This window comes from Anastrepha obliqua, chromosome 2 (genome assembly GCF_027943255.1).
Source record: "Anastrepha obliqua isolate idAnaObli1 chromosome 2, idAnaObli1_1.0, whole genome shotgun sequence".
NCBI lineage: Eukaryota > Metazoa > Arthropoda > Insecta > Diptera > Tephritidae > Anastrepha > Anastrepha obliqua.
In genome coordinates, this window is record NC_072893.1 from 58,511,384 (window position 1) to 58,583,472 (window position 72,089).

At 35.1% G+C, this 72,089-nt stretch overlaps 5 protein-coding genes across 12 annotated transcripts in view; 2 read left to right on the forward strand and 3 right to left on the reverse strand.

Moving 5' to 3' along the window:
• Positions 1-3,896, forward strand: part of LOC129239467 (endoplasmic reticulum chaperone BiP) — a 4,825-nt gene extending 929 nt beyond the window's left edge. The window contains exons 1-3 of one of the 2 annotated variants that reach the window (XM_054874971.1): positions 816-928; positions 1,155-1,321; positions 1,435-3,896. In XM_054874971.1, coding sequence (XP_054730946.1) covers positions 1,194-1,321; positions 1,435-3,277 — 1,971 coding nt within the window. In that variant the 5' untranslated portion in view covers positions 816-928; positions 1,155-1,193 and the 3' untranslated portion in view covers positions 3,278-3,896. Of the gene's footprint in view, positions 1-815; positions 929-1,154; positions 1,322-1,434 lie in introns of those variants that run through there. The other variant, XM_054874970.1, reaches the window with a different exon arrangement.
• Positions 3,897-26,396: 22,500 nt separating this feature from the next.
• On the reverse strand, positions 26,397-45,915 carry LOC129237098 (casein kinase II subunit beta). 6 transcript variants are annotated; one of them, XM_054871522.1, is made up of 7 exons: positions 45,693-45,716; positions 44,944-45,019; positions 44,469-44,571; positions 44,221-44,412; positions 43,967-44,156; positions 40,992-41,073; positions 26,397-27,028 (listed from the first exon to the last, which is right to left on the reverse strand). In XM_054871522.1, the coding sequence occupies exons 2-7, from the start codon at positions 45,013-45,015 to the stop codon at positions 26,948-26,950; spliced, it is 720 nt and encodes a 239-aa protein (XP_054727497.1). In that variant the 5' UTR covers positions 45,016-45,019; positions 45,693-45,716; the 3' UTR covers positions 26,397-26,947. The 6 variants fall into 6 exon arrangements, with proteins under 6 accessions (XP_054727497.1, XP_054727493.1, XP_054727495.1 ...); XM_054871518.1 differs by lacking the exon at positions 45,693-45,716 and adding an exon at positions 45,407-45,686; XM_054871520.1 differs by lacking the exon at positions 45,693-45,716 and adding an exon at positions 45,124-45,315.
• A 3,331-nt stretch (positions 45,916-49,246) lies between these two features.
• LOC129237099 (uncharacterized) lies at positions 49,247-51,705 on the forward strand. Its single transcript, XM_054871525.1, has 4 exons — positions 49,247-50,071; positions 50,135-50,851; positions 50,907-51,374; positions 51,435-51,705. The coding sequence occupies exons 1-4, from the start codon at positions 49,583-49,585 to the stop codon at positions 51,573-51,575; spliced, it is 1,815 nt and encodes a 604-aa protein (XP_054727500.1). The 5' UTR covers positions 49,247-49,582; the 3' UTR covers positions 51,576-51,705.
• Positions 51,706-53,182: 1,477 nt separating this feature from the next.
• On the reverse strand, positions 53,183-56,459 carry LOC129237100 (testis-expressed protein 10). The gene is made up of 2 exons (XM_054871526.1): positions 55,223-56,459; positions 53,183-54,690 (listed from the first exon to the last, which is right to left on the reverse strand). Exons 1-2 carry the CDS (start codon positions 56,394-56,396, stop codon positions 53,918-53,920), a joined length of 1,947 nt encoding a protein of 648 aa, XP_054727501.1. The 5' UTR covers positions 56,397-56,459; the 3' UTR covers positions 53,183-53,917.
• A 9,527-nt stretch (positions 56,460-65,986) lies between these two features.
• LOC129237101 (serine/arginine repetitive matrix protein 2) overlaps positions 65,987-72,089 on the reverse strand; it is an 11,922-nt gene continuing 5,819 nt past the window's right edge. The window contains exons 4-7 of one of the 2 annotated variants that reach the window (XM_054871528.1): positions 71,173-71,292; positions 69,788-71,079; positions 69,604-69,729; positions 65,987-67,842 (exon numbers count right to left, since the gene is read on the reverse strand). In XM_054871528.1, the coding sequence (XP_054727503.1) occupies positions 66,889-67,842; positions 69,604-69,729; positions 69,788-71,079; positions 71,173-71,292 (2,492 nt within the window). In that variant the 3' untranslated portion in view covers positions 65,987-66,888. Of the gene's footprint in view, positions 67,843-69,603; positions 69,730-69,787; positions 71,293-72,089 lie in introns of both variants that reach the window. The other variant, XM_054871527.1, reaches the window with a different exon arrangement.

Here is a 72,089-nt window from a genome sequence, read left to right on the forward strand (position 1 = left end):
TAAGCTAAGCGTGTATTGGCCATGCATTCATATCTGTATAGATTACAATTGAGCGAAGAGACTGCTCCGCTCAACCACAACTTGTACACGTCATATATTTGATTTCGGCTTTAACGGAATCGCTAAGGCAAAGTACACGTCAGTTTATGCTTTAAAACATTTTCCAATAGTATTTGGGTCAGCTACATTGTTTACACAATTTTTGAATTACTTTCACTAATAACTTCCACAAGAGCAAATTAGTAAGCTAACAATAGTGCAAAATAGGATAACCTGTGAAAAACAAGTAAAACGTTTTAATAACACTTGTATTTCGATTTCAAATAAATTTTTCCTGAAATTATAATTATTAAATATGAAATAAACATACTATTATATCCATATTTAATATGAATGTACACATTTGTAAATGCACTTTTTCTTTTGCATATCTTGGAGGGTTTGAGACTGTAGCAGTGGTTTAAGGGTTTTTTCAGCTATGGGTTACGGACTACAAGCTCTAAAAGCTCTCTTTCGCTTTTACCTCCACACGTTGTTCGTTTGTGTGCGCTCTAACCGGCTCCCGGCTTTCTTCCTACATCAAATTCCATTGGAAAGTGTACACGTAACAAGAAATTGTTGGTAAAAACTTTTCTATCATTTTAGGTCTTGTTCTGTGTATAAAACGCCATATTACAATAAAGCGGTCAACGTGTATGTGGTTACTGAGTTTATAGAATGTAAATGTGTGAGAGATTTCCTGAAGTATTTGGAATTAGGGGCCGCATATTTACGCAAACATACATATATTGGGGCGCATACGTATGTATGTACATATACATATAACTATATGCACACGCAAGACACTTCGCATTTTGATTATCAATGCCAGTCAGAATTTATTAGTGAAGAGTAGTTGACGTGTTCTTTGCTTTTTTATAATTTTGTGGTGGGTGTTTAAGCATATTCAATATGGAAGTGAAATTTTAAACTCAACTTATATTATTTTTACAGTTATTTAATAATTTACATGAATACATAAAGTAGTACAATACATATATAAAATTATCGAAACGGTGTGACGTAAGCAATTTTTTTATTGTTTCTGTACCGTTCCTGAACAATTGCATATACATATTTAATACATAAACTTTTTTTTTTTTGTTATTTTTCAGTTAATTTTATAAGTATAGTATAAAGAAGTTGCATTCGAAATGAAAGTTTGCTTATTGCTACTGGCCGTTGTGGCCTTTGTCAGTCTCTCACATGGTGAAGAGAAAAAGGAAAAGGAGAAAGACATTGGTACAGTGATTGGTATCGATTTGGGCACAACATACTCTTGGTAAGTTGGAGCATACATTTAATTTTTATCGATATGCATATACATGTACATATGTATAATTTATAAATATTTGTATATAATTTATCCTACAATTTTTATTCGTTCCCTTACAGTGTTGGTGTCTATAAGAATGGTCGTGTAGAAATCATTGCCAACGATCAAGGTAACCGCATCACGCCCTCATATGTTGCATTTACTGCTGATGGTGAGCGATTGATCGGTGATGCTGCAAAGAATCAATTGACAACTAATCCCGAGAATACAGTGTTCGATGCAAAGCGTCTCATTGGTCGTGAATGGTCGGACACAAATGTGCAGCATGATGTAAAGTTCTTCCCATTCAAGGTTGTTGAAAAGAATTCAAAACCACATATCAGCGTAGCCACATCTCAGGGTAACAAAGTGTTTGCGCCTGAGGAGATTTCTGCTATGGTTTTGGGTAAAATGAAAGAAACCGCAGAGGCATACCTTGGTAAGAAGGTCACTCATGCAGTGGTTACGGTTCCAGCTTATTTCAATGATGCTCAGCGTCAAGCCACAAAAGATGCTGGTGTTATTGCCGGTCTGAATGTAATGCGTATTATCAATGAACCCACTGCGGCCGCTATTGCCTACGGCTTGGATAAGAAGGAAGGAGAGAAAAATGTGTTGGTATTTGATTTGGGCGGTGGTACTTTTGATGTTTCGCTTCTAACCATCGACAATGGCGTATTCGAGGTGGTTGCCACCAATGGTGACACTCACTTGGGTGGTGAAGATTTCGATCAACGTGTAATGGACCACTTCATCAAATTGTACAAAAAGAAGAAGGGCAAGGACATTCGCAAAGATAACCGTGCTGTACAGAAATTGCGCCGTGAAGTTGAAAAGGCGAAACGTGCTTTGTCTGGCTCACACCAAGTTCGTATTGAAATTGAGTCATTCTTTGAGGGAGAAGATTTCTCTGAAACACTAACCCGTGCCAAGTTCGAAGAACTAAATATGGACTTGTTCCGTTCAACACTGAAGCCAGTAACAAAGGTTTTGGAAGATGCCGACATGAATAAGAAGGATGTGCATGAAATTGTTTTGGTCGGTGGATCTACTCGTATCCCTAAGGTGCAACAACTTGTTAAAGACTTCTTTGGAGGCAAGGAACCATCACGGGGCATTAACCCTGATGAAGCTGTTGCTTACGGTGCTGCCGTCCAAGCTGGTGTACTTTCTGGTGAGCAAGATACTGATGCTATTGTGTTACTTGATGTCAATCCATTGACTATGGGTATTGAAACTGTTGGCGGTGTGATGACAAAACTTATCCCTCGTAATACTGTTATCCCAACAAAGAAATCGCAAATCTTCTCTACTGCGTCCGATAATCAACACACAGTTACCATTCAAGTATATGAAGGTGAACGCCCAATGACCAAGGATAACCATCTGCTTGGTAAATTCGATTTAACTGGCATCCCACCAGCTCCTCGTGGTATTCCACAAATTGAAGTATCTTTCGAAATTGATGCCAACGGTATTCTCCAAGTTAGCGCCGAAGATAAGGGTACTGGCAATAAGGAGAAGATTGTCATTACTAATGATCAAAATCGTCTGACTCCTGAAGATATTGATCGTATGATTCGTGATGCCGAAAAGTTCGCGGATGAAGACAAGAAATTGAAAGAGAAGGTCGAAACTCGCAATGAGCTGGAATCATATGCTTACAGTTTAAAGAACCAAATTGGCGATAAAGACAAATTGGGTGGTAAATTGAGTGATGACGAAAAGACCAAAATGGAAAGTGCCATCGATGATACCATTAAATGGATGGAACAGAATTCCGATGCTGATCCAGAGGAATACAAAAAACAAAAGAAAGATTTGGAAGCTATTGTGCAACCCATTATTGCCAAACTATACCAAGGAACTGGTGGAGTACCACCAACCGAAGAGGGTGATGATGATGTGAAGGATGAACTGTAAGAGGAGGGCGGGATAATTTATTAGTACATAATATGGTTACTTTTAATTTCATTTAGTTTTTAAAACTGATGTAGAAAAATTCAGACTGATACACTCTTAAACAAAATAAGTTTAATAAATTTTGAAGAAAATTCAAAGAAAGACAGAAAAACCTTAAAGTCGAGAAATAAATGACTTACCTACACAAATGTAAATTTTTTGAGATCAGTCAGCTTTACATATATATGTAAACCTTTTGCCCAAATTTCATAATTTTCCGTTGTACAGAAAATCATTTAGCAGCATTTTACTTACCTTTTTATGCTATTTATTAATTTTTTTTTTCGGTTTCCACTTTGTATTTAAATTTTTCGAATGTGTTTCACATTCCAGTTAGTCTGTCCAGAATGCAGGTCAATACTAATTACTTTTGTACTCGATGTAAAACCCATCACTTAAGTAAGTTTTGCAATTGTACATTTCTCATTCACACTCATGAATTGTATCGCATGGAATAAGTGATTTAATTTTTTACTAAATGCAAAATAATTGAAGAGGAGCGAGACTCTTCGATTTTACGAAGAGTTTTATCACATAAAATAATTAAATATAATAAAAATAAAACAAGAAAATAAATGTATCATTTTTGTTTTAATCGTCGCTAGTTTATACAGCTCTAACTGCTAACTCTAGGCTGCATTGTCGTGGTAACATTATTTCTCCAGCGTCAGGGGTTTCTCTCCCGAGTATTATTTGCTTATTGTTGTAGAAACCCAGCTAAGCACTTCCTGAGTTCGAGTTCTACGAAGCGATGTCGGCGAAAATATTTAATGATAGGAGTCCTGATGCTTATTTTTATGCCAAAGATAATTTGCGTTTTTAAGAGGTTGGCCAACACGCCTCGAACAATGTCGACATCAATTTACAAGAAAACTGCAGTGAATATTTTTTTAATTTGAAAATACCATTAATCGGCAAGAGCTTTTTAATTCTAAAAAACATGTGAAACAGTTTTATATAGGATTTTAAATTTGCGCTTAAAATTTAGAGATGAGAATTTAACTGGTTGCCTAAGCTTACTTCAGAAAATACTAAACGGCAGAACAAACGCCATAATTCCTTTTTTTATCAACCTTTTTCCAAAAGAAGAAAAACAAATTAGCAACGATACATGATGACATGAGTTCCTTACTCGCTTTATTCTCCGACCATGTTTTAAGTCGTTAACGAAATACACGCATTTACCCAAGTGAGCACCGCGCATTTTTGAAAATTTTACTTGCATCGTACATTAATTTCTGCTGGAGTCTAGAGGGCGGATGGGTAAACAAGGCTGAATCGATGCCTTTCAACATTTCGAGCATTTCTGAACACATACGCATATATCTGTCCCGATTCCTTTATGCCTGTTGCATACGAACCTTGTACAGAAATGCGTAATGGATATAACAAGATGCCTTAATACTCTGCAGATAAAGACAAAATACTGCTCCAAGAGTACTTTTTCATGTTGTATTAATATAAACATTGAAAATAAAACGCTGTTAAGCTATTAGTAGAAAATTTGAGGAAAATGAATTTGTTAACTAAATGACTAATTTTTCATTTAATTAAATTTCTTTACATTTTTGCTGTTATTGTTAAATGCCATATGTATTTTATAAAGTTTTTGTTTCTATTGGAATATTGGATATACATATACAAGGTGGCGCAAAAGTAACCTTGCGATGTTTTTTGGCTGTAATTAAAAAAAAAAAAAATGAAAAACTTTGATTATTCTTGTGGATTATTTTTATTTGGTCTTTTAATTTTTTTTACATCAAGTCGAGAATATGATGTCATATAAATGGCCGCCGCCAAAGTTGATTGCCATTTGAGCCCTTTTTATGGCATTTTCCATCACTTTGGCCAAAACTTCCGGCGATAGGTCCTCACATTCTTGACAGATATTGTCTTTAAGAGCTGCGAGAGTCTGAGGCTTGTTGACATAAATCCGCGACTTCAAAAAGCCCCACAAAAAGAAGTCTGGAGCGGCCAAATCAGGCGATCTTGCTGGCCAGTGCAAATCGCCAAAACGGAAGATTAGGCGCCCGGGAAATCCATCCTTCAGCATATCGGTTGTCGCACGTGCAGTGTGTGCCGTTGCACCGTCCTGTTGGAACCACATGTTTTCCAATCCCAATTCATCAAGTTGTGGCAAAAAGAACTCGTTGATCATTGCTCTGTAGCGCTCACCATTCACAGTAACCGTTTGGCCTGCGACGTCTTCGAAGAAAAAAGGTCCGATGACTCCTCCAGCGAAAACAGCACACCATAAAGTGACTTTGAGCGGATGTAATGGCTCTTCGTGCTTTTGCTTATTTACGTACCCGCTAAGATGGAAATTGGCCTCACCACTCATGATTATTTTTGATGAAAAATCATCTTCCTCTTGGTGGTGACTAAGGATGGCTTGAGCGTATGTTAGACGCGATTGGCGGTCAGCAGCTAACAGCTGATGCACTGTCTGGACTTTGTACGGAAACATCTTCAAATCTTGTACCAAAATTCGCTGTAAAGACCGTCGACTGATACCCATTTGCGTGGCACGTCGTCTGGTCGATGTCGACGGCGCGTCCATGACATCCTCGGCTACAGCAGCAATATTCTCTGCAGAACGGCTACTCCGGGGTCTGCCACGCCTGGCAGCATCTCGTGTTGTGCCAGTCTCTTCGAGGCGAGCGGCTAAACGTCGCAGTGTTTCACCAGTAGGCGTTGGGCGGCGAGGAAATCTGCGACGAAATTCACGTTGTGCCAAAGTCACCGACCGATTATTGGTCAAATAAATAGTCAGCAATATTCCGCGTTCTGTGTATTTCGCATGTGTTTACTACACAAATGTCAAAACAGAACTGACATTAGGGGTCAATCGCAAAATTTATAGCATTTTCTGATAGGAGGATTACTTTAGCGCCACCTGTTATTTGTAAAGTGAAGACTCTGAACTATTTTTTTTATGATTTTGCTTTAAAAATTGTTTTAATTCGTTAAACGTATATTCGGTTGCGTATGCATTTTTGGATGCACAAAAGTACGAAACAACCATTTTCCTATCCTGCGTTATATGTAGGATTGTTCGTAAACGCAGTCAAACTTACCACAGAGTTCGTTATAAAAAAGGTTACAAATACCACCAATGCACATTGAACAGGTATTAGCAGCACATCGGAAATAGCATTTAAAAAATAGATTGACAGTTAACTAATTTAAAGAAAATTTTACAATTTAGAGACCACATAAATAGGAGAAAATCAAAGCTGCAACCCTGGTGCTGCTACCTACTTAATGTGCTTTGAATACAACCCTGCGCTATAAATACGAAAAATTTGCTTTCATTGAATTCAAAGTGGATTTATATAAAATGATCTTTTTTTCTTGCGATTTTGTAGCTCAATGTCAAAGTGACCGGCTTCTTTGTTGTTTCGTTTGTTTGTTTACATTCCCATTGAAATTTTCACATTCAAACCCCCAAATTGCAAAAGCAAAATACATGTGAATGTATAGATTCGCCTTAACTGAATTCATGTGGACTCGAAAAACGTGCTGCCAAACTCAAATGCCAAATTTTTAGCTTAGAAAACAAACCAATTTTAGCTTAGAAAACGATTTTTTGGCACCTATTTTCCTTATTACTTACGTCGAGAAAGAAATGAATTCCATTGACGGTGCGGTAATAATATTTTGCAATGAAGAGAAACAGCAAAATTGAAGAGTACTACAAATGCACCGGAAAACATTGGGAGATGCTTTCAGTACTTTGTAAGGAAAATTTTCGCTCCCAAGCTATTAATCTCCACTGCCAAACTTTTCAAAAAACTTTCCACTTCGTCTTTTTGGCGTTTGGTGTAGCCCTGTCCAAACTAAGGATTTTGTTGTAGCGATTCTGGTACCAATTCCTTTCGCATACAAGTAAATTTCTTGAAAAAAAACAACATTTTTACTAAGTTTAATACTCACATTTTACTCGTTTACCGTATTTTAGTAAATAGATGAGATACAAGTTTTTATACCTTCTGAATTTTATTTCAAAACTTCTCTGACGGCCAAATTCTGAAAAATCAAGCCTGTTGTTCTTACTTGTTTATTAATACATGCGAAGGCATACGCCTTCGAGTATTTAACTCTCATTACGATAAGTGTTATTAAAATACACTTACCAAAATTTCCACACTAAAGTAAATTCCTCCGCAAATTTGAAAAGGCGTTTCAGGGTGCTTGAAAGTACAATGACGAAGCGGCAGCGCATGTTTCTCAAAATGGGTTTTTCAAAGTCGGTGACTAACATTACACGAAAACGGCTAAACCGATTAAACTCAAATTTTTACACGAGCTTCTTAAATATATTTTTTAGTAATTTATCGAAGATTTTTTCTCACTGATAAATATTTTTTTTTTTATAACAAATTAAAGCCGAATTTTTGGTTTAGTTTGTTAAAAAAAATTAATTTTGCTTCTTCCTTCGATTAATTACTAGGTTTAACATTACTTTAACAAAATCAGTTTAGGTTTTTAATTTCAAAGGATCCAGTGGTCACCGCAAAAGTCTTTTTCGAGAGGAGCTCCCGGAAATCAGCAGTAGCTCCTTTCCAAATAAATATTTTCACTAATACTAAGTCTTAAAATATTTTTACTAATACCAAGTCTTAAAATAGTTAAAAGATAACATAATATGTACACTAATTTTTAGATCAATAAATTTAAAAGTTTTCTCAGAAAAAATTCTGGAAAATTCGCTTTTTTCGGACTTCTAACTGTTTATAACCCCGTGCGTCAAGTCATTTGCCAAAAGTTACTGTCTTCGAAAAATCAAAGCCAGTGACAGGGACGAAGACAATGAGATAGTCGTGAATAAATAAATAAATAAATAATTGGCGCGTACACTTCTGTTAGGTGTTTGGCCGAGCTCCTCCTCCTATTTGTGGTGTGCGTCTTGGTGTTGTTCCACAAATGGAGGGACCTACAGTTTCAAGCCGACTCCGAACGGCAGATATTTTTATGAGGAGCTTTTCCATGGCAGAAATACACTCGGAGGTTTGCCATTGCCTGCCGAGGGGCGACCGCTATTAGAAAAATGTTTTTATTAATTTTGCTTTCACCGAGATTCGAACCAACGACCTCTCAGTGAATTCCGAATGGTGATCACGCACCAACCCATTCGGCTACGGCGGCCCCCAAGTGATTGCTTGTCAAATATATACGAGGCATATTTTTTTATTATTAGCAACTTATCGCTTTACCCATTTGTTCCTTTTGTTGCATTTTTTATCCATTAATAGAATAACTAGTAAACCTCAACCAATTTTCTTTTCTTATATCTATAACAGTGGCGGATCCACGGGGGGGTTTTCGGGTCCGGACCCCCCCATTGGAATCATGCTCTAAAATTTTATGTTTCAATTCTGTATGAGTCAAGTTAAAAAAAACAATATTTTTTTATATGCATTAGCAGTTTATTAGATTTTTCTTCCAGTTTTAATTTATTTTATAATAAAAACAATTATAATACGACGGACGCAATTCAAAATTTTGAATAATTACACAGGCCTGTGTAATTTCATTTTTGTCCAATTTCTAAAACGGCTAGGAGTGTCTCTTGAAGTTTTTTTTGTGCTGAAAACGAATTTGATCTTGAAAATGCTCCAGCACGTCAGGACTTTTGGCAATTTGTGGTTAAATAGTCAAGAAATGCCGATTTTGGACATCTTTATGAATTTTTTTTGAGTAAGGTAAATTTTTTTTTTATTTTCCACAACGGAATCGCAAAGTAATACTCTGTAGCTTTAAAATCCATTTTTTAAAAGACTTCTAGGATGAATGAAAAAAAAGTTATACTATTTTGAATTTAAGACTTTTAGACATGCAAATTCATTTTCTTAACGCCCTCTTTAATGGCGTTTTTTTTTTTTTTGATATTTTTTTAATAAAAGACTGGTTTGAATATTGTTTTTGTCGTATTATAGAAATTTAATAAACAACATATTAAAAATAGACTATTCTTTGATTATTATCAGTTAAATGGCTGAAACTTGAATTTTTCATAGTGATTCTATTCATTTGAGCACCAACTGTACACTGACTGTTCTTGGATACAAATTTTTAACTTTACCTGAATTGCAAGTTGGCTCCAACACATGTTATAATATATTGTATCTTAAATAGGCGTAATTATTTATGAAGGTGTCCCACGATGTATAAAAACCGCCAATTATTCTTGTAATTTTGAATCAAAGTCCTTTACTATTTTTAGAATTTTTTTTACAAGATATCTAGAGCTATTAGTTTTTTCATCGGCTAGTCACGACATGCAGCGCGAATAATGCCATATTTTATTCACGAAATTGATTTTTAATAAAAACACCCTTCTAAAATACCCCGGACCCCCCTCTTTATGAAATCCTGGATCCGCCACTGATCTATAATATCCAAATTTCGCAGCTTCATTGATCGTTTCATCTAAAATAGAAGTGAAAACTGATGACTGAAAAACGTGATTGACAATATGGCAGCCACATAACGTTCTCTGGCGGTCTTTACAACATTTGCTGTATTAAATTTACTTTCAATTACTCCATTTTTTTTCGTTTTATTTGTGTATTCAGCAGATTGTTTAGCTGGAGTTTTCCTAGTAGGGAAGGGGCCCATTCACAATAGTATGGGCTTTTACTTTACATTTTTTTTTTGCTTTACAACACTACTACTGATTATTTCAACTCGAAGGGATTATTTTGGGTTGTTGCTTTTCACGTTATTGAATAACCTAACTTATGCTCTTTTGCAGGTTGGATGTTAAAGACTACAGCTATAATACAAGATACCATTGACTTAAAACTTTATTAAACAAAAAAACAAACAAAGAACAAAGCAATATAAAAGGTTTGCTTTACCTCTTGACAAATACGCTACCTTAACAAGAAACTGCGTTACTAACTCTGGAAATTTTACGTAAAAGTGGGTATATATATAATTGGGAATGCATCCTGACGTACCGCTTAAATGAGGATATCATAGAGCATTTTTTTTTTTGGGCAATGCGCAAAGGTGCACTTTTTGGCAATCCGAGGCCGATGCATTCCAAATATACACATAGTAGAAAAAGTCTGCGTTCACCTATGCAAATATTCTTTGCATTAGAAAAAGTTCAAAACAATAAATATTTCAGAAGTTTTTTTTAATGAGTTTTATTTATTTCACTTAACCGTAACTATCACACATATTTCGCTACCAATAACAAAATCAAATTTAAAATGAGATCACATAAAATTAAAAAGGCCATTCAAACTATACGGAAAAAGTTTGCGTTCACTTCAATAATAATAAAATAAAAGGCTTAAGATCATAGAAATGTTTTAAAATTAATAGCTAGTTGGATATCCACGCCTTTTTATGACTTCTAGAAGGCGTCTTTTCATTGATCCAACTAGTTTGGCTGTTATTTCTGGACTTATGGCTTCCCATTCCTCTTTAAGCGCGTTCTTAAGCTTTTCCTTGCTAGTTATTGTACGCTCTCGTTTTTTTTTTCTAGAACGTCCCATAAGTGCTCAATTGGGTTAAGGTCAGGTGATTGTGGGGGTGTGCGAAGTTGTTTTGGAACATTATACAACAACCACAACCTAACAATCTCTGCTGTGTGTTTCGGGTCGTTGTCCTGTTGGAAAACAAATCTTTCACCGAGTCCCAGTTTGATTGCACTTTCTCTCGAATTCGTTTTTAAAATATCGAGATAATCATGTCTGTTCATTATCGACTGAATAAACTGTATATTTCCAACGCCCGAACTAGCCATACACCCCCATATCACACTATTCCAAAACACAGGTGGCTTGTTTACGTATTCCTTGGCGAAAGCCATCCGCTTAAGTCGATTTACTCGCGATATGAAGGGTTTTTTTCGGGCCACTCTGCCGTGAAATCCGATTCTTTTGAACATTTTTCTTACTGTATCTGGATGTACTTTCTTTTGGTATTTTACTTCTATGTCTTTTGAAATTTGGCTTGCTGTTACTCGTGAATTAGACTTCACAAGACTAGTTATGTTGCGTTCTTCTCTTTCCGTCAGTTTTTTTGGACGCCCAGAACGAGGCTTAGACTCCAAACAATTGGTTTGCTTGAAGTTGTTTATCACTCTTTGGACCGAGAAGTATTGCCTCCCAACAATTTTCGCGATTTCACGATAGCTCTTCCTATTTTGCCACAAACTTACAATGATTTTCCTTTCACCAATATCTATTTCTTTTCGCCTTTGGTCCATAGTAACAAAAAATGTATTTCTAATATCAATTTTTCCCTCTTTAGATTTGTTCTTAACCGCGTCAACTACATGAATGATTTAAAATTAAATTTAACGTAATTGCCATGCAAATAATCGTCACTATTCGAAATGAACGCAGACTTTTTCTGCTCAGCCTATTCAAGTAACTGTACTACAATCCCGTTATCTGAACACGACGCAGCTCAAACTCCAAAAAAGTTTGTTCATACCCTCTACGAATAATTTTCTTTGAAATAAGTGAAAAGAAATAACTTAGAGTTTTAAGATAAACACGTTAAATTATTTTAATACTTTATAACAGTGGGTGAACGCAGACTTTTTCTACCATGTGTACATACGTTGCGGAAGTAAAGGGTATTTCAAAAGACGCGCCAAAAAAGAATCTGTCAAACAATCGGTTCATAAATGCCTAATTGTTGAGAATGTCGAGATATCGATGTCGTTGGTTGTAGGTTGTTCAGCAACACTTTGCGCTACACTAGCAATATTCTCAATCAAACGTCCAATTTTTGGTTTGCAAATCTATCTGCTATTTTCCATCCTCGATAGAACCAGAACCAGATTTTTGAAATTTCTCCACCAACCTTTGAAGTATCGACTCATTCGGAAGAAATCACGATTTTTGCCATATGTTGTTTTTAAAGATCGATTGTTTTAATAATAAGTTTCAATAATTTTAACATATTTTTTATCGTGTAAAATCGTACATCTGAGTAAAATCATACATCTACTTGACAACTGTTAAGGATGGCATAGAAAAAAAAATACTACCAAGGAATTATTCACTACTGACATATAGGCGTCACTTTTGAAAGATCCTCTACTTACTAGGTGGCTTTAAAAATACATAAGAAACTGAGTGATTTCGCTTAAGTGAAACGTCAGTGGAAAATTAAAAAAGCTCTCTTTCGGATGATGAGGTAATTTTGAAAGAACTTACGTTTTGGTACAAAGAGAAGAATTAGATAGTCCACGATAATGCACGAGGATGCAATCGAGTAAATTGACATATTATGTTTCCAAGAGGCCTACCTTCACATGGGTGGATGAAGTGTTCAGAGGAGGCTTTTTCCAAGTACATGAGAAAAATTGGAACTACTAATTCACAAGTTTTAAGGAGTTAGGGAGGTTAGTCAGAATTTAAAAAAAAAAAAATGGATTTTTTGCATTTTCTCAAAGTATAATATTTTTAAAATTTTATACTTGTTACGTTTTTAACTCGTTTAAGGGGTTAGGGTTGTCAGAATTTTCAAAAAGTCGGATTTTGTTCTACATTTTCCTAAAGTATGAATATTGTGTGAAAATTTGAAGTGAATCCGACACTTTTCGAGTTATTCAACAATTAACAAAGGGCGCTCGGGCGCTCCGGTTCGATAACAAAAATTTAAATGCGTTTTTCTCAAAACTATATTATGTTTTTTGAAGTGATGATCGCTGTAACTTAAAAACTTGAAAAACATAAAAATCTCGTACTTAATCGAAGGATTTTTTTTTTTTTTTAAATTTCGATTTTTTTTAACAATAAATTGTCGTTTTTTTTCTCGAAAATCTGAAAAATATTTCCGTCGATCAGGCACAAGATTATTTATTAATAAAACTAATTTCTCTTGTCCGATTGATTTTAGATGAATCTCCAAGGACTTGTTATGATCACCGCAAGGGGCTTCTGGAGAAAAGGGCTCCACACAAACAGCGATAACTTTTACAATTATTAATTTTTTTGTTTTTGAAATTTGGTAAAGTCAAGTCGAAACATGATGTATTACTGCTACGTTTTTACTTTTGTAAAATAAAGCAATTGACTAGCAAAAACAGCAATTAAAAATCATCATTTTTTCGGGGCTCTGACTACCCCTAACCCCTTAACTGTACAACTATTCGGCACTGCGACACCTACTTGAAAAAGCTCATTGCATGTTCGGAGCACGTAAATGCCAACGCCAACATCAAAAAGCTTTTCATTTTTACAAACAAGAATATACTAATTAAATAGAAAATTTACTCAAAATCAATTCGAAATAAAAAGAATTAAAAGGCTCCTTAAATATAATAATAATGAACTTAAATAAATACAGGTAGTTTGTCAAGCAATTAGTAAGAAAATAGTAAAAAAATTGTAAGAAAAATTGTGGCTTGGGGGTCAACACTTCAAACTTACGTACAGTTCTCTTTTATGACCCTATTTTGCTTCGGTAACATTAGAGCGAAACTTCGGAACTTCGCGATTTGATTTAAATTTAAAAATTAATTCACAAAGTATATGTAATTCTTGGATTAAGTTAAACCAACTTTTGTTTTGAAATCACACTTGGCAATTTCTGCTAATAATTTCTATTCGTTTATGCGATCCATAGATCCACAAAATGTGTTATATATATTCTTAAATTTTTTAAATTTATTTTATTTTTGAAATCATTAGCAGTTTGCTTCAATTTTTACTAAAAGCGGTTTAGTTTTTTCTACTTTCTACACCCTTCTTAAATGCAGCCTGACACTCCCTTACAAAGAGTGTCAAAACTCTAATATCACAACTGGGCAATCCTTCAATAATTGAAACATGCTGAAAATAAATGTCACTGCTTCCTGACACACTATGAAAAAAACGGGTTTTTTTGTAACATTGATATTGAAAACCACTTCAGGACACTTGAGCGGATACAATAATCCGCCTTTCTTTGCAGGTATTAATAATTTTTGACAACTTGATTATTTTTTAGCAACTTCCGTCTCATTATATGCCAGAGTTCCAAAAAATGCATTAATTTTTTAAGGGGTTAGGTGGGTTTGAAAATTTCAAAAAATCGATTTTTTTTTGTCTTATTAAATAGTATAATATGTTTAAAATATTCTCCTAAAATTTCAAATTGATCCGAGTAAAATTCTACGAGATAGACCCTTCAGAAGTTCCGCCCATCAGGCCATGTCAGTGCAGCGTTTCGCAGGTATACGCGTTTATCTCAAAACTCGATTTTTTAAGTCGGTGGACACGATTTCTCGAAAAGTTATGAAGCGATTTTGTTCAAATTTTGCACACATCTTTGGAATAACATTATCAAATTATTGAACGAAGGATTTTTTTTTTATTTTTATTACAACTAATTTTTTCGAGCCAACACATGACGAAAATTTGACCAAAAAATGTGTTTTTTTGTTCAAAGTCTGTCAAAAATTCAAATTAAATTTTGTTTTTTTTTTTCCTTCGTCCAGTAACGAGATTTATCCATGTACTAACGAAATATTTTTGGTTTTTTGATTTTAAACGAACCAATAATGAGTTATGCTGTCCACGGCAAGAGCATTTTTTTTGTGAGACGTTAAGGGAGATGAGGTACCAACGGCTGAGTTTTCGGAATTTTTAAATAAAAATTTCACAGAGTACTGTTTAAATATGTATCTTTGATATGCTGAATTGTTTAAATAAAATATATGATTGTATATATTAAAAAAAAATTGTAAAAATACCCTTTTTTTGAACCTCTGTAACCCACCTAACCCCTTAATGTAAAAACAAATAAGTACTTTAATTTTTCAAACTTATTTCCAATAAAAATGTCAATGCGATAATTTTGAAAATTTAATGCTTCATAAAATTGTAATGCCTTAAATCTGGAAAACATAAAGTTAATGAAATTTTTTTCTTTATCGTTAATTTGAAAATAATTTATTTCATATAACAAATATTAAAAAACATTAACTAATTTATTTTGTAGTAAAAATTCTTTGTTTCAATTGGTGTTTTTGGGGCCTCTTTGTACCCATTCAGGGCCAACTTACGTGTCGCAATAACATGTTGCTAAGTCTGGTCAGAACAAGACAGGACCTTGAAAAAGTGTTATCGGCCAAAGTTGTTTTTGTAAGCACCCTTCCAGGTATATTTTTGATTGATTGTACCAGTAGGGAAAATGGTGCCTTTTCAGTCAACACTTACAAGTTTTTTTTTACCAAACCAAATCTTTTTTCTTTTTTTCTTTTTTAACTTTTGTCTTTAAATTTTTTTTACCAAACGAAATATATTTTTTACAAATATTTTTTTTACTGTTTTTTTTTAAATTTGGTGCAACATCTAATTTTTTTTCTATGAAGTGTAGTAAAGATGACTAGGAAAGCGATTTAAATCGGTTTTAAGATGAAGAGGATGAGGATGATGATTTAGAGACGAACGGGACCAAATCATTAACTTGCTTGAAAAGATTCGACTACCAAAAATTTTGACTCTGAAAATTTAAACGATTGTATTCCAGAAATCGATGTAGACCCCGACCCGGTTTGCAATAATTTAGAAGTCGAGCAAAGCGAGATCGAAGGTGAAATGAAGACAGATAATGCTGTTCAAGCATTTACCATTTTTCATCAATAGCCTGAAGAAAACTTAGTTTCAGCAGGATATACCTTGCCTCTTCAAAAGCTGAGAGAGCCCTGTCGATCGTATCGTGTATCGTGGGAAAAAATCCAAACAAGCATTTTCCAATTTTTAAATCAAGTCAACCAAGAGTAGCATATATGTATGTACGTACTAATTTCGATTTTCTATGCATATACAAGTATGCATGCAAGTCGTTTTTAAGTCAATTAAATTCTACAATTTTTTTTTTTTATTTTAACAAATATAAAATTTAGTTTTTAAAATTACTCAAAATTACAGAAATACTATTTAAGAATCAAGTTCTCCTTTATTGCACTTTTATTCTTACAATTATTGCTGCATCGTTTTTTAGCTTTAATTTTACAGGCGACAGCAAACATTCTTTCAGAAATAATTATGTTGGGGAATTGGAAAGTCGTTTTTATGACTGGCTCACCACTGCGAAAGTTGAAATCATCATAAAAATTGTTTCTCAAAACATGTTTTTATATAGTAGATAAGGCTTTTCCTATCTGCTTTATTTCTGTATAACCTGTTACAGGTGGACAAAGTAGAACTAGATTTTTAAGAATCTACGCGTACTGAAATATTTAATGCATCAAAAATAAATTCCGCCATAAGTAGTCTATATTCATCTTTAATAAGAGTTCTATCAACTTCTATCTGATTCGGACTTCGATAGATTAGATAAGTGTGTGAATACGTGTGAAATGGGGGCAGAATCCTGCTGCCGAGTTCCCGGCGACGTGGCAGCCGAAGTTAATCTCACAATTTTGCTTCGGCTAGCCGAACCTGGCAATTCACCTCGGTTACGCCAGCCAATCAGTAGATTCTTTCAAAATCGCTGAGAGCGCTAACGATCTGCTGTTGGTCACACCTGTTCATTTCTGTAAATCACGCTTGCTAGTAAATATTTGCGCTCTCAATGTAAAGTAAACTGCCGAAAAAAATTCGCTTATAAATACATACTTTACTTTAAGTGTAATACAAAGGAAAGAAAACTTAATGAAGCTGAAGAGGTAAATGTATTTATGCATCTCTTTATTATAGAAAAGAAAATTAATAAATCCCATTTATTCATCCTCCTCCGTTACAATGCGCTTATGACCACGTTTTTGCCAAAGCATGCCAAAAATATGTTTCTCGATACAGCCTTCAAAGCACGCAGCGAATCACTTTGAAACTCTTCTCCGTGCGAGCTTTTAAATCGCATGGGAGTCACGGGAGTTAAGTTATATGAAAAAGCCGGTTGCGGAAAAATGCGACCAGAATTTTTGTCGAAAATTCACGAAGATTCAATGCCGTGTGTGATGGCGGATTATTGTGATGCAAGAAGCAGGAGTAGTCTTTGATAAATCCCGGCTTTTCTTGCAAACGACGTAAAAGACGCAAATAATATTCCTTGTTGACAGTTTGGTTCGGCGGTAGAAACTCATAATGCACAACACCACGATAGTTGAACAAAATTTGCAGCATACCCTTGACTTTTGAACGACTTTGACGAGATTGAATAACAACTCTCTTAGCGAACCGGTAAAAAAGTGCATCGGGTTGAAGTTAAAGAGCCTACCATGAGAAGAGAAATACGAGAGTGCTTACTTCAAATGCTCTTGCCTCGCCTTTGGCACGATTGCACTAAATTGGTTGGTTGTTGCCGGATCATTTGCATAGATCCAAGTGACGAATGGTAGGTTCCGGCATCTGTGAGAGTATTTCTGGCAATGACTAATAGTTGAATAAGCAAAAGACGGCGTGGTAGGGGAATTCACTCGTGAATAACAATAACAATGAGAAAGAATACAACAGTATAATGCAAGCAGGTCGCAGTCCACGAAAAAAACCACTCCTGACACCAAAACATAAAGCAAACTGATTGAAATTTGCAAGAAAACGTACAAGCTGCTTAGCTGACATGTGACGTAATATTTTATGGACTGACGTGTCTAAATAGTTTTGTGTGGCGGTCTGGGTTCACGACAATATGTTAGACGTCCACCTGGTACCGAAAATCGGCCACAATGCACTCTAAAAACCATTAAACATGGAGCTCAAATAGAATGAAGTGGGAATGTTTCTCATATTATGGCGCAGTGTGTACAGTAACCGCAGTGTGTACAGTAACCGAGTCACAATCAACAACTTTGGAAAATTGTTAAAGATGCATGGCTGAAATCCCAAAGTAGCGATATGAGCATTTTTGAACTCAATACCCCATCGTTGTGCTGCCGTAATCGAGAAATTCTACTAAATATTAATTATAACTTTGTATCGGCAAACTTTGTCAATGCAGTTTTTCTTTCATTTTCTTTATAATCTTGGTCAGAGTCCGTTACTTATATGAGCATTGCTATTTTAATGTTAACCTCAAATTTCTATCTTTTGTTATAAAAAGTTTTCCTTTTCGTTATAGAATTGATTTAAATATGTGTTCAGTTAAGGGGTTAGGGGTAGTCAAAATTTTCCAAAAATTGGATTTTTTTTTATTGATTTTCTTAAAGTATAATATTTTAAAAATATTGTGTGAAAATTTGAAGTGAGTCTGACAAATACCCCTTGGGGGAGCCTGTTATCCCTAGAGGGCGCGTCCCCAGGTGGTGGATAGGGGAACACCTCCCAGATATGGAAGGTAGGAGAGTTGGTCTCCCGCGAACCACACAGGCCGAAGACGTAAACTTCGTTAAAAAAACTCCCTTAACCCAAGGTGTGATGCGACCCGTGCCTATTGGGTGGGTTTGGCAGCCGGGGGACTAAACAAGGCTGTCTTTGAACGGAGCCCTCCTGATATCAGGCCGCCTCAGGTTGTAACGGTGGCCTTGCCATGGTATGGGGCGCTGCCATGGTCGACCGGTTATTTCCCCTAATTCCTCTTTGGTCACCGCGCATGGCGACATGCGCAGCCCCTTGGGCGGGGCAGGTGACCGTACGAACCAGAACAATGAAACCAACAAAAAAACAAAAATCGGATGGCGGCGAGAAACAGACGGACAAAGTGACGGAAGGACAAACGGACGCACTGACAGCACAAGACAGACAAACGGACACACAAACTAAGCGACAGGACAAACAATCGGTTACCCATGACAAACTGGGGATCGGATCCTCCACGGAGGATGAGCTCCTGGCCTCTAGCCAGGAAGCAGTTGAGGGTAAAGCTGTGGGCCACAGTACGCCAACAACAATAAATGAACCTACAACATCCGCTAAAGCCATGGGGCAAAAGCGCGCCAATAAAGGCCCATCAAGGTACAAGCTCTACCAGAGGTCTCTCGCTATCCTTGGCAGGATTCATAAGAACGAGACCGAAGGTAAAGCTCATCCCAAAGATGAGGCTGACAGGGCAAGGTGTCAAAAGGTGGTGGACGAATATCTGGTATTCCAAACCGCCCGAAAGACAGAGGCCAAAAAACGTAACCGTTCGCAAGACGAAAACAAAAGGGCAACAAAGAAGCACAAGATCTCAGATCAGGGTGCGGTTGTCCCCAAACTTACGAAACCATTCAGTGAGGTGGCAAGGGACCATCTTCAAATGGCACTGGTGGACGAAACTTCCAACCGCGGCAAACCTGTGCTGGAAAAATGGTCGGAGATTGAGGCTCGGTTGTCTCGCATAATCGTCGACCATGTCATGGCGAACCCGGAGGGTCAATCGCCAGGTTTCGACTCGGTGGAAGTGGTTCGCGGTTGCCGGGTAATCAAATGCGATGACCAGTACTCATTGCATTTCCTGACAAAAGCGATTGGTGAAATCCAGAACAGCTGGGATGGCTTGAGGCTCAAGCTCATTCCAGCTAGCGAGATACCACGAAGGCCGAGGGCTCGCATCTGGATACCAAACATGGAGTTTGAAGCCAATCAGTTAATTCCCTATCTCCAGGCTCACAACCGCGCAGTGCCGATGGCCGATTGGTCGATCATCAAAGCGGAGGCTCCGCAAAGGCACAGCGTGTCGTTCCTCCTTCAAATTACAGAAGAGAGCCTTGAACCACTGCAAAAAGTGGAAAATAAACTTCGGTTTGGCATACGGAAGGCCCAGCTGAAGATATTCCGTTCAGCGAATCCGGAGGAGGAGCAGGATGAGGTTGACGGCACCAGCGAACTGCTGACTGGCATGCAGTTAAATGACGCCGAACCTGCGGAAGCAAACCAATAAAAAATGGTTTTAAAGGTTGTCCAAATTAACCTGCAGCATTCGCAAACTGCAACGGACAACCTAACCGTTCTCCTAGGGGAGGAGAACGTTGACATAGCCTTAATCCAGGAACCCTGGGTGCGGAGCAACGAGGTGAAGGGGTTCCCTGGAAGAAACTACAATCTGTACTATAAGCGTATTCAAGGTAATCCTAGATCATGTATTGTAGCCAAAAAACACTTAAACATATTTTTAATCCCATCATACAGTTCACAGGATGTGACGGCCGTTGAGGTGGAAGCTGCTGACGGTGTCAGCATCACACTTGCATCCATCTATATGGCACATGATCGGCCAGCACCGCCCGAGGAGGCTTGTGGGCTTGTGCTTGAAGGAACCAGAAACAAAACCCTGCTACTCGGATGCGACGCCAATGCGAGGCATGCGTTGTGGGGAAGCTCTGAGACAAACGACCGAGGTGAGTCTTTATATAATTTTATTATTAATACTAACTTATCGGTATGTAACAGGGGTAACACACCCACTTTCACCTTTCCTAGTACGGAGTACTTTAGAGGATGGGAGGAAGTGATTGATGTTACTCTAATGTCTGAAAATAGCTCAGTTAGGGTAGATAATTGGAGGGTATCCAATAAAAGGTCCTTCTCTGATCATAGTTGGATACTCTACGATTTGGATCTTAAGGTAGATCCACCCCTACCGTATCGAAATCCGTTGAGAACCAACTGGAAGAGGTTCAAAAATGCAGTAAACAATAGGTTAGGAGAGATTCCTATCCCTCAAATCACTCTCACGGAAAACCTTGAGAGTAGGGTCATAACACTGGAAAAGGCATTTAGTAGGGCCTACAAAACGTCCTGCCCCATAAAATTTAGCAAAAAAACTCACCCTCCTTGGTGGAGCAGTGAGCTCTTAGAACTAAGGGAAAAATCTAGATCAACGTTTAACCTCAGCTACTCGACGGGAAATTGGGAATTGTACAGAGAAAGTCGGAGACAGTACAAAAAGGCAATCAGGGCCGCCAAAAAAGAGAGCTGGAGGGAATTTTGCTCGTCAATCGAATCCACCAGGGATTCTGCTAGGCTCAGCCGCGTTCTTTCCAAAGACCACTCAATGGCTTCTTGGGTCAAGAAACCTGATGGAACTTGGACTGCTACAGCAGAGGAATCGCTAGAGCTTCTGCTAAACACGCATTTTCCGGGATGCAGCGCTTACGAAAGTGAGAGGGGAAATATTAGGCGGAGCCAATATAATCCACAGCATCTTGCAAATGAAATTATTACCAAAGAAAAAGTTGCATGGGCAATCAAATCTTTCTCACCCTTTAAATCTCCGGGGCCAGATGGGATCATTCCAAAGATGTTACAGGAAACCTTGGACTGTATCCTACCATGGCTAGAGGAAATTTTTAAAGCGTGTTTAAACTTAGGCCATATTCCAGATAGCTGGAAACTAGTCAAGGTCGTATTCATACCAAAAGTAGGTAGAAGAGGACATGAATCAGCGAAGGACTTCAGGCCAATCAGTCTTTCGTCTTTCCTGTTAAAAACCTTTGAAAGACTTTTGGATATGCACCTCAGAAGCTCTTTGGAGAGCTCTGGTATATCAACTGCACAACACGCATACCTTAAAGGCAAATCTACGGAGACAGCGCTTCACGAGGTAATCCGAACTATAGAGGGCTCTCTAGAGAGCAAACATTATACCATGGCGGCATTCTTGGATATAGAAGGCGCCTTTAACAATGTTAGCACAGATGCCATCCAACGGGCGTTGATAGACCTGGAGGTGGACAGTTGCGTTAGTAACTGGGTCATCTCCATGCTAGAAACCAGGATCATCAAAGCTAATATGGGCAATATCAACATAACCAAGAAGGTCCACGGGGGCACTCCACAAGGGGGAGTATTATCTCCACTTCTTTGGCTATGTGTGATCAGCAAAATCTTAATAAAACTTAACGGAGGTGGGGTAAAAGTGGTGGCGTACGCTGATGATGTGGTGCTAATGGTGTCAGGACTGTGTCCAAATACGATCAGTGGGATCATCCAAAGGGCGTTAGACGAGCTTAACTCTTGGGCCACAGGATGTGGGCTAAGTTTAAACCCGCGTAAAACAGAACTTATGCTTTTCACCACCAGATACAAGGTACCAACTTTCACCCTACCAAACATCAACGGACAAACTCTGTCACTATCAACCAGTGCAAAGTACTTAGGAGTAATTCTGGACTCCAAACTTAGCTGGAAGTTAAACGTCGAAGAACGGGTAAGGAAAGCAGAAATTGCTTTATATGCCTGCAAACGTATGCTTGGAAGAAGATGGGGTCTTCAACCTAAGCATACATTATGGCTGTATAAGGCGGTTATACGGCCAATTTTAACGTATGGCTCGGTAGTTTGGTGGAAAGCTCTGGAGAGAGAGTACAATACCAAATTACTCGGCAGAATACAAAGATCAGCCTGTGCAATAACGGTCGGTGCAATCAGATCATGTCCTAGAGAGGCTCTTAATGCACTGACACACGTTATTCCAATAGACCTACATATAAAGAAGACGGCAACCATGAGTGCATTTAGGTTAAATGAAGCGGGTCGCTGGAAAGAAAAAACTTATGGTCACGCTGGTCTATTATTGCGACAAACTCAGTTAACCTCGGTGAGGACTGACTACATCGTCCCGATGGTAACGTTCAATAGGAATTTTGCCACACTATTTCCATCTAAAAAAGAATGGAATAAGGGATTCTCTCTAAACACCTTCGATACCACAGTCTATACAGATGGCAGTAAAATGGATTGTGGTGTCGGAGCTGGTATATATTCTCAGAGACTTGGAATTGAAAAATCTGTGCGTCTCCCTAATACCAGTAGCGTCTTCCAAGCGGAAGTACTAGCAATTGGGGAAGCCTGTAGGTTACTAATCGCAGATTTCTCTTTCAAGGGCAATATCGCTATTCTTTCGGATAGCCAAGCTGCAATCCAGGCGCTGGATGCGACTATAACAACCTCTAAAGTGGTGGAGCAAAGTAGGAATAGCCTCACCAACTTGAGTGAAAACCATAGAGTAACCTTAATTTGGGTCCCGGGACACCGGAACATAGAAGGTAACGAAAAAGCTGATGAACTGGCAAGAGGGGGATCTGCCATGAATAGCGCTCTTGCAGTACCAGTACTCACCCCACTAGGTGCGGTCAAGAATGCAATTTCCCTAAAATACCTTCGAATTGCAGAGTGTAGATGGAGAGACCAGACGAAATGCAAAATCAGCAGAACGTTATGGCCCACCTACAACCTCAAGCAATCGTCGACATTAATAAACATGAAACGACGGGACACCTGTAGACTTACGGCAGTCATAACTGGCTTCTGGTCTATCGGAGAACAAGCCGCCAAAATGGGCATCCCTCACAACACATACTGTCATAGTTGTAAACAACCGGAGAAAAAAGAAACAATCTTCCATTTTCTCTGTGAATGCCCTGCCCTATGGAAGGACAGAATGTCAACCCTGGGCAAACCGCTGTTCGAGAGTCTCGAGCAGCTGTCTGGCTTAGACGTCAACAACCTAATAAGGTTCCTAAACCGCACAGACTGGATATAGTCCTGCTGCAAATAACTGTTAAACAATTTGGTAACGAGGATGTGGCAACAAAATGGTGCGGAAGCGCTAGTTGGATTCTGGATGAATCACCACTCTAACCAACCAACCAACCTGACAAATACTTTTCGAGTTATTCAACAATTAACAAAGGACGCTCGGGCGCTCCGGAAACGATAGCAAAACTTTATATGCAATTTTCTCAAAACTATGTTTTTTGAACTGGTGATCACTGTCACTTAAAAACCGCTTTGTAGATTTCAATAAAATTTATACTGCTTTTGAAAAACATAAAAAACTCGTTCCTTATCGAGATTCCTAAATTTAGATTTTTTTAAACATTTAATTTTTTTTTTGAAAATCTGAAAAATATTTCCTGAGGCCGCCATATTTGAAAAAGAGATCTATTATCTATTAATAAAACTAATTTCTCTTGTTCGATTGATTTTAATGAATCTCCAAGGACTTGTGATGATCTCCGCAGGGGATTTCTGGAGAAATGGGCTCCACACAAACAGCGATAACTTTTACAATTATTAATTTTTTTTTTTTGAAATTTTGCTAAAGTCAATTCGAAACATGATGTATCAATGCTATGTTTGTTTTTTTTTTTGTAAAATAAAGCAATTGACTAGCAAAAAAAATGATTGAATATCATCATTTTTTCGGGTCTCTGACTACCCCTAACCCCTTAAAGAATAGAAATGATTATTCTAAATAATAATAAAAAGTCTAATACTCTAATGAAAAATTCACCTCACTTCTTGCACACAGTAGATTTCACACCAACATATTCACAAAACAGTCATCCTCATACTTAATTACACCGTGCGACAAAATGGAACAAAAAAAGACAAAAATACGATTTAGCAGTTATGAAATACGAAGAGCTGTTGAATATTCGATAAATTTGCGTTAATACCTAAATGTCACAATTTTATTTAATTTTTGACATTATGTTAAGGTTACTAAAATATTTATCATAAGAAGCTCAGAAGTAGTGCTGGCAAGTGTGATGGTAAAGCGAACAAAACGTAGAATAAAAAAAGTTAAATCAATTGTTTAACTTATTTGTGTGCAAAGTGAATAAGTGTTTGCAAAAACTAAACAATTATTGCTACGTATGTGAAAAATTCACATGAGTGTCATTAGAAATCCATTTTCATATGGACTACGTTCTGAAAACACGGAGAAGAAATATTGGGTTAAAAAAAAAACATTTCATTTTATTAAAGACGCTTGAAGACATTATTAATGGTAAATGTAGTTTTATAAACGTTTTGTTTTTAATAATTTAATCAACTTGTGGCCAAATTAGCAAAGCTTAAGTACACCGTAAAACAAATTGTGACGTTTATGAACAAAACTGAAAGAGATCAGCATTGTGAGAGTACAGTTCTTCCTATTTCACAATTGCTATATCCAGTTCTCGTTATTATTTAGCTGCTGCACAGTGTGTTTAGTAATAAAAGGTCTTTCAAAAATGGCCCCTAGATGTCAGAAGTTAATAATTCCTAGACGATACTTTTTTGTCATCTTTGAAATTTGTCTAGTAGGCAGATGGTGCCAAGGCGAATATATTAAAGGTGGTGTCGGTAAATCAGCTGATTTGCTTTTTTCTTTCGTCGTGTCCATGTGGCTCAGCCCAGAATGAAACAAAGCGAATTAATTTTTTGTTTTCTATTTTGCCAATGATTTGTTTGACAATCAAACGTACAAAACATTGTTATTGGTAGTGCCACCATCTTTACTGAATGCGCCTTGGATGGTACGATTTTGCACTATAGAACGCCTTAAAACTATTGAAACTTTTTATGAAAATTGACGATCTTTAAGGATAACATATTGCAAAAATCGTAATTTCTTTTGGTGGAAATAATCGTCCAAATAAGTCGGCTATTTAAAAGTTGGTAAGAAATTTCAAGTTCAAATTCTGGTTCGTTCGATGATAGAAAAAGGACTGACAGTCAAAAAAAATGTACGTTTTATTGCGAATATTGCTGCTGTAGCGTAGAATGTTGCTGAACAGCTTTCAACATCGATGTCTCAATGGCATTCATGAATTGACTGTTTGGCGGATTTTGCCTGCAGACGTGCTCATGGTGGACATTTAAAAGATGCCATTTTTCACACATAATTGTTAAGAGCCATATTTTGAATAAAACTAGTGAAACCTAAAAGAGTATAATAAGCGATTACATAGTTTTTGGGCGTTTGGCCGATAGTGTTTCACAAATGGAGATATTTGTTATGAGGAACGAACGGCAGATATTTGCTATAAGCTTTTTCATGGTTGAAATACACCCGCAAGTTTGCCATTGCCTGCCGAGGGACGACTGCTATTAGAAAAAACTTTTTCTATTATTTGATTTTCATAACATTCTAACCTACGCACTTCCCCACTCTTCCAGCTACGGCAGCAGCCGTACATATTTTATTTTAAAACAACCTCCAGGCGCGTATTTTGAAAGACCCTTTATAATAATTCATTATCATTTTCCCTATAAGGTCTGGCAAGACCGTTGATGTTGCAGTCGCGACGTTTAAAGTGGTGCCGCCTACAGCTCCCAATTTTAGTAAAAATATGTGTATGTATATTTCGTACCGTATATGCGAATATGTAACTTTTTATTTCATTTTCAATTTATTTATTATATGTAGCTTAATATATTTAGGTATGTATAAACAATATATTTATTGCATATCGTATTTTTTTTCATAGTATTCATTTACAAATCTTCTTTATGTGTACTTAATTACAAATTGATGTAATTAATGCTTATGGATAGTAAAAAGGCTAAGTATTTTATTAAAAATTACTAAAAATAAATGTTCTGATTTTCACAGGCAAACTAACATTTTTTGTTTTTGTAAAAAATAACTCCACATGTATTTATAAATGTATGTGTGTGTATGTGGTATATTTATTGCTAAAAATAGTTCTAGTACTGCAATTCAATCGACGTTCAAATTTACAAACAATTAAAGATAGTTTTGTTCTAATGAAAAACGGAAACGAGTTTTTGTAGTTAGCGGTCAGTTGTTTTCACGTTCATTTGGCGTTTCCGTTGTCTTAAACTTAAACATTTTCCTTTTTTGTTTCGAATATTCAAAATGGAAATGTGTGAAATGAATTAAGGTACGCTATTGACTCGCAATCTTATCCATCACCCCACCGCCTGCCCGCCTGCCTGCATTCCTGCCTGATTGGTGTTCATTCTCAATTTTCTCAATCTCGTTTTTGTTTTGTTTTCTGTTTTTATTTTTTTTTTAGTCCTGTTTCAGATTTAGATACGCCTGATCCCCCATGGTGTTAGTGTTATTTTCCTCCTCGTCCTTCTGTTGAGTCCGCTGTAGCCAAATAATTGTTATTGCACGTACAGTGACACAACCAGAATGAACGAGAATATTAGGAGGGAGAAGAAATTAAAAGAAAAAAGAAAATTTATAACGATGTAGTTATTTTATCATTTTATTATTAAAACGTTACAAAAAGAGCGAATTTGGGAAAATTAAAAAAAGAGAAGAAAAAGAGAAGAAAAAGAGAAGAGAAGCAAAGATGAAAAATAATTTTCTCAGATACGCAAACTGCGTTTACAAAATATATGAGTCTCATGTAATTAAAATATGGAAAATTAAGCGTATATACATAAGTATGTATGTATTGTATATGAAATTCTGAAGATGATTGAGAAACTTGAATGGTAAGCGGTGGAGTGCGATTTATGATTAGCCACTAAATGCGATGATGTTAAGAATTAAACTCATAATTTGCAGTTGCTTCAAAGTTTAGCTTATATAAATAAAAACAAAGTGGTCTCTATAATGAAATAATAATGACGGCAGAAACACTTCGAAATTGAAAATTTTGTTAAGCTTTGCGAACATCGATGAGCAAGAATTGAATAATGGCAATCTTTTTTTTTTAATCATTTAATTAGTATAGCTCCGCGTATGAAACAAAATTTAACTTGACGCAAAAACCAATCGTGGAAAATATTAAATTTTAAGCAGTTTAAAACATATGTGTGCATGTACATTAGGGTGCACTACTCTTCATACAAAAAAAAATCTGAACTGTTTTTCCATCGGAATTACAAAATGTATTATATTTTAAGACTTTCGTCAAAATATTTCAGAAAAATATTAAGATATCGTGAGTTGTTTTGAATTTGATATTTTGATTATAATGGATACAATTCTTAACAATTTTTTTGCAGACCTTTTAAGGGATAAGGGGTAGTCAGAATTTTCAAATTGATTTTTTTTTTGCATTTCCTTAAAGTATAATATCTTAAAAATATTGTGTGAAAATTTGAAGTGAATCCGACAAATCTTTTCGAGTTATTCAACAATTAACAAAGGACGCTCGGGCGCTCCGGTTCGATAACAAAACTTTAAATGCGTTTTTCTCAAAACTATATTTTTTGAGCTGGTGATCACTGTAACTTAAAAACCGCTTAGTAGATTTCAATAAAATTTATACTGCTTTTGAAAAACATAAAAAAAAATTGTGCCTGGTCGAAGGATTTTTTTTCAAAAATTTCGATTTTTTTTAAACAATTAAATTTAAAAATATTTCTTTCGATCAGGCACAAGATTATCAATTAATAAAACTGATTTCTCTTGTCCGACTGATTTTATATGAAACTCCAAGTACTTGGGATGATCACCGCAATAGACTTCTGGAGAAACGGGCTCCATACAAACAGCGATAACTTTTACAATTATTAATTTTAATTTTCATTTTTAATTTTGCTAAAGTCAAGTCGAAACATGCTATGTTTTTATTTTTGTAAAATAAAGCAATTGACTAGCAAAACAAAAATGATTGAAAATCATCATTTTTTCGGGCCTCTGACTACCCCTAACCCCTTAAGCATTAATTCTTTTATCCTCTGTGGTGATTTTTTAGGAAAAAATATTTTTAGAAAGTAATTTTATTTATAAAAAATTAGAGCGGTGGAAAAACAGCCACTTTTTTTTGTGACGCACACTAATGTACATAAATGGATTTTTAACAAAACAACTTATCTAACATTTGCAGGTTTTGATTTTGGCCTAATAAATCATTCTTTTTCAGAAGTATATAAGTTTCAAATTTCGACTAAACCTTTTTTACCTCGAATGCTTAAGCCAAGTCTCTGAATAATTGTTTTAGAACACAGAAATAGCTACCTTAGCTGCTTAATAGCTAGACAGTGCCAAGCTGACTTAAATTGATTTCACAAAAGTCCACAGAAATGTAACTTCTGCCAAAGCGTAGCGCCAGAACGGCTACAACAACAACTCTACCCCAAACTTTGGCGACGTTGTGGCTTTCAGCGCTTTATCCACCCCTTAGATTTATCAACTGTATGAAGCACTAACGCTGAGTATGGAGGTCTAACTTAGAAGGTTTTTGTAAGGTATGGAAAGCAAACATTTTACGTGAGAAGCTGTAAAGTCTTATGGAAAACATGAAACCAACAGATAATTTTTCAGTCGAAGTAGCCAAGTGTCAGAAACTAATGACAATCAATGCTACTAAGGACTTATACGGATGTTCAATGTTTCTTATTCGAGGTTGACAGAAATGAAAAGCAACTATGTATACTAATATTTATAATATAATACTATATAATGTACATTAGTAAGTTTTATAATGTAACCCTAATTAAAAAAAAAAATTTTTTTTAATTTTTAAATTTCAATTTTAGTTTTTTTTTGTTACATTGGTTTTTAAGTAGCACAATACCTGCCAACGGAAATGGAAGTTTCATAGAAAAGGCTTCTTCTAAATTCTAAAATACAAATACACAAAATTAATAACCCTATCGGAAGATTTATCATTTTTTTGCAAATGGCGTTGTACTTCCATCACATTTGACACTTGCGAACTACACAACTACAGTATACAAGCAGTCAAGTCCGCTCCATTAAGTCAAGGTCAAAATAAGGATTTCCATCACTCAAAATCATTATATTATATTTTGTAAAAAAAGTGATTAAAACAAAAAATTGGATGGTTAATTTTGCACACCCTTGTGCAAACAGTTTTAAACAATTAGAGAAATTCTTATCATTCCGAGCAGGCAAGATTAGAATGAGGGGCCGACTCTCCCCGGCGGATATAGGTATCTCTGTTTTCACTGACGGATCCCAGATGGATCCGGGGTGGGAGCGGGGGTTTTTGTCTAAATCAGCCAATATATTGGTCTCCTTTAAACTGCGGGAAACGAGTGGCATTTTTCCTGCAAGCATGCAAAATGCTTAGGGATCGCTGTTGGGAGGGAGACATAACTATTTTTTCCAATAGTCAAGGTGCGATCAATGCCCTGTCGACGCCGTATTACAGCTCTCTTCTCGTAAACTCCTGTAAGGAGGAACTCAAACGTCTCGAACGTGCAGGAAACATTTCCCATATTTGGGCTCCTGGCCACAGAAATATAGGGGGAAATGAAATTGCCAATGAGCTTGCCAGGATGTGGTCAACAAAGCCGGTTTCAGTTGTCCCCTTGAGCGTTGTTAAAGGGAAACTACACAATTTCTTTCTAAAAAAAAGCGTAAGACAGATGGAGGTCTTTCTCATCGTGTGGTGCTATTTCGAAAACACTATGGCCTCAATACGATATAAAGAGAATGCTTAAGGTGATTGGAATGGCGGGGGACGCCATTCAATTTCCAAACTCATTGCGGTGTTCACTGGTCACTGGGTGATCGGTACTCATGCGGAGAAGCTTGGAATTCCGTACAACCCCTATTGCAGAAGTTGTGGGGATCCTGCAGAAAAAGAGACTGTGAGCACTTTCTCTGCAAATGTCCGGCCCTGGCGGCTAGACGCTTGAGATTTTTTAGCGTGCCCTTTGGGGATGGCTTAATGAAATTCTCCAGCTTAGATCCCTTTTCTCTCCTCCACTACATCAACAGCACTGGATGACTGTAGACGGTTTTCTCTTCCCTAAATTTTTTCACAGGTAGTGGTCCACATTATGGTATCAAAACGGCACGTAAGTGCTACTTGTAGTGCTCCTGGGGTACTCTTCCCATCTAACCTACCTACCTACCTAGAGAAATTCTAATAGCCAAGTTTACACTTGAGAGTGCGGAGCAGGCTTTATTATTTATATAAGCAGCTCCCTCAGAGCGTATTGTTGTCAAAAGCCTTTTGGAGTGACGAATGCGTACAATAAGTTTATTTCGTGCATATTTCGAAAAGCAAAAAATACAAAACAGTACAACGTGAGACATAAGATTTTCATTCAGCTATTTTAAATAATAATAATAAAAAATGCCCCAACATTTTTGCCCACAAAGCGATTATAATAGTTAAAGTTCTATTCTACGATTTGCGAACTGCCGCCTAGAATCCAAAGTTTTTATTTATACTTATAAGAATTATAATTAATACAGTTCATAATGCTTTCAGTGGGCAAAAGACCATTAGGTCGAAGTGCAAACCTCATTCATTCATTCAATGCTTTCAGTGCATTTGAATTAGGATTTCAGCGGCCTGGCTTGCATTTTCGTCTTTACCAAAGAACAACTGTAAAATATATAGAATTTCTCACAAGCGAATGGAACAAACAAAAAACAGCAAAAGATTGTTTTTGGTGTAAAATATAACCTTAACAGCTTGAAATCGTTTGATCGATAATTTACGAGATATCGATCACTACAGCCATCTACGAAGAAAATAATGGGCTTATTTTCCCCAATCTAATATTTCTTGCAGAATAAAATATAATTTTAGAATAAAATCTTATTGCAAAACTAATTTTCGATAAAAATAACAAATTGGGTGATTCATAGTCATCAAAAATGCTTCGATAAAATGTTAAGTATATTTGAGATGCATTTAGAGTAGAGTGAATGTGTTTTATAAAAATATTATAATAATAAAGTTAAATAGCAACTATCGTGGTAAGTATTACATTTCGCTCGTTTGCTACAAGAACATCGAAAATTCAAAACTCAAAAATTCGATAAAAACGACTTCAAAATTTTCAATTAACTATGTATGTAACTCCCTAAGTAAAAGTAAAGATGTATTTTCTTCTACTGAGATACTGCTAATAGAAATCGCCATGAATTTTTTTACATAGCGTAAATAAGTAGTAATTTCTATGTACTTATTTAAAAAAAAAAAATTGGATAATTACACTTTTATTGCGATTTGTTTTTTCATATGTGTTACATATGAGCCTTTGGCGTTTAAACTCACATAAATACACGTATGGATGTGTTTCAACGAAAGTTGTTTGTTCCAAAACTATTTATTTTTTATAATCCTATCCAAAGCCTTGTTTCTATAATTATTTTTCAAAATTTTTTTTAAGTAATATCATTACATGAATTTTGCCAATAATTCCTAATTGTTATGGTAAATACATATAATATAATAAACAACACTTTGTTGTATTGAATTTTTACTCAGTTTAGTAAAATTGAGTCCGGTACAATTCGCGGTGTATGTATGCGCATTGGGTCATCTCATTCAAATACTTAGCTTATATTCAGATATTCGCAACTGAGAAAAATTGCATAAGGAACAAAAATTGCTGTTAAATGTATTATAACTCGAATGAAAGTAGGCGCTAGTTCGTTCTACACTAATGGAAATACCCGGATTTATACCCAGCTAAGAGACAGTAACTTCAGTAAGATTCCTCTAACATTTATAGTCAATGCTAACGTTATTACAACAACAGCAGAGAAGAATATTTATCCGGGGAGGAAGTTCTCTAATGGATCTAGCGCATGTTTGTTGGATTTTTTAACAAGAACTAAAATTTACATAGACAGTGTTTGTTGAAAAGCGGCATCAAACGAAGTAGGGTTTCAGAGCTAGCTACCCTGTGCTTGAATTCAGAATTGCTCAGGAAGTTAGATTTGAATGCATTCGCCTCAGATAAAGCAGGAAATGCTCACTTCTGAAAACACGAATATATATTTTATTTATATACATATATGTATATTTTATTACCTACGAATTAAATATTACTTATCTCTAATTCAAAATATTCTGAACGCATTCATTACTAAAACATTTCATTAATTATATCATGCACTCATTTAAGCTGCAGAACAGTGTAACAAAAAGTTTTTTTTGTCTTGAAATGCATTTTTTAATCATATACTACAAATATTATTTGAGCATCGGACGTACATACTCATCCGGATATCCAAAAAATTTCAATGAATTTCACGCGGAAGTTAAATACAGAATCTGCCCGATTATGCTTTACGACCATCAGCAAAGCCTTCCTCGTGGGACGTTAAGGCTTAGAGGTCCACCCAAATGTCACACAATGCCTGCTAATAGTTTACAACGCCGTCCACTTTTAGTAAATTGCTCGCTTGCACAGGCATGATAAACCATTAGAAATCTCTTTCGAACAACAAAGTAAAACAGAATTATAGTAATTTTAGACAAGAAAACTAAAAAATAAAGCACCTAGTGAATGCCTTTAAACGATTTTAAGACACTCCTACTCACTGGTGCTCCTATTAACTATGCAGAATTTAAACTCAAAAATTGTTTGAAAATGAAACTCTTGGGTATGTATTTAAATTTTTTTTCTTTTTAATTTACTGTAATTTCCGTTAAAGAAATTAATTAAATTCACTAAATTTGTTGCATCTGATAAACCTCAAATTATACTCGAATAAACCTTTTATGCTTGTTACGTTTTTAACTCGCTTAAGGGGTTAGGGTTCTCAGAATTTTCAAAAAGTTGGATTTTGTTTTACATTTTCTTAAAGTATATCTTAAAAATATTGTGTGAAAATTTGAATTGAATCCGACAAATACTTTTCGAATTATTCAACAATTAACAAAGGGCGCTCGGGCGCTCCGGAATCGATAGCAAAACTTTAAATGCGTTTTTCTCAAAACTAGGGTATTTGAACTGGTGATCACTGTAATTTAAAAATTGCTAGGTAGATTTCAATAAAATGTATACTGCTTTTGAAAAACATAAAAAACTCGTGCCTGATCGAAGGATTTTTGTTTCTTTCTCAAAAATTTAGATTTTTTTTAAACAATTAATTGTCGGTTTTTTTCTTGAAAATCTGTAAAATATTTTCTGAGGGCGCCTTATTGTTAATTTTGAAAAAAAAACTTCGATCAGGCACAAGATTAGCTATTAATAAAACTAACTTCTCTCTCTCTTCCGATTGATTTTATATGAATCTCCAAGGACTTGTGATGATCACCCCAAGGAGCTTCTGGAGAAAAGGGCTTCACACAAACAGCGAAAACTTTTACAATTATTCAATCTTTTTTTTTAATTTTGCTAAAGTCAAGTCGAAACATGATGCATCAATGCTATGTTTTTTTTTTATAAAAAAAGCAGACAAGCACAAAAAAAATAATTAAAAATCATCATTTTTTCGGGTTTCTGACTACCCCTAACCCCTTAAAGAAAGTATATACACTAACCAACAAATACAGCAACCCCATGGCAGTCGGGCCTACGTTATCAGACCGAACGGCTCTATAAACGGCAAAGGGCTATCACTTCGGCAGTATTTCCCAAATATACATATAGGTAATGTTTTATGCTGTTATAACAACAACAAAAACAGCTTTATAAGAGTTATAGAGTTAAGTTATTTCATTTTAGAAAAGGATCTACCGACAGTTGTTGCTTTTTAACATTTCATTCTTACGACAGCCCATAGGAATAGTTCAGATTTTACCCGTCTAATTGTTGTCTCATCGGTCCAGGATATCCTTGATATGTTCAGAGCAGCGCTTATTTGAAAGAACTAAACGCGGATTTATGTCCATTCAGGCAAGAACCGTCAACCGTTATAGTCGAGTGGGTTAGCACGTGACTAATATTTGATTAGTCCGGATATCACGACAAGATACTTGTTATAATTCTTAATTGCCAGCTTGCCGACGTTTGCTGCTATCATTCAACCGCGAACAATTAAAACTCCTAAGTCTCCCCTAGTCCTCTCAAAATTCTTGATTATATACTTTAAACTTTATATCGCCCAACCGATAGAGAGAAACTATATTTTGAGTAATCTGAGGAAATTACCGTTCGTCGGAACTTAATTAAATGATTGATGCGCCTTTCGGGAAATGTGAACAGCCAGTATGTTTTTTTACTATTAAATGGTCTAAATGCGCTTGCACATCGTAATGCAAAGTCTCGTCGATTTCAGCGCTTCTTTTTACAGATTTTCGGAAAGCATATACTTCTGTTAGCTTCGTAAATTTTGGTTGATGCCCAGCTTTGCTGTTCTTTTCCAAGCAACCCTCACATTTGAAACGTCCAAATATATTCGGTATTGCTGATAGATTCTTATTTGGCATCGCTGCGATTTTCTTAAAGGACATGAGAATTGATTATATTCTTGCGTGTCTCTCAATATAAGTTCCTAGTGCACTATTTTTTTTTAACCAAGTTTACACAGATTTTGGAATTTCCTCAACAGATTTGTTGCTAAATTTCATTGAGGCTTCTGAAACCACCACAAACATGTGATTATATTCCTTTGACTTTTGTGAAGCTGATGTCGGCCATATATTTTTTGTTCTTGTCCTATTAAGAACATTGATTATTGACTTATTCCAAATGTTCCAAAATGTATTTATTAGGGAGGTTAAATTTCTGGTTTCTATTTTGTTCCGGCGCCTGAAGTATTCTACTGGCAATCTTGAACAAAAAGTTCCATAGAAGCATAACTCTAAAATCGCTTTCGAATCTCCTTACTTCTAGTTATAGTTATAGTGGTTAATTTCCAAACAATATTTTTTCTGTTAAATTTTTTTGGATGAAAATTACAGACGTACGAGAAATTCATTTCTGATGTTTATTTTGCTAAAAACTCTCCACTAGAGAGCATAGCATCAGTTCCAACCTGCAGTTTTTCATATTAATCCAACTGTGGTGCCAACGGGCTATTGCCTTAAAGACCACTTGTTTTCGATTTTTACGATAGGTGAGGCAACTCATGGCAACTCATTAAAATATAGAAGACAGAAATTAGAATTAAATTTCCTCTAATTAAACTGTACAAAAAAAAAAAAAAAACTTCTGACAATGGGTAAAGCGGCGGAAAATATAATTTGTATCGGCGATTTGAAAGTTTACGTCTGAAGGAAGGAAGGATTAAGGTGTTCACCCTTTTGCGCATTCATATGGTAAATCAGCATGGAGCTATGTGATCTTTACATTTTAGATGTGTGATGTGTTAAACAGTTCTATGTAAAAAGCAACGGGTACGGTTTCTGTAAGACATTGTAACCCTCTATCTCGTCAATAGATAGTCCTTTTTAGTATCTAACGAAATTCACCTTTAAACACATTTCCCATATTGACTTACTGGCGTTTAAGTTTTGATTTTGGTGTATTAAGGCGTCCCGGTGGTCTAGAATTTTCTAAAAATTTTTTTTTTTTTTTTTGATATTTCGAAAGTATAGGCTTTTAAGAATGAACTGTCAAATTTTTGGAAGGATATTCCCAGTATTTTCGATTCTACAGCCGTTTTATCAGGTAGAGTCAAATTCGTCACGCGGCGGCATCAATGGAAAATATCCACTCTCAAAATTTTTAACTGAATTATCTCAAAGCTACTTTTCCTGGCCTGGTGTTGTCAAAAAAAAAACAAAAAAAAAAACTATTGCACCGAATTGTCAGAAATTTGATCACAACATCAATGGCTATCGCCCGTACTAGGATCATATTATTGTTTACATTATTTCTTTTTTTTTTTTTTGAATAAGAAACTGGAAAAACCCCGATTTTTAGAGTATCAAATTCAAAACTGCGCCAATTTGTCAATTTTTTTTTTTTTTTTGCTTTTATTATTCTTGTACGGAACACCAATTAATCATTTTTTTGGTTTTTGTGTTTCAGATAAATAGAAGAGTCAAAATGAATAACACCGTCCAGGTCCAATTTTTCAGGAGGGTCAACTTTAGAGCCATTTTTTAAATTACCATTCCATTTTGTATGTAAAGAAGTGAAATAAAAAACCTAAAAAATAAAAAAAATTCTGAAAATACCCTAAATTCCCGAGCTCTAAACCACAGGAACCCTTTTATAGTAGAATTTTATGACCAAAGTTTGTGTGATATATTTTAGTATATTACATTATATCACTCCATTATGTATTTTATGGGCAGTATCTTAAAATTGTTTACTGTATCGATTTTCCATTTTTGTTTTCAGAATATATACTGTGATTTTTTTAAAATGAAATAAACTCGTCGCCGAGTTTTAGTAGTTTTTCGCATATAATCTTATGGTATTTTCTTTACCATTGCCGTCATTTAAATAACTTTTCAAAATTAAACAAACAAAAAAAAACAATTTAACATTTTCTTAAGTTTTATATTCATACTCCAGCATTCCTTTATATTAAGACCTTGAGTCCAGCTTTCGAGGATCAATTCAAAATATGATGTATGTAGTTTTTCTACTTGACTGAACCTGGGAAAAGTATATTCAAAATCTTGTTTGTGTCATAGTTTAATATTATAGTGAGTAACAGGGAATATAATTCTTGCTGCAGCATTCTACTGCTACAGTTTTTTTTTACGAAATACTTAATGCTTTATATATATATATTTTTTAATAATTTAAAATAAAAAAATGTCAATAAAAAGTTTTGTTTTTTTCATTAAAAGTAGTAAAAATCCATGATTCAATAGCAAAAGTTGCGTTAAGTTTGACAACTGTTTTTGGATGCTAGATTGATGTAATTCGGAAGTAAGGGAAAAAGGGGCATACATTTATCCCATACCACAAAAGGTAGTAAAAAATTGGCTAAAGGTCGAGGTAACCATCGAATAATTTCATGTTATTTTATGAATGGTACTTAATTATTTTAATTTTTAAGTTAACCATTCCCGCGAATTTTTCACTTATTGATGTGTTGTCATGCATCTATGTATATGTGCCTAGTTAAAGAGTTCTTTACATCCTATATTTCATGGTATTTTTATTTGTGAAGCTTTAATTTAATGTTTCCCAAATTTGCTATGATTTTGTTCAGGTTTTAGAAAAATTAAGATCCTAAATTTATAAACTTGTGGTTTGACAAACAATTGTGATGGCCAAAACCTGCTGTGTCATATCGCCAAAAGCCCAATGAATTGTTTTGGTTGGGTCTTCCAACTTTTTAATCTGCCCCTCAGAAAGTATTTGATTGACATGGGATTTGAATGTATCCAGTTTCGCAAGTCGTTCCTTAAGGGGCAATTCTTTTTCCAGGTGAAACTTACGACAATCTGTATCAAAATTTGTGTATATATAACTCTTTGCGTAAAAGCGTTAACCAAAAGATGGGCAGTCTCGGGCTCACTCCAGCAATGCAAAATTTCGATAGGCATTGGAAGAACATCAATAGACAACTTGGAGCTCTTCCGATCTCGAAATCCGTTGCCGAAAAGTGATACCCACAAACTTTTTCGCCTAGTTTCAATGAAGTGCCGCACGATTTGAACCTATGTTTTCTTTTCATTTTGTCTTTTATTCATTTTCATGAACAAACTTAACGCCATATTTTCCACACGTTTTGTGGCACAACAAATACAGTATAGCCCAAATTTTGTAGCAAACATTTTCATTTCTATGCTTTGGAGTACTTTTTCTTTGGAATTTGCTCTGAAATAAAAATTTTAAAAAATCCTTAATAAGTTTCTCCTACCCAGAAACCACATACACACAATTCCTTCCAAAAAAATGTACAAAAAATAAATTATAATATTTATTAGTGAATAACTCAAATTAAAAGTAAGCACACTCGAAATCCATTTCAGTATTATGCTTCTATGAACTTTCTTGTTCAGAATTCCCAGTAAACCACACAGTCGCCGAAACAAAGACGGTTATATTGTCTAAGAACAAATTGACTCGCCCAAGTATTTATAACAAGCATTCGTATGCATGTAACTAAGTTAAACAAATTTTTAAATTAAAAATATATAAAAAGTTATAATCGTCTTTTATTCAATTAGGACCATCAATTACTATTTTTTATTTTTTCAATTGCTTGCAAAGCACCCCACTAATTATCAGTTCCAGTATTTATTGTAGGTAGTTCAGTTGAAACGCACTATAAGTTTATAGAATTCTCTATCGAATGGATATGAGCTTGTTTTAGTGTTCAATATGAGCAGTAGGTGCTTTAAGTTTGGCGAAATTCCGAACACTAAATACGAAAACACACACAAACCAATACGGATCTTTCCTCATAACACCAACAGCCAAGAACGAAATGAGAGCAAAGGTTTTTATGTTTTTCAGTTTGACTTTAATCAATTGAAAAATAATTATTTTATACAAAAGCATAAAATTGACATGTTACGAATCGTATGGGATACACTATTGTCCCCAAGTATTAGAAATGCATACATATACAGGTAATATGTATGTATGTATATACATATATAATATATATATTTTGTATGTAACATTGGCGCCTGTTGAGGCGCTATGGCTATTGTGAAGTGAATCCATCACTCCCCTTCAGCTTCGGGGTCTGGGCGGCTTAGAATTTCCTGACAAAGAGCAATGTAGTCCTGTGAAGTTAAGGAAAAAGATTTAACGCATTTTATCTAAAATAATTACTGAATTTCAATAACAATACTTGTAACAAGGAACACAAGAAGTCGTTATATTAAAACCATTTCACTTACATGAGGAGAGCAGACAACATTGAGATGTGCATATATAGCCGTTAGCTTCTAGAACATAGCACATCTAAACACAATTAGCCGCATAAACAAATGTGTACATACATACATACATAGACATATATGTACGAAAACATAGGTGTGTTCATCGGAGGAATTCATTGTGTTCATTAGGAAATGAAAACACAAGTCTACTGGTACGAGTATTTTCGGTGGGATCCAAGTAAAAATTGAGTGTCTCCTATAAACTATGAAAGTAAATACTCAAGAAAGTTACACATGTATGTATATCTTATAACTGGCAGTGAGAGAAATTTAAGCTTTGAACAGCTCATTATCATGATGCTCATACATATTTTATGTTTCGAGTGACTCATGGAATCTGTACTCCTTTTAAAACTCAAACCAATTGTCATTTAAATTTTAATGGTAACTATATTTTCTATTGAAGTATACAAATATAAATATGCTCGCCAAATTTACTGTAAAATGAAAATATGATTTAGTATTGAGTTGTTATTAACCCCAGCAAAAATATTTTTCTACATTCGTTTTAACATTTCAAAATTTAATTTTTCCATTTTCTATTTTATATGAATACATTAATATGCATTGCCAGCTTTTACGTTTATATTTTTGATAGTTTCTGGACATTATTAATTCGTCGTGTATCGATGCGAAACATTCCATTTAAATGTCATATTATCAAAGATGACACCTTGATGGTAGTTCTTGTTATATAACAAAAAACAACCGGTTTCAAAATATATTACTAGAATTATTACAAACTTATTTTAATGGTATCTCTACTATTCATAAACTAGTTCCGAGTTTTATAACGATTATGAAATAGAAAAGTTTTATCTTTTTGCCTTAGCGAAGACGTGCCAGCTTTTGCTTTTAGTTCCAATTAAATTCTACCTTGCATTACGAACTTGTATATAAAACTATTATTTTCTAATATTAAAATTTATTCATCATTCAAAACTACATTAACAGAATGCAAGTTGATGTGAAGCAGTGAATGTTATCTAGTTCCTACCAGAGGAGTTGTATGTATATAAAAATAAAAAATGTACAGCGTAATAGAAAAAGGGCTAGATTGTATTGAATTTCGTCACTTTTATGGTAGATTTGTGTTGGGAAGGATAGCATGAAGTGAGTAATGACTAATGGATGTTTTTTTACATGCTTTATCAATACAAAAATTCAATACTAGGACTTGTAGGTTGACTGAGATAGTAAATGTGTGAATCGTGTTTTTGCAATACGTATTTTTGTATATGTTAATAATGAAATTGCTTATGGCTGACATTTTCAACTTTTTTAACGCGTATAGCGAAAGACGATTGCCATGTAAAATTCAATACAATTTGTGCTGATTGGTTTTTGTATCGCAGTTTCTAAAGTTTGTGTGTTTTTGGCTGCCTTTCAATTGTATTTCTTAAACAAAATGAATTTCCATTCTGATCTCTACATTTTTAAGTTTGCTTGAGTTGTTTGTGGTTTATAATTCTTAATTTTTATTAATTTTTCTGTTTTTAAGGTAATTGTTTTTTTATAAAATTGAATGTTCAATGCAATAATCATGAGAAAAATCAAAAATAAAAAGAAAAAAGGAAAAACGATATTAAAGTTTAATTGGTGAGCAAAGAAATTTCATTTTAAATTTACCGCTCGTAGTGGCATTTTAAAGTTGGCTGCAGCCTGCAGTTGAATTTGATAAGCTAAGCTATGAATTTTGAAGCCGTAAAGTCTGTAAATATACATAAAAAATATTATTTACCACATTGCATTACCAATAATTATTTACTTATACATAATAATGAATATATATGTGTACTTTAGATGTTACAACTTAAGGCGACTTAAGGGGTAACACCACTGTAGAAATTTCAAAAAATTGATTTTTTTTTTATAAGCTTAAAAAATTCTTTGAACCTTTTAAAATACAGAACAAAAAGTTTTATACGTTACCGAAGTCTATTTCATAAATATTTTAAGCTTTTAACCAAGCGTTAGTGACTGCTACTTAACGACTTCTCCAAATTTCCAAACTTTAAACGCGTTTTTCTCAAAACACGTTTTCTGAAATTGGCACGCAGCATAACTCAAACAATTTTAAATATTTTTAATCAGGTTTTTCACTACGTCTGTATAATAACCTTCTTAAGAGAAGAGCGTAGGGGATTTTCGATAGATTAATTTAAACGATTGTTATAATTATTTAAGTGCCGTTTTTTTAGTCCAAAATAGAGTTTTTTTCTTCAAATGCTTGCTAATTCCACAAAAATAAATATTTTTTAAATCCCTTACGTGTTTCTCTAGCTATTCTTATCTAGATTAAGAAAAAAAATGTTTCTTTGTTCCAGATTAAAATTTGCACCCTCTGTGCTGCGTGCCGCGGAGCTCCTTCAAGAGAAACCACATTACAAAAATGTCTCCAATGCCGCCATTTTGTAAAATTTTTCGATCAAAATTTGTAGTTTTGTATTTTAGTATATAAGTAATAACTTCCCAAATCAGAGTGATTCTTTCCCCTTTCCTTCTATAAAAAAAATTCTTTAAAAATCGTGTTTATTTTACGCGTGTACAGTGGTGTTACCCCTTAACCATTTTTGGTGGATGCTTTATGCTGTTAAAACAACAAAAGCTTGGGCAACTTTTCAACGCAGAAGTAAAAAACACTCTTTACAACTTAAACAAAATGTTGGTGCGAAATGCTTTGCTGATTCCATCTTATCAGCTATTTTTTATAAAATATATAATAGTGCAGTTAATTTTTCTTAGAATTGAAAACACCGTCACAGAGCACGAACTTTGTTATTCACCAACTTTCATAATCAAGTTTTACGCCCGAAAACTAGAGGAGAGTAAATTCTGTTTCATTGGATTACAATAAAATAAATATTTTAGGGAATTCGCACACAGAGGCATAAATTGGAAGAGAAACTAGGAGAAACGCCCAACAGGGGGTGTACGGCGCCAATTATATATACATAATATATATTTATAAAAAATAGATTTTCGCTTATTGCCACCAAATCAACCAAAATAACAATAATAATAAGAAAATTCATTAAAAAAAGACTTTTAAGACTACCGAATAATTGCCGGCTATATTCAATTATTTGTGGCCAAAAACAATTGGTCAGTAATTGCGCCAATCAAAAAGAGGAATAATAAATTCAGCAGCCCTCTCTTCCAAATGACGATTGAGATCCAGATACACACCTGACAACTACTGGACCCTTCTGAGCACAAACGTGCCCTTACCCCATTCTACTCCAACGTTGCCTGAGAATAATTCCGCATGTTTATATACTTATCAGCAGCGATCCTTTAATTTTTGTTGGATGAACTTTAACGATAATGGTACTCATACGTGTCTGCACAAAGTTTGAGCAAATGATAACTCATTTGAGAGATTTAGTAATGTAATTAAAAAAAACTGCGGTAGTATTGGCAGCCAATTATTTTAGAATTCAGCAAACCGTTTTGAAATTCACAATTTTTTCGAATAATTCCAGCAAATATGATAAATCCATAAATAAAATGTTTCGGCAAGCGTTGAATTGAATATTCATTAAACGGAAATAGTCTTTTGAGTAAATTTCATACCGTCATTGGCCAAATTTGCTAACAAGTAACTTTCTATAGCGAACCAATAGACAGACGCGGGGACTTTTATGTAGACACGTGTAGAATGAATATTAGTTTAGGGGGAAAAAAATCCATTATTTTCTCGGTAGGAGGCCGTAGGGATCGATATCTCGTAAACTATCCATCAAATAATTTAAAGTTTATGCGCGTTGTCAAGGTGACATTTCACACTAAATAAATTCGTTTGCTATTTTTTGTTTGTTCCATTCAGTTGTTAGTCACAGGGTGTTAACAATGAAGTCAACAAAGAGAAAATTCGGTACATTTTAGTTTTTCTTTGATAAAGGTTAAAATGCAAGTCAGGCCGCTGAAATTGTGAATGGTGTTTATGGAGCAGATATCGTAACAACCAATTACGTGCAATTTTGGTTTCGTCGATTCCATTCAGCTATCTTTGATGTTATAGAAAATGTCGGAAAAATTACAGAAATAAAAGAAGTTACATGGCATATTAGTAGTCGTAGCATCGTCCTGGTGCTAAAGATCGACCATAAAACAGTTTTAAACCATTTGCGCGAAAATTTTACGCAAAAATAATAGATTGCTTTTCCCCAAACTAATATAATACGATTGCAAATTAAAAAAAAATCATAGTCAAAGCAAAATAAATCGGGGTCAAAGGGTTAAACACCCTTCATCTTCATGCACTCTCTCCTACTTCAACCTACTCATCTAACATCAAAGATGATATAAAAGTACTCAATTCGCCTTGATCTAACACAACTCTCCCTTTGATTAGATCTTGTCAAGAGAGCATGTCTCCTTAGCCTAACGTTATATGAGATTGACTACAACAAATGATGGCCACACTGCACTAAGTAGATTTGTGAGCTGCTAAAACAGCAGGTATAATATCATAAATATGGACACAGATAAAATTGTACCAGTTAATGTAGTATGTTTTCTTCTCTCTAATATTTAACTATTCTCATTTAAATTATCGTTTATAGGTAAATACTATAATTTAAAATTAATTATTCACTTACCTTGGAACAAATTGGTTAGTCGGCCGCTTAGGACGATATTCAGGATGTACCATAAAGAGCATATGTGGAAATCCTGTACCAAAGTAAGCACCATCCGTGTGATGATGACGTGATGATTTTGGCGTATATACATCAATACATTTGGGACAATAGGTTTTTACCATAGCCTCACCAGGTATATCTGATAGACCTGTAAATTATTTCCAATTACTTATATATTCACATTATATATATGTATATGTGTGATGACAAACCTAAAGGTAACATGGGCTGGCTTTCACAATATACACGTGGGCAATGTCCGAAATCACCAGTTTGGTATTTTTCGATCATTTGCGCAATTCCGCGATTTGTTAAAATGTATCGAGCATGTATCAATCCATACAACATTTCTGCTGCCTGCTCTGTCATATCCGACTGCAGTGGATTCTCTTCCAGATCATCTTCTGTAAAATGGGTTATATTAATTTTATATTATATACTATGACCATTTTTATCATGCCTGGTTCGAGATCAAGGATCATATCAAGTGCATTTCTATAGTTGGGTACTTGTTCATTTAAGCCGGTCAAATTGAATTTGTCCTGTATATAATCCTCATCGACCTTCAAATGAATTAAGATAGTAATTAGATAAATATATTTCGTGCAATGTCCTATTAAATATACTCAAATACATAAATTTTTTCTATATAAAACTCCAACAAGATCAATGTGTGTAACCTCAACAATGTTTAAAACAGTCAAGGAATGCTAAATTCAGCAGTACTTATACTTAGGGGTGGCAGATGCTAAATCGAATTATATGGCAACAACTTAAAGAAGTAGTGTCGCGAATTGGAATACTCTGTATGCTGCTTTCTGCCATTCCCACATTGTGATCAGTATAGTGATTAGATAACAAAGAGGAATTGAAAATAATTTCAAAGTTTAATTTTTGGCCACATATAGTTAATAACTTTAAATTAATATACTTACCTCACAGAAAAATTCATTGCCGCGCAGTCCACAAAACCATGTTACCCAAGAGACTTCTTCGGAACTGCTCATTTTACTGAAAATTTAAAGGAAAATACGAACGAAAGCAAACGATGTTAGTCTATTTCCGACACATGATACTTTGTACGCTTTACTTAAGTTTTCACTAGCTATACGTACATTAAGGGTAGTATTTTTGCAAAATTAACAAAAAAATTAATAACACAAAACAAAACTCTTTCTACTAGACGTTTATCTATAGATTTTCTGCAATTTTCTTTAGTTTTCTTTTACTATAACACTATATAAACGAGCTCTGGAATTCGCTTTTCATTCACAATTCCGACATTTTTGCCAGCAGTCACGAAAATGAATAAAATATTTTATGCCTCGCTCTTCGGACCCTTCTTTATCATCCTGTTCGCTTTGTTCTGTCTTTCGTTAACTTTTCTCTTCACCTTACCTCTTACCCATTATCCTTCTTTTCAGACAACGGCAACACTACCTACAGCGATGGCGATGATGATTTCAGTTGTCCTGCTCATGCATGTAACAAACCCAAAATGAAAAACGCAAAACGTGTCTACCGTATAGCGCACAATATGGGAAGGTACGGTACACACGCTAAAAGCGGATTAATCAACCGATTGACTGCTTCACTAACTCAAAATGCAAGACATCTAAATGCCTCCTTGTTTTCTTCCCCCGCTTCAACGGCTACAATTAAGCACACAAAAAAATACTCCCACCACAACTTCACGCTTTTATTTATATTTTAATTGATGTTCAGCCCCTCCACAACTCTATATATTTCCGCAAGTCTTTCTTCAACACTTTTGCACATTTAATTTAATTTTAGTCTTTTTAAAACGGTACACTCACCTATTGTTGCTTTGCCCCAGCCGCACTCCACAGAAAATGAAAATGAAAAGAAAATTTCACAAGAGAGAAAAATTCAAAGGGAGAGTCGTCCACCAGTGTTATCTTGCCGTATGTTTAGAGTAGCATTTTTCAGTACTATCCGTTTTCAAATTCTGCTTTAGTTCCCTGGTTTCCTCAACCGTTTTGTCAAGCTGTACGTAAACAAGAGCTGACTGTTTAATAATGTATTACATTCTCTGTATTATTCATGTAACTAGCTTTTATAATGATTATTGTGTACGGTTTATATATTACAATACATTAAGAAAAGTGGCCCCAGCACGTTAATCGTATAGTTGAAATAAATGGCTGAGCGATTTTCAAAAAGCTTGTGGTTTTGGTATATTTCGTTCAGTTGAGCACTACCTTATCCTATGGATGCACAAGCAATCAATAGTAACTTGTCGTCCGAATTTGCCATAAGTTTAGTTCTTCGGCCTCCACAAGAGTTGTTTCACATGGTTATTAACTGTACTAACGGGCCCTTTCAGACTAAATGTTACAGGAAGTTCTTAATAACTAAGTACAAAAAGTTTAACTATGAATAATAGGAAGGAACCCATCAGCATTATCAGCACATCAGCACATCAGAAATATTGGCAAAATCAAGATCTAGTGTTCTAAAGATTTTAATAATTTCGTTAATTGCTTAGTATGGAGCCAAACTAAAAATAATCAGATTGAACTGTTACAACATAAAAGGGGTAAATAGAAGGTAGATTAAAGCAAACTTTTTTAATTTTTGGAAATATGAATTAAATTTGCTGCTGTTATAAAAAAATGATAACACACAAGATAAAATAATTGACCGGACTTTAATTTCATACGATGCAATTAGAGAAGATCGCAGAATTTATATGAACGTGCTCCAACGGTCAATGATCGGGATGCAAATAAAAATGTTGTACGCAAATACTATGGGGTACTGGAGATCTGGTTCAATTTATGATCCGTTCTGTTTGTTGTAGTTTACGTTATTAATTTAACAGCAAAGCTTTTGGCAACTGGTAGCACTGACAAGTGAGTGTATCCATAAACATGTTGAGTTATATGAAATAAACCTGAAAACATATTTTTTCGAGATAAATATCGTGTTGAATGAATAAAATCTATATAAAATATACCACCATACAGGCTGGGTTCGGGCTGTAATAATTACGGCAGTGCTACTTTTTATGAGATACAAACGTCAAGTGACCTGTCAATAAAATCCTGACAATCTGTGGTCATCATTAGCTAATCAAGCGGAGGTGAAATGGAGTAGGTAAGTAAGTAACAGGGGCGCAGGACTGTAGTTATTGAGTACAGAGTAGATTTTTTATTAGAAAAAAAGAAGTTTTATAGCAGGGCTACCAACACCCATAATAATCATGCGGATTGTTTCTGTGGGAGTTCATCGAGATACTGAGCTAGATAACCTAAAAAATCCCCAAAAAATAATTTAACAGTTCATATATGGCAGATTAGCTGTAAAATTGACAACCAGCTGTAAAAACTGTTTTGGAAGGTTTTTCTTCATATAAATTGATTTAGTGGTATATTTTAGTATGTTTTGCTTGTTTAATTATTACTAACGATATAAAGAAAAGACAAAGAGAAGCAATAGTTAGACATTTGACCATTACTGGTGCCCTTAGCGTACTCGCAGGAAGCAGCCGATAATTGTTCATTGTTAACTTACTTAAGTACAGTGCTGCTGCCATTGATACATTTACATCCACAAGTTTACCCTTCCCTCTTTTATATGATGCAAACGAAGAAAGTACAAATAAAAACGCATAAATTGCTTATTTTTTATAATTAAAATAAATTTTACAAATTAACTGGTCGGGAATATTTCTGTATAATACATAAAACCTCATAGAAATTAATTTTAATATTTACTATTTCAAATGCACTACATATATAAATTTAAGCCATACATAATATAATAAAATTAACTGTTGGAGTTTTTATTTGTTTTTGTTAAATAATCAAAATAAAATTTTTTTAACCTAATAGGTATAAATAAAATCTCTTAATGAATCAAAATGTTGGTGCTAATAAAATATCAGTGAAAGCAAGAAAATAAGTAAAAACCATACACTTTGCTGGAAATGAAATATATATTTCGATTCAGAAGAAAAGAGCAGTTAAGTTTAGAATACTTAATTTGAATATAGCACCTAGTTATAGGCTGAGATGGAGTATAAAGTCACGCGTATCCTCCTCTAAATTTGATACAAGTAAGCATACCCCTCACCAGTTATTCAGGCATTTACAAGACGCAGCATTCTATTTTCGAGTTTTTGTAGTTGGCATGAGTGCTGATTTGTGTTTTTGTGTAAGTTCGTGGTGGAGATTGCAAAGCGTGCAAAGAATAACACGACAACTAGCAGTTGTTCATCTAATGCATGTAAAGACAAACAATTTTTGAAGGGCTCGAGGGGCTCGCGCCACAAACGGCTGTGATTACGGCGAGTCTGTACCATTTACTGCCAAAAAGGGCTGGCTATCTTCATTGACCCCAAACATGGATTTCTCAATGGCAACAATACTCATTATTTTAAAGGAACTTGTAGCGAAATATAATATATATGAAACAATTTTACTCATACATTCCTGTGTATTATTCAATTTATTTTTTAAATATCTGGCACCCCTATTTAGAAGGTAGTAGACTCGATTTTTACAAAAAATCCCAACTCCTCAGAGGTTTCTTTAATTATGGACAGTTTACGACATAAATAAGTAGTTGTTAAACTCTTTTCCTCGAGGAAGCATTTCTAAATGTTAACAAAATGTGTATTTTTTTATAACTTTCAACAATGATGCCATCTCGGAAGAAATATTTGTTGGGTATTCTTTAAACAAAAATTTCGAAATTTATACATACAATAAAAATAAACACAATCAGTTTGAAATATACAAATGAGGGGAAAATTGCAAATTTAAGATTTAAAAGAAATTATCAAGCAGTGAAAGCAAAAATAATGAAGACGTGAAACATAATTATATATATGAAAAATGTATATTATTAGTAACAAAAATAAATTTACAAAACAACAAAGAGTATAAGATAAAGTAAAATAAAAATGTTTGTTAACAAATATAACATTTAATACTTGCAAAATAAAAAATAGTTAACAGATGTATTTTAGTAAAATATCACAAATTAAAGTGTTTAAAATTCAAATTCAATTTAATTATCTACGTTTTAGAGTACAAAATATTTAAAGTTTTAATACTTTAATGTTTACTTCACTTTAACACGATGCTTCTAAAAAACTGAATACAACTCAGCTGATTTGCAGCCAATCAAAAAGGGTTCGTTTGTTTACAGCCACTCTTTCTTGTGGCATCTCTCCACGTTTTATGGAACGTGCCGCTACATATATTACCCCAAAGTACGAAATATAATAACATTCACACCATAAAAAGATTATTTACTTTTGTTTTATTATTAATCTTTGTACTAAAATACAAAGACTCATCCTGAATATTTTATTGAATTTTCTATCCTAAACTAGAAAAACTTCGACTTTTTGTGTCTAAGGAACATAAACAAAACAAAATAACTATAGGTACGAATAAGATATGGCAGCATTGTCGAGCACGTTGTGTTAAAATTGAAAACAAAATATTTATTCAAAATATAATTTCAAATAATTATCCTACCATTGCACGGGAACGAGAGTAACTTAAACCGCAGAAAAAGGTGTTCCGCATATCCTCTAATATGATGAAAGATGAAGAATTGGATCAAAAGCCTCCGGTCATAGCAAAGAAAGCTGGCCCCAAGCGCTATTTTCAGTCACCTGTTTCTGAAGATGAGGTGAAACCAATTAAATTGAAAAGTGTTAGCCAGCAGAATTTCTCCGGTGAAATCATAAAGGTTGAGCAAGATAAGCAGCTTCCATTTAGGAAAGCTTATCTGCGCAAAGCTAGAGTTCCAAACCAATCTAAAAAGAATGTTTCAGATTTGAAAGCAAGGGTAAAAATTCCGAAAGATCGTCTTGAAAAATACTCTAACGGAGAAAAGGTCAATTCGAAAGGCGTGAAAACAACGTTTTTTAAGAACAAATTAAAGCGTAAAGAAGTTTATTTGGAATATGCAACAGAACAAGCAGCACGCACTGAAATATTACTTACGGAGCAACAAGGTTTCATTGAGCCAGAAGAAGAAGAGATCACAGCACAGTACAGGCAGGAAGAAATTGCACAAAATGTAAGTAGTTAAATATTTAGTGATATGGTGGTTATATGAACAATTTTTGCTTTTATTCTTCAGGTTGATATTCTTGCTGCATCGAAGCATTTTAAGTTAAATCTTGATTTCGGTCCTTATTCTATGCGTTACACTAAAAATGGCCGTCATTTGCTTCTTGGTGGACGCCGCGGACATGTTGCAGCTTTTGACTGGGTAACAAAAAAACTACTTTGTGAAATGAATGTTATGGAGGAAGTCGTGGATGTCTCGTGGTTGCATGTGCACACCATGTTTGCATGTGCACAAAAAGATTTCGTTTACATTTACGACAATCAAGGCACAGAACTGCATTGCGTGAAACGTCTATATCGAGTCAACCGTATGGAGTTCTTGCCTTACCATTTTCTACTCGCAACTGGCAATAAAGATGGTTATGCATCTTGGTTAGATGTATCTATTGGCGAGTTAGTAAGCAATTTCGACACAAAACTTGGGGCCATACGTTTAATGCGTCAAAATCCTGGAAATGGTGTAATGTGTATTGGCGGAGCAAAAGGTGTAGTGTCAATGTGGTCACCAAAAGTTCGTGAACCACTTGCTAAATTGTTATGTCACTCCACACCTATGAGTGCTTTGACTGTCGACCCAAAAGGACAATATATGGTTACGGCAGGTCAGGATCGAATGGTTAAAGTTTGGGATATACGTGCTTTAAAAGGGCCTTTGGCGAGCTATAGATTAAGGTTACCAGCTAATCAAGTTGAAGTGTCACAACGCGGAACTTTGGCTTATTCACAGGTAAAAACAAAAAGAGAAAAAGTTCATAACAGTTTTTTAATCATAATTTTTTAAGGGTACATATTGTGAAATTCAGTCGAATTTGTTATTGGGCAAAAAGGCGGAAACGCCGTACCTACGCCAGACTTGTGATGCTTTTGTGCATGGAATGCGTTTCTGTCCATATGAAGATGTTCTTGGTATATCTACTGCTAAAGGATTTCAGTCACTACTTGTTCCGGGTTCTGGTGAGCCAAATTACGACGCATTAGAAGACAATCCTTATCAGACCAAGTCACAACGTCGTGAACATGAAGTTCATGCACTTTTGGAGAAAATACCGCCAGAGTTGATTACATTAGATCCAAATGAAATTGCCGCTGTAGATGTGCCCACATTACAAGAAAAAGTTGATGCGAAGCGAGCACTATTCCATTTGAAACCACCAAAAATAGACTTCAAATCAAGGCATAAAATGAAGGGTCGTGGAGGAAGTGCAAAAGCCTCACGCAACAAGCAAATTGTTAAGGACCTCAAACGAAAAGTATGTTATGGGTATTAAATGTTTAATGAATGGTTATACAACTTTCGATATATTTTACAGGAGTTTATTGAAGATATTAAAAAATCAAAGCGAAGCATCCTCGAGCAGAAGCCAAACGACGCATCTGATTTTATACCGCTTGAAACAAGTGAACCAAAAGTACTTGATCGATTTAAGCCTAAAACCGCAAGGAAAAAGTGATAATTTAAAATAAGTCACTTGGGATTGATCTAAGCTGTAAAAATTGGAGATAAATTTAAGACAAAATAAATAATATGAACGTAAAAATTGCATCACTTCAACTTATCGTGTGTATAGAAACGCGAATATCCAGCAATATACGCAACAGTTGTTGTTATAGGGGATCCATTTCAATATTTGCCCCTACTAAGGCAAATGGATACACGGCAGGCAATGGCAAACCTCCGAGTGTATTTCTGCCATGAAAAAGCTCCTCATAAAAATATCTGCCGTTCGGAGTCGGCTTGAAACTGTAGGTCCCTCCATTTGTGGAACAACATCAAGACGTAGGAGGAGGAGCTCGGCCAAACACCTAACAGAAGTGTACGCGCCAATTATTTATTTTATTTTTTTTTTAAGGCAAAAATTTTATCTACAATAATAAGTCGAGCATTAGTTTTTTTACTATTTATATACAGTGCATATTTATATGTACTTCATTCAAGTATTTATTTTATTTTGGGTTGTGCGAAGTGTATTAATACATTTTGTTGTTGTGAAAAAATATTGTAAAATTAATGAAATTGAACATTTATCTACAACTGGTAAAATAAAGCCCGAAAATATGTACGCCTGTGTTCGAAATAACAGGAACACGACGAATTACTAAAAAGTGTAAAAAAGGGCACAGGTGCAGAATAGCGATTTCTCACCCCAGAAAAATTAAAAAGTATGCGTGGTCCGCCCTTTTCCTATTTTCAAGGGTATATAACATTTTGTCCAATTACATAATTTTAAATGCCTATATATCGTAAATCATCAGTATTTTGATTTTAACGAAATTAGTGCACAGTCTCTGTACAGGCAATTAAAATTATTTTTAACTGATGTGCATAAGTATATATATATGTATGTATACATATTTAACCCTTAACGGCCGAGAGATTTATTTTGTAATACTCGACCATAAGACGACGGAAAATTAGGTGAAATTCTAAAACGTTTATAAGGGTAAACACTTAAACTAAATATTTAAACTGATTTATTTAGATATGAATTCAATATATTTACTTGATTTATAATTTTATATGATCAACAAACTGTACAAAGTTGCAATATTTGTTAAAGAAAACCACAGCGATGATATATAAATGAAATTGAAACTGAATTCTTTTCATGTCCCCGTATTGGGACCTTTCGTTTTCTATCGCATAAGTACTATGTCCCCGTAGCGTCGCTTTTCGGCCGTTAGGGTTAATATAGATTTATAAAAATGTAACAATTAAAAAGCTGACTTTTTTTATAAAAATTTATCTAGAAAACAAAAATAAAAAGCAAAATTAACCCTCCGTTGGACCACTTTTTTAAAACCTTGGGTTGGACACCCAGATTTGGCCTTTTTTCGTCCAGTTCGCGAATCCTTTTTAAATGGTTATATCCATAAATCGGTAAAAAATTAGATTTTAGGAAGCTACCCGGAAGCTCCGGTAGTTAGCTATAATATAAATATGTGAAATTCACGTCCAAAGCCGAGAGTCTGGCCAGACCCGGGTGCCTAACGGAGGATTAACCCCATTAAAAAAGTGGTTACGCATAAAACAAAACTACTTTTGATTTAAACCATGACATTACATATTTTTCTTAAAAACTTTTGTTTTATTAGAGTTCGGCCGCATGCCTTTTAATCACCTGTCGAATAACACTAATTTCGTTAATTATCGTTTTAGTACATTACGAAATATGGATATTTTAAAGTTTAGATTTTTCACCTTTCCACTCCTCTACATCCTATGTTATTTATTTGCACAAGAAATTTTATATACCTTTAAAATCAGCCCAGAATTACCTTTTCTCTGGAGTGGGGAGTCTGTACCCATTACTTATGCCAAAAAAATTCACTGTGTCTGAGTTGTCTGAATACATATGTTGATTTGATACTAAAGCAACGTATTTTATTTTTACTGATACGTTACTGTACTGACACAGCACTGATGTGCGTAAAAGACATTACTACGAGACCCACATTACTTTCTAACGAGCAACAAACATTACTTTCAAACTCTTATGAGTAGATTTTGCTGTAGTAATTTAAACCTTATTTTCCTTCTTACTTAAGAAGTAACAAGGCTATGTAAGAAGAAACTCTATCCAAAAGAAAGAAGTGAATTGATTATAAATTATTTAGTACTACCAAGCATTTGTACAATGGGTTTGAAATACGATCCGATCTTTTTTTTTGCAAGACTTTGAGGCAACATGCGTGTGCTTCAAATGATTTCTTAGATATATATGTTTGCTTTCTAAGCACTCCATAACAAAATAGTAACCCACACATATACCAATGTATTAATTTGTATTCTTAATCAGGATAGTATATATTTGCAATAGTTTACAATCCGCTTGTCAGTAATGTGTTTATCAATATTTTCATGCAACTGATATTTATATTCCGGTGTAAACTTCTTTTCGGTCCAGTAGAATAAGTTTATTATATGCTTCTTTCCCTCAAATGCATTTTCAGCTCCATAAACTTGAATTTTTTGTAGATTTTCTATAATTAGTTCGATTTTATTCTCAAGTTCGCACAAGACAATTTTGTTTTTTTGTTTGGCTAAAACTGACATAGCAATTAGCGTGGACAATTGAATATTTTGTCTGAGCAAAAGCTGTGGCAGATATTTCAAGAAGCGGTCAAACGCCTCCTCTCCGTAACTCTGCCTTAAATGCGGTGATTGTACGATATCACAAATCAGAGTGAGCACTTCTGTTTCTGAGTTGGATTTGGCAGGAAAGGTATTCTGTAGAAATGTCTCCACGGTACTATTTAACAGCGATTGTGTTAAATTAATATGCAACTTAATAAAATATATATCGTTTTCCAGTAAGCAAATACGCAGGGCCATTATTAGCACATGGTAATCTTGTAAAGGGTGCGTCTTCAGATTTGAAACCACTTCCTCCAGATATTTCAACAATGTGGCAAATTTTTCAGTCGGGCTCTGTAGCGATCTGTGTGATTTGTAAAACTGACACATCAGATATGCTATACATATATTTTGCTCTAAACATAACTGACCGCCGCTTGAGCTAAGAATTTTTAAATGCTTCTTGTAGGTTTTTTTCCTCACTTCTGCATCTGGAAAATATAATAGTGTTTTTAAAACATATTTATTACGTCGTTTTTATTCGCATATACTAGATATAAATTCTCCAATCGATTTTAAACTAACTTCCCGATAAGAATTTGCTACGTGCTTTAGAAAATGTGTAATTATGGCCCGATTTGGCTCATATTCAGGTTAGACAATAACTAACGTGAAACCAACGTATGGAAGCATATACATATACTAGGAGGCGCTAGGATAACGGTATATAGAATGTATTGGCAAGTTCTGTAATTTATTTCCGACTGAATTTCGTTGAATTGTTTTGGAAATTGCATTGAAGTGAATTACAGAATTTGCCCGATAAATAAATAAATTTAGTATTTGACCAATAGAAATACATCTATATGCTCTATAGGCCAAATTGAGTTGTCACCCATGCATGCATGTATGTGGTATATTTTTAAGTTAGAGAGAAGCAATTACTCAGAGTTTGTTTGTACATAAGCAAAACGTTTAAAATCGATTGAAAATGGGGAGCAACAATCACAAAGAGCTACTCACTTGTTTCGTTCTGTTGGTACGGAAATCCTTCAGTTAAAAAGCTGCTATCAAAAATTGCGGCATACTCATCTTGGAACCAAGCACTCAGTAGATAAGTATTTTCTTCCTGCTCATGCAACTCAATTAGCTGCCAAAGATCCTGCAATATTTCTAATACAACTTTCAATGTTTGCGCTGCTTCATTGGTTATTGTTACGCCAGCCCTTAGATCCTGTGGCCGTACTTCAATCCACGAATCGACAAGCAAAGGCAATAAATGATTGATATATTCTCGCAGCCTTTCCTCTTCAGTGACTCCGGTTGGATCAGTACTGTTGCTACTCAACGATGGTCTCAGAAGTGGTAATAAGTCGATTTCATGTGCGGAATTGAGATACGGTCGCTTCAAGGAGTAATGTTGTGGAGCATTTGGATTAAATGTGACTATTTTTGTAAAACTTTTTATAGTTTTCCCATCGTTAGTGTTCAGTTTGTTTTTTGCTAACGTAGCGAGCATTTGTCGCAAACGTTCCAATACTTTGGTCCGCCACTTTATTGTTGTTTGCTTCTGACCTAAACGTACAGTTAGCGTTCTACTAGTGTGATCGCCTTCTTTGCGTACTCGAGAAATCATCTCAAGGAAATTGCGAATGATTTTTACACTATGAGTTACTACCAATTGCGGCACATGTTCCAATAGCAGATCAAGCATAAGTAGAGAGTCTTCTTGTATTGCTTGCTGGATATGCGTCATGGCACATCGTAAATAAGAGGAAATTATATGAAAGAAGGGCACAATTTCTTCCGTAGTCAAAGTTGATAAGAGACATTTCAAAGTTTTAAATGAGTCCCTTCTCGTATCCTTATCTACATCGAGTGATATAGCAGATACGTTTTGAACAAGGCTATTCATATAACCTGTGAGATTTACACGCCTTGCTATGACGGCTTCTCGTAGATTTCGCAGGGCATCATTCCGAACATTTGAACTGTGGTGTTTCAAACGCGAAATAGTTTCTTTTAAATTTAGTTGACGCTCTCCATCATCGAATTGCGATTCCTTCAATTGCTCACGGATGGTAATTTTCCGGACCTTAAACTCGGTTTTGGTAACATTAAGGCCTTTAGGCAATTTAGTTGCTTTTAGTTTGACCTTAGCTTTTTCAGATCGCAGTTTCTTCTTATGGCTCACCATTTTATTCCTCAATATAAAAAACTTGCTTCACAATTCTATTTATCCAAAATCAAAACAAACCTCCACGTTTTTCTGACGTTTTGCCATTTCCAGAGAGGCCATATTATGGGTATTTAAAAAAAATCGTTTTTTTAAGAAACCGAATTATTTATTTCCTACGGTCAATGTTACCCGTGTATGGGCATGTTTGACACATAGTTAAAGCTACTGCTGCATTTATTAAAGTTTTTAGAGGCATGTTGGAAATAAAAAAGAAGTTGTATGTAAAGTCGGTTTACTGACGATAGTTTAACGTGACGTCATAAGAAAATACTGATGGAATGGTTGCATTGTTCAAAAGAAAATTTTCATTTTATTTTATTAATTTAACAATGGAATCGCAATGGAATTGATCAAGTTACATTTACACAAACGTGAAAAATGACGAAACATTTATCAAATTCATGAAAGATGTCTTCAATTTCGATTGTGCATCAGACGTTAATAAGTCAACAACACTAAGAGGCACCCATCATCGATTTGACTTTTTCAAGACACATTACACTCGAAACACTCCCTTTCATTTCCTACTTTTCCTAACATTGTCCTATTCTATCCTCTAAATTAATAATAAAAACATTAAAACAACAGGTATTATTAACAACTAGTCATCACTAATTATAAATTCGGTAAGGATGATGATGATACAATTGGTTTCATTTTAAATTCTTCAAGTAAATCAAATTAATAATCCTTTTAGAGAAATGGTTCATTACCATGCACACAGGAAGAAAGCATACCCAAATACAAATATGTGAATTTATATACATATGCGCATATACATATATATGCTCACTCAAGTAGGATAGAGCCAGATGTCGAACGTTGCCGAACGCGCGGGCCGATTGTGCCTTTTTGTCGTTCGTAACGCGCTCTCGCTTGCAGTTCAAGCAATGTAACGCCACATTTTTTGATGCGTGCAGCCGGCTATATCGAATTATAAGATATATTATCACGTCAAAAACGTAACATGATTTATTTTGTGGGTACAGAAGAGTGCACATGGCATCAATCTTACAAACAGAGGATTAAATAATTATTTTGGGCACCTTGAGAGCTTGCAGAGCTTTGGAATGCCAAAAGTATAAAAAAGAATATAATATAAAACCAATTCAAAAAAGAAGAGAGGCTTTTGAAAAAGTTCTTAAAATTTATAGACAAATAGATCCAAAAGATTTTTTTAGTTCTGCAGGTGATGACAGTTTCAGTTTCTTTAGTAACTTAATATGCGAAAATTCATCTCTTTTCAAGTAAAAATCTTGAGACAATATTCTGTTGTTGTTGTTGTTGTTGTTGTTGTTGTAACAGTAACTTCTCCTTCTTTTGGTTTTGTATTCTCCTTCTTTTTGGTTCTTATTTAATGCATGCAAACAAACTGTGAAAGATGGGTTTGAAATGGGGTTTGACAACTGCTTTGGATATGGCTAATGTTTAAACTTAAACACACTAGCGGCAGCAAACCCAAATGTAAGCTGCGATGGAAACGCTATCACTTTCAAAAACTGTTGGATGAATACATATCCGCTGATTTTTTCAAGTTATGTTGTATTATTCAAAAAAAATATTCTAAATAACTTTATATACTCACGTTTTTTGCTGTTATATTTCACATTTTATTGTGCTCGACTATTAAGTAAAAGTTACAAACCAGCGCAAGGACATGGGAACAAAACGAACGTCTCTCTTGACTTTTCAATTTCTGAATGATGGCTATTATTTTGGTGCTAACGAACGCGTATTTGCAAAAATTAGGAATAACTATTAAAAGTTTTTGTGTTGTCGAAAACGTCCACTATGAAGCATTTTTATTAGACTTGACAGCCGACATGAATTTACTTTGTAATAAAACTTTTTGTTATGTTGGGTGCAAAAAGGCTGATGACTACCCTGTATTTATACCTGCAGAGAACGTAAATTGAATTTATGAATTTGAACGTTATGAATTTATGTACGTTCTCGGATACCTGTAAAAGCTCAATTGATCTCAACTCAATTTAACTTTGATTTGAATTCTTAACTGGTTCTATAACTCACTGCCGAGTGGATTCCATTGAAATTTTCTGGCATTTGCATTAAAATTCATTCGAAAGTGAGTTACAAAATTTGTTCGAATACGTTGAAAATATAATAGAGATACCATTGGGGTGCTGAAAATAACCTTTCGTAGCGTAAGAAACATACACTGGTCACACAATTTATTCGTAAACCTTGCATAGTACGTAAAAAACTTTAGCTTTGCGTAAAATATTTGCTGTGACAATATGACCCAAACGAAGGGTAAATGGCATTATACGGTGCAAAGTGTTCTTGCTAATTACGTTAATACTGGTAAGTTGGAAGCTAATCACCACCAAGTCGGAAGGCGAATAATATTGACTCCACGTGAGGAACGCAACAAAGTAGCATCATCGCGCAAAATCCAAAAACAGTCTTTGCAAAAAAATGTAAGTTCACAAACAGTTCGTAATTGCCTGCATAACGCTAGTTATCATATTAGAGTGGCACACCGCAAGACCTACATTTCAGATACTAACAGAAAGAAGAGATTGAAGTTCGCCAAACGCTATATAAGTAAATCAGATTCGTTTTGGGAAAATGTCACATTCAGTGATGAGTCGAAATTTAATATTTCCGGATCACATGGCCTTCCAAAAGTTTGGCGAAAAGAAAATACAGAAAAGAATGAAAAAAAATCGTATTCCTATAGTTAAGCATGGAGGTGGTAATGCAATGATTTAGGGGTGCATAGTTGCATCTGGAGTAGGAAAAATGATATTTATTGATGGTAAAATGGGCAAACATCTGTATTTACACATTTTCAAGAATAATTTGCATGATAGTGCCGTTAAACTTGGACTGAATGCTAAAGGGTTCTTGTTTCATCTAGACTAGGACCCAAAGCACTCATCTTATCTCGTGCAAAAATGGCTTATTTACCACTGTAAGCAGCTTAAAACTCCACCTCAATCACCGGATCTGAGCCCAATTGAGCATGTCTGGAAGCTCTTACTAAGGAGAATCAGAAAGCACAAAATAACATCAAAGGCGTCATTAAGGGGTTAGGGGTAGTCAGAATTTTCAAAAAATTGATTTTTTTTTTGCATTTTCTTAAAGTATAATGTTTTAAAAATATTGTGTAAAAATTTGAAGTGAATCCGACAAATACTTTTCAAGTTATTCAACAATTAACAAAGGGCGCTCGGCCGCTCCGGAGCCGATAGCAAAACTTTAAATGCGTTTTTCTCAAAACTATGTTTTTCAAACTGGTGTACACTGTAACTTAAAAACCGCTACGTAGATTTCAATAAAATTTATACAGCTTTTGAAAAACATAAAAAACTTGTGCCTGATCGAAGGATTTTTTTTTTTCAAAAATTTCGATTTTTTTTTAACAATTAACTGTTGGTTTTTTGCTCTAAAATCTGGAAAAAATTTTCTGAGGCCGCCATTTTGTTCATTTTGAAAAAAAAAACAAAAAAAGCTTCGATCAGGCACAAGATTATCTATTAATAAAACTAATTTTTCTTATCCGATTGGTTTTAGATGAATCTGCAAGGACTTGTGATGTTCACCGCAAGGGACTTCTGGAGAAACGGGCTTCACACAAACAGCGATAACTTTTGCAATTATTAATTTTTTTTTTTTGAAATTTTGGTGAAGTCAAGTTAAAACATGATGTGTTTATGCTATGTTTTTATTTTTGTTAAATAAATTAATTAAGTAGCAAAAAAAAATTCGTGAAAATCATCATTTTTTCGGGCCTCTGACTACCCCTAACCCCTTAAAGACAGCTTTAATTGTTGAGTGGGAGAAAATTGCAGTTAATGTAACCAAGGTATTGGTAAAAAGTATGCACCGACGTTTGGAAGCAGATATTAAAGATAAAGGCGGCCCAACAAAGTACTGAATACTCGTTTTTTCTATTATTTTTTTAATAAAATATTCTTTATATGGCTACGTACGAATAATATTTTTGCATAAAATTGTGCCTTATTTCGTTTTTGCCTTCAGTTCTCTAATTGTGAATTGTGAATTTGGAAGGTTTTGTTCCTTAAATATTGAATAAATATGTTATTTTTTACGAATATACTCAAATTTTGTTGTTTAGTATAAATCTTGCCAAGTATCATCTGATACATCTGTATCTGTGAGTCTACGAATAAATTGTGTGACCACTGTATGTACAGATATTGCCAAAATTTTCCGTAAAAAATATAAAAATAATAGTGCCTCAAGTATAAAGAAAGTTTATTTCCGGCTAATAATTTGTCTATTTTGGTACAGTTGGGAGGTGGTACCTAAATGTACGAGGACACCTTGTACGTAACCACCTTGGGGGGGATTAAAAACAACATTGGTGAGATCAACCGCGCCCCCTATAGATCGATACTAACCACTTTCTGTTGGCTTAAATTTAACGATATATATCTGGCAATGTATAGTGCCACACAGCGAATGCCACCTTAGATATCCTGATTGCATGATTTGTTTGGGCAAAGCTGCAAATATTCAGTTTATGGTCAGGTCATTCCCGCAGCGTAGGTCGGACTGTCTAGCGAAATAAGACCTAGACTTTAATAGCCATAAATGATAGGCTAGGTCGTAAGAGCAACAGCACATGAACGGGATATGGTCCACTGATTCTTGACGTTTCTGCTACCAATCCCAGGAGACTCTAATGCATCTTCTCCTTGAATGTAACGCTATAGCGCGGAGGGCAGTAATAAGAGGGTTCGGGTGGGTCTGTAAATTTCTAAAATATGTTTCTCTGCTATTTTTGGTTTCGTCATCGACCATGAAGATTTGATGACCGCTGTGTATGTTCGAGGTTTGACCCGCCATAGCGCTGCCGGCCTTATTCTAAGTATCTTGGGTTGTACACTTTGTAGGTAGTGCCTCAAAGCTGTACACCATACATCCATATTGGATTTATAATGAAATGGTGTAGTAGCACTTTATAGTCTTGACCAAAAAGGAATTAGAAAAGTAATAATGTGGCTTAAAAAGCACAAGGCGTTGGGAGAGCAGTACATGTGTTTGACTTGTTAAAAGCCGTCGGTGAGGTTGATTAGGCGCTTTCACGAACTGCTAAACATGACTTAATCGGATGAATGACGATGATGCCCAATGTTTGTATCCAAAGTACTCGGCTCAACAAAGGTGTACCTGTTAGTAGCGTCAATTATCTCAGTACAGACCGGTTTAGTGTCTCTTTCAAGGTTTTGTCGATAGTAATTTATGAAACAATGGAACTTTAGGGCTCTTCTTTTCGTCCAGCGTTAGCAAGTCGGGAATAGATGAAGCAACTGGTATAAATGAACATATCTTGGCAACGCTGGAATAGAGCTGCCTACAATCACATGAGTTTGTAAGATAGTTATACTGGTTTAATGAGTTAGTGTCTTGCTTTGTGGTTGCTTTCACATGCAAATTTTCCGTTAAATTAGTCGAGCAGAGAAGTGGCGCGTAGGCGATGCCTTTTATAACACGAACAAATTGGATTTTAACCCGGAAAACCGACCATCGATTAGATTTAAAAGCATTTCGAAACCTATAAAGGGTCGAAAATAAGGAAATCCTCACATTTCTTGCTTTTCTATAAGCACAAGCTTCAACTCTGTCCAAAACGAATCCACACAAACCATCCCTGACCTCGATATAGCAGCTGATTTGTTTTTTTTCTTGCGATTTGGTATTTTGGATGTCAAAGTGTCCTGCTTCATTGTAGTTGCCTTGTTTGTTTCTTTACATTTTCATTGAAATTTGAAGCGATGAACCGTACAAGTCAAGGCGCAATGAACAGGTAGCAGCAGTAGATCAAAAACAACATCAGCAATTTATTTTACTTTTCCAGGTCAGAGTAATTTTAACCAAATTTGACAATTTAGAGATCAAATAAATAGACCCAATCCAAAACTGGTACTACCTGTTCACTGTACCTCGGCACAAGCATCGACTACTTTTTCATCTTCGCCAAGAAAGAAGGGCAACTGACGAAGTTTTAAATTACATTCTCAAAAAAGATCTCTCCAATGATACGAATCAATTCATAGCATTATTATTTTCGCAAAATTATTTTTTTATTTATTGTAAAATAAAACACAAACTTTTATGAAATGCTGTAAAAAAGTAAATATTGGTGTATTTATTGGTTCTTCGTTTTTAGCCACAAACAATGTTCAAAGAGGTAAAGAGAGTGGCTGGAAGAAAATATTTTTTATGCAAAAAATAATTGTACAATAATAAAAACATCATTTTCATTTAAAAGTAAACAAACATATTAAAATAGTTAAATTTGAAATAAAAAAAGCTTGTTAGCTTCAGTCAACATACATCTAGATGGATGTATGTAACATTTAAAAATGCTCTCGAAAATAAAGAAGTTATATACAGAAGATCTAACTTCAAATTAGTCTTCTACAAATAAAATCGTCTGATCTTTGACGTTGAAATTATAAATAATTGTATCAAAATAAATAACAAAAGTCGTAAAAATGTTAAAATATACAGCGACTCGAAGTGAATAACTTACAAGCGTTCAGTCTTTTGTTTTTAATTATTGGCACAAACTTGTTAATCTAGGTAAAGGATATTTATATATGTATGTATACGAGTATATATTCTCAGCCAAAATAGCACTTCTGCTGAGGTATTTCAAGAAGAGATTAGAAACTTTTTAACTGTGTTGTGTGTCGATGTCCACCAGGTACTTCTTTACGTAGGGTTATAAATCAGGTAACAAGCATCTCAATGTTCGAATATCTCTTACGCAGATTTTAGGGTAGTTTCATGGCTATTTATTTTTTTGATGTCAGCATGCCAAAGTTTCGTTTAATACGTAGTCTTTATTGTATCGATCAACAGCATGCATTCTATGTGCCGTTGAAGCCTCGCTAAGATGGTTGGCGGCCGACGATTGGATTTGTTGGCCACAAATTAGTTCAGGTCTTCTCCAGCGACGCGTACCACACGTGCGACAATTCTGCTGGAGTCGGGAGTACTATTTCACGTCGGAAATATTATGTTCAATTACAAAGTTAGCACTTTCAGTTGAAATAATAAAAAAACTATCATCAGAACAATATATCTATAACAATGTAGAAAATATCACAAGGAATGGCACCTATCGGTTGCCAAATATCACTTTGTTTGTACTATTAATTTGTACAGGGTTGGCATTTCAACATGAATATTACATGTGGAGAATTCTTTTCTTTTTTGTGTTGTTGTTTTGTTTTTGAGTTAAAAGTACACAGTAACAATTTTTTGGATTTTATATGTTGGTTATTGTGATAATCCAGATAATATATTTAGCATACATAATTTATTTATTTCTATATAAGTTTTAAATTTATTTCTACAAGAGTACATATTAACATAATATTTGTTAGTAACTGTATTAGTTTTTATATTCCTTTTAGCATTCGAATAATTTGTATAAATTTCGGAAATAATTTAACATACATATTTCATAATAATACCAAATATTTGAAGTTTTTCAAGAAAAACTTATTAATCCACAGTAAAATGCGGTGACATAATTAATTGTAATATGCATTTTTTTTCATTTAAGCATATGTTTAAAGTTTTTATTTTGGTTTCGCATAACTCAAAACCGAACTTTTAAACATTTCCGCGCCTTTTTATAAGTTAGTACTTTTTTAAATGTCATTTTTTTACTAATTATCTTCCTGCAGTTTTCTTTCCTAATTTCACAAATTTTGCATACATCAAAACATTTCTTGCGCTCACACCGATTTAAACCTATTAAATCACTTTAATTGTGTGAAGAGTTATCTTTTAATAAGTTTTGCAGTTCTCGACCAGCCTGCAATAATTGAAAACGCTTTTAGCATTTTACTATACGCCTTTTTCCAAATTTAAATTAGAGGTTTTGTTTGAATATATTCGCTCTCGCATTTATCATAACACTTGTAATGTCAAGTACAACACATCTGACATCACTTCAGATAAGATTAGGACTTATAGAATATTTTTATACGAGATTTTGACTTAAAGTGTTATATATTAATTTTTTGATAATTTTTAGACGAGATTTTGTAAATTTCCTACAAACAACATTGTTTTTACAACATGAATATATATGCATATGTACATACATATGTATTTTATGTATACCTATGCGTATAGTAGATTATCCACATGATTTTTTGCAAGTTTTTCGTCGACCTGGTTGGTTAGGGTAAATTTATTTAAATAATTTTTAATTTATCAACAATGATTTACAACGGATTCTGTTTAGGTGTATAGAGCTGCCTGGTTGGGATTATATGCAAATGTAGATTTTGATCAATATTTAAATTCAAATTAAGCAGGAAAACCCTTTTTAGTACTCCTTCATTACACATCGATGGCTGTCTTCAACCAGTTATTGCATGGTAGCACGGCATATGCCTTACTTAGTTAGTTAATATGTATTTTTTTTAATGCTAATTTGTATTTTAATAAAATTAAATACTATTTAACAATTTTTCTTTTGTTATAATCATTGTAGTCATTTATTTCCTCGAAAAACTGATCAGTTTCACTTAAAATAAAATTTTGAATCTTTATTTTGTTAGTGTCTAAAACATACTCAAATTTAGCAACTAAACTTTATTTGTAGCTTACAAAAATACAATTTTGAAAATATTTTAATCGTCTTTTTTATTTTCTTAAATGTGGTGTGGGTATTTATATTGTTTGGGTCCTGCTGTGACCTAAAGCATCAATTTTGCTATTTTCCTATAAACTTTAAAATTCAGTATTAATGAAGCTCTTTACGCCGGTGTGTAACTGCGTACTTTTATAGCTTATACACTAAATTATATTTAAATTGGGTTGAACTTTGTATATCCTTACAATATACGAACTACAAAATAATATTGTCAACTTAAAATCTAAATGCTGTTATCAAATCCAGGTGTAAAATAAATAAAATAAAAATTTTTGAAAGTCAAGTCAAGGATATCACCAGGCGTCCAAATAGAAATTTCAAATGTTTAATTAAAGCAGATTTATCAACTAAGATATGGATATTTTGTAGTAAAAATATACAGAAACAATTTCGAATTGATAAGTGGTTTTAAAATATTGACTAACATATGTATGAAGATGTGATAACAAATATATATGGCGATTTGCGGCGAGTAATTTACGATTTCTCAATGCTCTACACAGTAAAATTGTCAAATCTCATTTTATAATTTTTGTTTTCAAATGATTTTATGAGTGGTGGAAAAAATCTTGTATAGACGAAAAAATGTGACAAAATTTCTTACTTATTTTACGCTATTGGGGCATTAATAAAATCCGAGCCGCTGTCAGAACACCCTAGTTTTTTGTGGTAATAATTGAAATTTAAAACATTGGGTTCATGTTTCATGTTCACTTTCATGTTTTCATTTTCCGATTGAGGAAACGTCACTTTGAAGGATAATAACTGGGTTACAGGTCATGAATTAGTATTAACGCATGAGGCTGATTAAATGCATAAATGATACGTAAATAATAAGGGTAACTTCAAAAATCATACATGCTAACAAAAAAAAAAAAAAAAATAATAATAATAATAATAAATTTAATTAAACTCATGCTAATGTTGTATTAATACTTATTCGAACGTGACAGCTGTTTATGCTCAAAATATCGAATTCAGCATTTATCAAAAACTAATTAAAATTTTAAAAATATAAATTGTCAATAATATTCTTTTCATTTGAAAAAAAAGTATATAGAAAACCTATTTGCTTGCACACTTAACCTTCTAAAGAACTTGAAAACCTGAATATGGCGCTAAAGGTCTCATGAGTCAACATGGAGCTCTGGCATGTTTGATTTTGAATAATTTGCAATATACAAAGGATTGTGTCTATTTTGGTGGGAGTTCAGATCGTAAGCGCTATTTCAAAGTTGATCATATATATATGTAGATAGGGATGACAAATTACAATAAAATTACAAGTCCAAACTATGCGACAGAGAAAAGCAAAAACTACTTTACAAATTTAGCATTCCTTTCTTCTTATTTCGTTTAACCATGAACATTATTAAAGTAATTATAATTATAGTCAGGATTAAATATATGCCTTCAAAGCTACTTTTTGCTTTATGTATGCCTGTGCGTGAGGAAATCAATGTAAAGATAAATTGTTTAGGGATATGAATAAGTGTTATGTAGTTTTACCTTATTACACAATATTTTTCACTTTAAATATAGGGCAATTTCCCTACGGCTCATATTTTAATTATTTCACTGATCCATGGTGTTGTTTTTTTTACAACGACATAGTAAAAACTATCTTTTTTGATTTTAGAAATACCGCAACAATATTCCTATAAGAAGTTTGTGTAGTTTTAATGTTAGCTACACATTTATAGAAAGCTTCGAAAAAGTATTAAATTATCAAGCATAATGATGGTTTGCCATCTCTTTTCTTAAATTGCCAAGACTTTAGTCATTTTTTAGAACAATTCGTTGACCCTTGCTACGTTTTCCATCGCTATTACCACCGTCTCTATTGTTTCCTGCGTTGTCATACATTTGCCGCCTGGAGTCCAAGCGATCAAATATACCCTTTCGTGAATTACTACTGTTACTGCTACGAGAAGATCCTCCTCCGGCTCGTCGATTGCGACTGCCATCAGATGAGTGCAATTCGCTATCCTTACGGCTACCACCTCCTGAAGCAGTTGACATCGACGATGATGACGATTTTAGTACTACTCGTCGATTACTAGAACTGAATGGTGCTGATGATGTTGATGATCTTTGCGACGTGGCATTGCTATTACTGCGGCTAGATTTTAAATTTGTTTTACTAGATGATGGCGGAGCTATTGGCTCAGGAGTAGGCGTACGTGATATTGCCGTTCGTGGTGGGGATGGCGTTGGTGTAGCCAATAATCGATCCTCCATTTCGAGCATCAGTTCATCTTCATCATAGTCAAGCTCGACTTCATCATCACTCGGTGACGATAGACGACGAGGTTGTTTTAAAAGAGCTGCAGGCGGTGGCGTCGGTGTATGAGTTTCTTTCTTCGGAACTGGCTTTATTATGGCGGTGTTGCTGCTACCGCTGCTTCCACCGCCACCACTGCTGCTCGTGACGTGCGTTATATGATCGCTTATGTTGCGTTTTGCTTCTGGCAATATTTTAGCAGTTGGAATTTGTTTCCGAGGATTCTGCGACTGCGACTGAGATTGATGAGACTGTTGCTGATGTTTTGGGCGTGGTAGGTCGTCATCGGAATATTGCGGCTGTTGTTGTCGCTTTTTTAATGATATTATTTTGCGTTCTGTTACCACAATTGGTTTAAGTTTTTGAGTCTGATCCTCACTGGCACTATTGGAAGTGTTGCTACTATTGTTACTATTATTATTGTTGGGCTGCGTGGTACGATGATCCTATAATAATGTTTGGTTAGGAAAACATGTGACTTTACTAAATTTCTAAATATCCTACAGTAAAAATATTTTTAATTTTAAAGTTTCATTTGATTAAATTAAAAATAAGACGATAGATATGTCACAATTTGGAACCATGTCGGCTACAGACTGGTGAATATTGAGGAGGTGAGAGCCCACATGACACGCCAAGGAAAAAGCAGATCTTCTGTGATCCTAGAGCTACAAAAGATTCCAAGACTGTAAATTGCTCGCCAATTTCCAGCTTAAGCAGCAAGGAAGCCTATCTTCAATTTTTAGAGGAAGCAACATAAGAGACAAAACTCGTGATTGCAGTTTCAAATTAAATTAAGATTATGCGATCAAATGTTTCTTATTTCTGTTTTGTGAACGCTGATCGTAATGAAATTAATCGCATTTTAATAGAAGAAAAGGATTTGGTTGGATTCTAGATAAGACAGAGACAATGGTATTGTTGTAGTAGTTTGCAAAATTCTACCTATCAGTTGCTTTTGGTGTTGTAGTAGTTAATCAAGCTCTGTCAGTGCGGTGCAGTCATCGGTCCTCGTCGTAGGCCCAGGAAACAACCTGTTTTGAAAGGTTGGGTCCAAAGAGATAGGAGTATTGGGTGAGCAGGCTTAAGGAGGCATATCAATAGGTGGTTAGTTTCGCTCGCGGTACTTTCACTTGTTGGACATATGTTGGGTATATCGGGGTCGATTTTGAATAGGTGAGAGTTTAACCTGAACGTAATTGGGTCAAAGTAACGCGGGTTGCTATTGTTGTAGCAGCGTAAACATTCCCCATACATATATGGGAAATGCTGCTGAAGTGGCAGTCCTTGGCCGGATATAAATCCTACGAAGAACCGACTGCCGTGGGAACGATGCAGCTGCAGCTCTTCGTCTGCGATGGGTAGTGGTTGGAGTCCGATGAGGACATTAAGGGGCGGGAGTTTAGGAAGGTGGTAAAAGACTCCCGATGAATGTCTTTTAATGCCTGTTTGTAAACTATCCAGTAGTTATAAATGTGTTCGATCCTGATGAATCGTTGTCATCTATCTGTAGCTTCATCCACTGCATCTCACTAGTCCCGGCGTTCATATGGGTACTACATGTTGTGTTGGCCGGCTGTTTGTAACTTTTTTTACCTGTGCCCCAAAGTGCTACCGGGTAGCGACTTGAGGATCTTATTGCGGTCCTGGACCTCAGTGTTGATCGCGATTGTGTGCAGAAGGAGCGCGAACTAATAAAACTATCAAGAGCAAACTATCAAAAGTTACTCCCAGTAACTTTGGGTTGTTTGCAATTCAAATTGGTGTGTCATCGACCATCACTTCCAGTTGGAGTTTGACTTCCTTGAGAATGGTCATTATGGCTTTAGTGGTGCTAGGTTCTTTACAAAGACAGGGGTTTCCTGGACCAAGCAAGGCCGCCCCAGTAACTAACTTTGCTTAATTTGGTGAATCACTGGGTTCAATCGGTATGGTATTAATGGGTTATAAAAGCCTTAATAATTGAGCCGGCAACCAAAGTGGTTACACCGACTTCCCATAATTGCAAAAATTCATTATAATTGTCTTGCACATTTAAAAATGTTGAACTTTAAAGTTCACAGACTTTGCGAAAATTCCCTACATTAACCTACTTCATTTGAATTTTTGCATAAAAGCTCTAAGTTTGTCATATTTAAATGTAGCAGTTGCGAAATCAGGCCAATATGGTTATCATATTGATTGATTTCATTAATTCAAAAACTTACCTCATACTGTTTCTCCTCTGCAGCACGCCTTCGCTTTAATTCTTTGTCCTTGAGAATTTTCTCCCGCAGCGCTTTCTGTTTTTCAATTTCTAAACGATAAGCGCGTGTCTCCTCGTCTTCTTCAACCTTCAAAAGAAAATTATTGCTATAGTTAAATGCTGTTTTTGTGGGTAATAAAACATACATCTAAACGATCGCGGTCTCCGCCACGTCGAAAATTTCCACCAGCACGGGGCAATGGAGATAAACTGCGTCTACGCTTGCTATAGCTTCCACTTCTTTTATCATAGTTCCGATCTCGACTATCTCCACGGCGAAAACGATTTCCTCTTGGTCCTAAGTTACCATTTCCGCTTCCCCCACCACTGCGCTCGCGATCAATTGGCCCACGTTCTCTTTCCCTATCTCGATCACGTTCTCGTTCTCGTTCACGATCCAATCGATCACGTTCTCGTTCTCGGTCTCGCTCTCGTTCACGATCGCGGTCACGCTCACGTTCTCGATCGAAGTTCAAACTAGCACCGCCAGTACCTCCAACTCCTCGTTTATTTGGAGGTGTGAAACTTCGCTCACGTGAATGTGTTCGTGAACGGCTGCGACTACGGCTACGTCTCAAAGTGAGTGGTGAACGCTCATGTCGACGTTTCTCGATGTGCTCTCGATTTTTATTAATGAATTCTTCTTGCTGGCGAAGAAGCTCATCGTCGCTTTGTAAGTGCGAAACATGGCTGCTTATTGTTGACATAAACTGAGTCTCCTTTATAAACTTATTTGTAGCTGCTTGAACACCGCCTTTAAAATTAGGATTGATAAGAACTTTACCAGGGCGCAATGTAGTGGATGCTATAGGGCCGCTACTACTACTACTTCCGGGCAATTGCGACGGTAGCGCGCCGGTATTTGAATGTACACCGCTTTGCGGCATCTGTAGGGGAGCTTGTGGAGGCGGCAAAGCTTGTTGTTGTTGTTGTTGCGGAGGCCTATGGGCCGGATTATTTATGAAGTTTGGTGCTAAACCTTGAGGTGGTAAATTTGACAACGGTGGTCGCGGTAAACGCATATTTGGGCGTATTCCTATAGGTCCACCGCCTGGGCCTAGGCTAGCATTGTTTGCACCTGGCATTGGCCCGGCACTGAGTTCAGGACGAAACATAGCTCTTGGTGGATGTGACATATGCCCGTAATTCTGATTGAAGGGCAACCCATTGCCCGTATTATAATCATGCTGTGCTTGGGGGTACATATTCACTGGATTCGGATGTCGGAAACTCATAGGTCCGCCAGTACGAAAACCGGTATATGGATGTCGTGGACGATGAGAAATAAGTGGATTCATGGGATCGTGTGGATGGAGAGGAATCGGTGCGTTAGGATTTTGGGATTGTGGTCCCATAGTGCCAGGATTTGTAGAAGGCGGACCATGTGTTGTGTTATGTGGTGCATAAGGTAAGGGTGGTTGTTGTAACGGGAATTGACCTGGAATGATGGCGGAGGTTGTATGAGTTAGTGTTGTAGAAATGATACTGGTTCTCGCTGCGGGAAACCCGTGCGCCGTTAATAGGAAATTACCGTGTGATGGAGGGTAACGCAGAAGCGGTCTTTGGCCATGATAAGAGCCACGTAGTGAATGGGGCCGCAACAGTGGATTACCACCGCGTTTACTATGTACGAAACGCGAATGATGTTTATCTGAAAATATAGAGAAAATGGATAGAAAATATGTAGATTATTATATTTACTATACATCTAAAATACTATGTTTTTTTCATTTAGGCAAAACGGACGGCGACCGCCGTAGCCGAATGGGTTGGTGCCTGACTACCATTCGGAATTCACAGAGAGAAGGTAGGTTCGAATCTCGGCGAAACAGCAAAATTAAGAAAAACATATTTCTATAGAGGTCGCCCCTCAGCAGGCAATGGCAAATCTCCGAGTGTATTTCTGCCATAAAAAAGATCCTCATAAAAATATCTGCCGTTCGGAGCCGGCTTGAAACTTTAGGTACCTCCATTTGCGGAACAACTTCAAGACGCACACCACAAATAGGAGGAGGAGCTCGGCCAAACACCCAAAAAGGGTGTACGCGCCAATCATATATACATATATAAAACGGACTCGTTTCGGGCCGCTCTGCGAAAGGGGGTACTTAAATATTGGTGGTATTAAAAATCCATACTTATATATAAACAAAATTTATACTTGAATAGAGAAAAGGCAATTTTAAAACGTTGCCAAATTAACATCTTGATTAACAAAAGACAGAAGACTGCAATAAATACAATATATGATGTAAACAACAAAGTTATAACAGACGAAAATGAAAATCATACAATACAGTCTGTGTAGAAGCGCGACTGACGAAATTCATACTTAGAGTTCCGTTATATGCAAAAATGCAAATGCTACTAAATAGGCGCATCTTTTTCGCAACACGCGTTGTGCAAGTTTTTAGTATTGTGAGAGATTTAGAAAGCGTTCATAAATAA

Bases quoted from the DNA above. Each gene is read 5' to 3' on its own strand.
- LOC129237098 (XM_054871518.1), bottom strand. The intron at 44,572-44,943 runs GTAAGTATATTA...ATTCATTTGAAG, and splicing joins GCAATGAATTTTTCTGTGAG to GTCGATGAGGATTATATACA. The intron at 44,413-44,468 runs GCATGATAAAAA...CCCATTTTACAG, and splicing joins GATCCTTGATCTCGAACCAG to AAGATGATCTGGAAGAGAAT.
- LOC129237099 (XM_054871525.1), top strand. From the start codon at position 49,583: ATGATGAAAGATGAAGAATTGGATCAAAAGCCTCCGGTCATAGCAAAG. The intron at 50,072-50,134 runs GTAAGTAGTTAA...TTTATTCTTCAG, and splicing joins AGGAAGAAATTGCACAAAAT to GTTGATATTCTTGCTGCATC. The intron at 51,375-51,434 runs GTATGTTATGGG...TATATTTTACAG, and splicing joins TTAAGGACCTCAAACGAAAA to GAGTTTATTGAAGATATTAA.
- LOC129237100 (XM_054871526.1), bottom strand. From the start codon at position 56,396: ATGGTGAGCCATAAGAAGAAACTGCGATCTGAAAAAGCTAAGGTCAAA. The intron at 54,691-55,222 runs GTGAGTAGCTCT...TATATTTTCCAG, and splicing joins GTACCAACAGAACGAAACAA to ATGCAGAAGTGAGGAAAAAA.